The sequence below is a fragment of the Anomaloglossus baeobatrachus genome (assembly GCF_048569485.1).
Source record: "Anomaloglossus baeobatrachus isolate aAnoBae1 chromosome 5 unlocalized genomic scaffold, aAnoBae1.hap1 SUPER_5_unloc_27, whole genome shotgun sequence".
NCBI classification, from domain to species: Eukaryota; Metazoa; Chordata; class Amphibia; order Anura; family Aromobatidae; genus Anomaloglossus; species Anomaloglossus baeobatrachus.
In genome coordinates, this window is record NW_027441803.1 from 345,323 (window position 1) to 417,411 (window position 72,089).

At 44.6% G+C, this 72,089-nt stretch overlaps 2 protein-coding genes across 2 annotated transcripts; one reads left to right on the forward strand and one right to left on the reverse strand.

Moving 5' to 3' along the window:
* Positions 1-2,715: 2,715 nt before the first annotated feature.
* On the reverse strand, positions 2,716-7,862 carry LOC142259126 (uncharacterized). Its single transcript, XM_075331635.1, has 5 exons — positions 7,404-7,862; positions 7,095-7,274; positions 6,890-7,013; positions 6,693-6,806; positions 2,716-3,690 (listed from the first exon to the last, which is right to left on the reverse strand). Exons 1-5 carry the CDS (start codon positions 7,479-7,481, stop codon positions 2,816-2,818), a joined length of 1,371 nt encoding a protein of 456 aa, XP_075187750.1. The 5' UTR covers positions 7,482-7,862; the 3' UTR covers positions 2,716-2,815.
* A 7,412-nt stretch (positions 7,863-15,274) lies between these two features.
* On the forward strand, positions 15,275-53,189 carry LOC142259128 (uncharacterized). Its single transcript, XM_075331637.1, is given in 4 exon segments — positions 15,275-15,462; positions 15,546-15,659; positions 19,802-20,888; positions 51,649-53,189. Coding segments are annotated over 4 exon segments (2,703 nt in total). The 5' UTR covers positions 15,275-15,329; the 3' UTR covers positions 53,018-53,189.
* Positions 53,190-72,089: the final 18,900 nt, after the last annotated feature.

A 72,089-nucleotide genomic window follows, 5' to 3' on the forward strand; every position in this document is an offset into this window, starting at 1 on the left:
CCACAAAAACAATACAACATAAAATAAGTTTGTATGCTGATGGCATAATACTCTCCCTTCAGATGCCTTGTCCTCTATCCCTGAATTAATTATGACCCTTGAGAAATTTACTAACATATATTATAAACTAAATTCCTGCAAATCTAAGTTTCTGCATTTCCATCTCGACAATGATTCTATAAGAAAATTAAAGTCATTATATTCTTTACAGAGGAAACAAATAATATATCCTATCTGGGTATCTCGCTAACAAAAAAATCTTCACAAAATGTTAGAGTTCAATATAGAGCAACTAATTAATAAAATTAAAAAATATATACTACAATACTCCAAAATAGAGATATCTTGGCTGGGGAGGATAACAATCTTTAACATGATGATTTTACCTAAGATCATTTATCTTTTTAGAACTATACCATTATTTATTCCATTATACCATTTGTTAAAGCTTCAAATATTAATGAATGAATATATCTGGGACAACAAGCGAGGTAGAATTTCTAAATCTATATTAATAAAACACAAGAAAAAGGGAGGATTGGGGGTTCCAGACTTTGTCAAATATTACATGACCTTTCTCGATCAAAAACAGCCAAAAGTGGATACAAAATTCTCATCATTTCCCTTGGATGGATTTAGAACTTTCTTCCAATAATTATAGACCCCTCAAAAGTCTCCTTTCACATTTTAATAATCCTTCCCTTCCTCTTCCAGAATGTCCCACATTACTAGCCACCATTAACGCTTGGAAATTTTTGTTAAAACAAACCCCCCAATGTAAGTAAATATTTGCAAATTAAACATTTCTCACTCAACTTTTTGGCATTAATGGTAAACATAGAAATTTCCAGCACATGGCATTCCCTGAATTGAAAAGGGTAAGTTACATTCATGATGGTAAGGATTTTATTTCTTATTTTGACATCAGAATAAAGCATAAGATTTCTGACTCTGAATTCAAGATTCTCATGTCCTTAAGAGTCATCATTAGGAAAATCCTTTTAAATAGAAGTCCTCTTCATGAATCTTTTGACCCATTACTCTGCAATTCTGGTAACGCATTGATTTGGAGCACAAGAAATATTTATCATTATTTAGTAAGAGACATACATTTTGTAAAACTAAAATATATGACAGATTGGAAGAAAGGTTATTCAGCAACAATTTCCACAGGATAATTGGCAATTTTCACTGCAGGCAACTAATTTCTCTTCTATTTGCGCTTCTCTTCTGGAAACCCATTATAAATCACTCTCTCGTTGGTATTATACCACATTAAGATTACATCAATTCAATACTACCAACTCTTCATTATGCTGGAGGAATTGCGGAGGGGTCGGAAATTTACTTAATATTTTTTGGGAATGTCCAATATTAAAAATCTTATGGAAGGAAGTTTCTAGTCTAATAAATAGAATTATGAATTTCAATATAGTTTTGACTCCACAATTGGCTCTCCTTTCATTAGATTTAGACCTATTAGATCCATCCTTTTATTCATTTTTTCCTTACCACTAAATCATTAATTGCAGGCCAATGGAAGAATCCCCTCCCTCCAAACATTTCCCAAATAATTAATTTGATGGCCCAACATAATGAGTTTGAAAAATATCACGCAACTCTAAACAATTTTTTCCCCAAGTATTATAGGCAATAGAATCTCTGGAACGATTTTCACCAAAGTACAACATAATACATCAAATACTTATTTGCTCTCTAGTTTGAATTGAATCTCCTCCAATTACTTTCTTTTAGAAATATAATTTCCTCATCTTTCATGGTCTTCTTTATATCAAATATAATTATCGGTTTGTTATTCATAGTATTATATGTATTAGTCTAGAGTTGTTTTAGGCTTAGAAGTTTATTTATTAAGGTTCTCCTATACCCTATACCCTCCCTATTCCCTTTCCCCACCTTCCAGACACCCCTAATAAATTCATTCAACTCTCCCACACACCTACTTTTCTTATATTTTCCTACCCCCTTATCCTTCGACACTTGTTTGATACCGAATCTAGATCGCAAATGAAATATTTCTATAATACTTTGTTCTACTTGTTTGACATCTTACTTTTATTCCCTTCCCTCATATATTATATAACCCTGTGAATAAAAATATTTTAATCATAACAGTGCGTCATAACCACATTTTTTGCTTCAATCTTTTTCCCTATTTTCCTCCTACAAAACATAGGTGTGTCTTATGGTCCGAAAAATATGATAGGTTTAAAAAGAAAGAAAAAGGGGGCTTTACACGCTGCGATCTCGCTAGCGAGATTGTAAGCGATTGTACCCGCCACCGTCGGTTGAGCGACACAGGCATATCGCTGCTCGTGTCGCACAAACTCGCTTGCCCCGTCACACGTACTTACCTGCCCTGCGACGTCACACGGCAGGCGGCCAATAGAAGCGGAGGGGCGGAGATGAGCGGGACGTAAACATCCCGCCCACCTCCTTCCTTCCGCATAGCTGGTGGAGGCAGGTAAGGGATGTTCCTCACTCCTGCAGTGTCACACATAGCGATATGTGCTGCCGCAGGAACGAGGAACAACATCGCTAAGGAGAGGTAAACGATTTTTTTGTTTTAGGACGACCTCTCCGCGGCAAACAATTTTTGCTGCTTTTGCGATCGTTTTAGGTCGCACATAACTATTACACGCTACGATATCGTTAATGACGCCGGATGTGCATCACAAACAACGTGACCCCGACGATAAAACATTAACGATATCGTAGCGTGTAAAGCCCCCTTCACTTGAGCATTTTCTGATGGGTGGCAAGACTTGATTTACCAGTTAAACATTTCACTTATTCACAATATGAATAAGGTTCCTTCCCCGTGTGGCTTCTTCACATGTTTAATAAGATCTGATTTATGAGAATAACATTTTCCACATTCAGAACATAAAAATGGTTTATCCCCGGTGTGAATTTTTCCATGGTCAATAAGAGTTGATTTCCTAGTAAAACATGAGAATGGCTTCTCCCCTGTGTGAGATCTTTGATGCCTAACAAGATGTGATTTCTGAATAAAACACTTACCACATTCTGAACATGAAAATGGCCTCTCCCCTGTGTGAATTCTTTGATGCTCAACAAGATCTGATTTCCGAATAAAACATTTCCCACACTCTGAACATGAGAATGGCTTCTCCCCTGTGTGAATTTTCTGATGATTAACAAAAAGTGATCTATGAGTAAAACATTTCCCACACTCTGAACATGAGAATGGCTTCTCCCCTGTGTGAATTTTCTGATGTCTAACAAGGTTTGATTTCTGAATAAAACATTTTCCACACTCTGAACATGAAAATGGCTTCTCCCCTGTGTGAATTTTCTGATGTCTAGCAAGTTCTGATTTCCGAATAAAAAATTTCCCACACTCTGAACACAAATATGGCTTCTCCCTTTTGTGAATTCTGTTATGTATAACAAGATCTGATTTCTGAGTAAAACATTTACTGCATTCTGAGCATGTAAATGGCTTCTCCCTGATGTGAGTTTTTTGATGATCGGAATTTTGGACTAGTTTGAAAAGATGAGACGATAGAGCTTTCCGAGGAAGGACTGGAGGTATATCTGGGACAACAGCATGCTCTTCATATGTATCATGTGTGATACTTTGATCATCTGTTTTAAATTCTGAAGATATTAGAGGTTCATCCGAACTCCTGATACAGTCATCTGCTAAAAATAAACACAATGTTATTATTTTATAATGATATTATCTTGAAAGTACATTTATTTTTTTAAACCATAACATCAGAAATTAAATTAGGAAAAAATGTATTCTGAATCTGTTTTCCAATTTCGACATCTAAAGGCCCCGTTACACGCAACGACGTATCTAACGATATATCGCCGGGGTCACGGATTCTGTGACGCACATCTGGCATCGTTAGCGACGTCATTGCGTGTGACACCAACGAGCGGCCATTAACGATGGAATATACTCACCAAATCGTCCATCGTTGACACATAGTTCATTTTCAAGAAATCGTTGACTGTTGAGGACGCAGGTTGTTCGTCGGTCCCGAGGCAGCACACATCGCTATGTCTGACACCTCGGAAAAGACGTACTACAGCTGACCTGCGGCCGCCGGCAATGAGGAAGGAAGTAGGTGGGCGGGATGTTACGGCCGCTCATCTCCGCCCCTCCGCTTCTATTGGGTGGTCGTTTAGTGACGCTGCATGAACCGCCCCCTTAGAAGGAGGCGGTTCGCCAACCACAGCGACGTCGCTCGGCAGGTAAGTCCGTGTGACGGCTCCTAACGATATTGTGCGGCCATGGGCAGCAATTTGCCCGTGACGCACAAACGACAGGGGCGGGTACGCTCGCTAGCGATATCTCTAGCGATATCGCTGCGTGTAAAGCCCCCTTTAGAGTTACATCTTCGTTAATTCGCATCTCCCATTCCTAGCACCAGTTCTCTGGAATGTGCTGCAGTAAATAATCTGATTGAGTTTCACAATGTGACTGCAGGATAGTGAGGGACAGGGGGCTCCTATACTGTCCCTGATGCTAGGGGACCCTAAGCTATTCCTAACCTCTAGATTACCCCTAAAGGAGGAGATGCCAGAGTCCTGTGCCTTACTATTCGCCTGACCAAATCTAATCTGTTATCCCTTTGGAAAGGAAGGGACAGGACAATGATGGAAACACAGATTAAGCCAGACGGGAAACAGAAATTAAGACAGACAGGACACATTGCAAGTCACAAAATAAACAGTGAGAGACTAAAGAGAAAAGAAAGAGCAGAAAGGTAGCAACAAAAAGACAACAAGGGTTTACACTACAACAGCTCATAGTAATAATGCACAACCACTGGTAAGTCTGGATTAAAACACCTCACTAGAAAAGTATAGGTAAACTATAGCTGGCATTAATGAGATAGTGCAGCCAGCATATACAGAAGGGGAGCGAACAATACTTTCCTCTCTACAGCATGTGATCAAAAACATTAACAAACAGCCCTGCAGAGAATAACTCTTGCTAGCCTGCCCAAGCCTGTGGTTCAGTGCCTGCGTCTCCTTGCGCTGCTCACAAACATCAGAGAAGTTAACATGCACGCTGTGCCGAAGTCTTGCGCATGCGCAGTTATCATAGGCCACTATCGCGGGCCTGTGCAGAAACTATCCCTCGTGCGCACCGGGAATGTATTTGCTCAGGCATGAGATTATGGGCGGCACTGTGCTTGACACATGGCACAGTGTGGAGGATGACGGGACCGTTGTCATCATGTCAAATCAGCACAGGGGACGACGTACAGCGGCAGGAGGGGGGGGGGAACGAAAGAGAAATAGAGCCCACCCACCGAAAAAAATTACATACGAAAAGGTGATATCTTATAAAGTTGTTTTGGCGGTCTGAAAAGGGGGCCAGAAACAAGGCGCACATTCATAGAATGCAGCCCAGGAGCTACAGAAGGTGGTATTTTTAGTTGCATAGGGAAAAATCTGGTGACAGGTATCCTTTAATTACATCATGTCACATGACTCTGAAGTCATCAAAGGTCCTTAAACAATCAACCTCAGAATACAACTGATGAAGACCCTAAGAGAGTGGGGATCCTGAGAAATTGGCAGTTTGACTCCTTCCAACAGTGGCCCTGACTGTAACTAGGGCTTATTTTTGGAGTAGGGCTTATATTTCAAGCATTCTCCAAAAATCTCATAAAATCATGCTAGGGCTTATTTTTGGAGTAGGTTGTCTATTTGGGGAAACAGGGTATTCACGAACCCTCTGCAGGTCTTTGAGTTGCCTTCATAATGACATAGAGAATGCACTAGAAACATACAGCAGAAGAAGCAAAGAAAATACAGCTGAAAAAAAACAAAGAAACAACAAAGAGCCAGCACCAATGTGCACTAAGGCATCAAATATTCCAAACTGCATTATAAAAATTTTTTTTGAGATTTTTGGCAAAAAATTGCAATTTCTTGAGCTGCTTCGCCACGTCACGGCAAATCTCATTTGAAGCAGTCCTACACTAAAATATTTTTATAAAATGTGCCATGCGGCCTCACATATAAATAGCAGAACTGCTCTCAGCAGCACTCACCTGGTCTATTGCAGTCCCGTACCCATGACTGAGTCATGGCTGTGGGCGGGACAGGTCCAAGCAAATGCTGCATGAAGTATATATATAGCCTGTGGACAAAGCCTGATGACCCAATGTGAACAGTCACCAAACGCCAAAATCTATACAGATGGAATACATCCCAAATTGGGGTGCATAGCAAGGTGGAGGTCAACCACCGACCAATTCAACAAAGAAACAACAAAGAGCCAGCACCAATGTGCACTAAGGCATCAAATATTCCAAACTGCATTATAAAAATTTTTTTTGAGATTTTTGGCAAAAAATTGCAATTTCTTGAGCTGCTTCGCCACGTCACGGCAAATCTCATTTGAAGCAGTCCTACACTAAAATATTTTTATAAAATGTGCCAAGCGGCCTCACATATAAATAGCAGAACTGCTCTCAGCAGCACTCACCTGGTCTATTGCAGTCCCGTAAATCTCAAAAAAAAAAAAAAAATTTTTATAATGCAGTTTGGAATATTTGATGCCTTAGTGCACATTGGTGCTGGCTCTTTGTTTGTTTCTTTGAAAAAAAACAAAGCAGAAAACCTGAAAATGTAAACACAAAATTAGTTCAGAAAGTACATGAGTAGATATCTCTTACAGGATAAAGATGGAGAAAACACATCCTGGGGAACATCAGGATCTTCTTGTTTACAGTCCTGTGGGAGAAGAGGACAGGGACATCTCTCTGGTGTTGTCCTCTTACGGGATAGAACTGGAGGAGACACATACAGGGACTGAATTAATTCCTTACATACAGGTAATTATAGGCCGTGTGTATTTAGTCCTGTCTATTACCTGGTGATGTGAGGGGCTGGGGATCCTCCATCATGACATTCTTGTACAGATCTTTGTGTCCTTCTAAATACTCCCACTCCTCCATGGAGAAATAGACGGTGACGTCCTGACACCTTATAGGAACCTGACACATACAATGATACCGTCACCCCCGATCCCTTCATAGCGTTACTGTATAATGTCCCAGCATTCCCAGCAGTGTCACCTCTCCAGTCAGCAGCTCAATCATCTTGTAGGTGAGTTCTAGGATCTTCTGGTCATTGATGTCCTCATGTATCGGGGGGTGAGGTGGAGGCCCCGTGATTGGGCTCAGGGGTCTTCCCCATCCCTCAGACACAGGGGCCTGACAGCGCTCACTAGAGGTCTTCTTCACTACTGTGTAATCCTGGTTATGGAGAGACACAGTAATAAATCTCACTCCAGACATTTCCAGAGTCCTCACCTCTCCAGTTCTGTCCATCTGTTATTCCCATAGATAAGAATGATGTAATGTGACGTCATCAGAATCTCTCACCTCTCCAGTAAGCCGGAAGAGGATCTCTAGGGTGAGGTGTAATATCCTCTCCGCCATCTTGTCCCTGTCCTTATCCATCCTTCATGGGGCAATCAGGAGAATTCTCTTCTATAGAAGATCTCCACTGAGAGGATCCGATATTGTAGGGACCTGAATGGGGAGAAGATGACGATGGAACATCATAAAGAATCCACTGTAATAATACAATTACTGGATATACAAGAAATCTCCTTCACTATAGGGAAAATCCTGAGAATATAACAAGATGGAGAGGACATTTCCCAGTACAGAGGCCGGAATATCAGCAGAATGTATGTGACCGAGACAGATAGAGCCGCGCTATTATATCTGAAGAGCAGAGAGAGAAACCTCCCCGCCCCAAATAGTCTCAGAGCTGAAGGGGTTAATGCCGCCTGCCCCAGTAATGGGGAATCTCCACACACCTCCACCTGCAGAGCCGCACACTAGATATATGGCTGCTCTGTGCTTACAGGACCTGTGATGATGTCACATGGAGGGGAGGAGTCAGGGGTCACATGATCAGCTCCTCAGTGTATGTTAGTCGTGGTTTCACAGTTGGCAGCGTTGTGATGTAACGCTCTGAATTGATTGTTTCTCCACGTTGTAGGAAATCCCCATGGATAACGTCATCTGCGCCCCAAACACTGAGGCCATGATTTCCCGGCTGAGGACGGGGTCTTGAATGTCTTTTTCTGGGGCGAGCCTTTGTGCTGATATTCCATGGACGGACGTTTCGGCTCCGGTCCGTAGTGGTGTACACAAGCTTCATCTCCGGTCACAGTTGAATGCAGAAAGTCGTCACCTTCATTCTCGTAATGTGAGAGGATTTCCTGGTAAATGTCCAGTCTGTGGCTTTCATGTCAGACGTCAGCATCCGGGGCGGCCATCGTGCACAGATCTTCCCATAACCAAGCAGAGCAATAATGTGACTACACGTTCCTGTGAAATGCCGATTGTGCTTACAATTTCTCTCTGAGTGATACGACCATCATCCGGAATCTGTCTACATTTCCATCTGTAACTTCGTGGTTGCTGTCACAGGACGTCCAACTCTTTCTTTGTCACACAAGTCAGATGTTCCTGCCTCACCATCTTTAATCTTACTACTGGCCCAACGACGCACAGTGCACATCAACACAATCACTATACACCGCTTGTATTCTCTGATGAATCTCCTTTGGGGTGACACCTTCTGTTGTCAAGAATTCAATGACAGCACGTTGCCTAAATCACATTGACCGACCGCCTGCACAGGATCCATTCTTTACACTGTAACAACACAACCATTCATTGTAAGGTTTCCCGCCAACTGGAGCTGTAGAGGAGAGTCTAATGAACAGTCCAGTACCTGCCTCATACCAGCGCTGCCATCTGTGAGGAGTTATGAAGGTAGAGGCATTACTTTTCATTTAACCCTCATATTATTATGTTTTTGGCCTTACAGCCCCATTTCTCTGACCTGCGCTCAGTCCCGGGGTTCTGACGCGCTCTGTGTTGTAGATTTGGGGCGTCTCGGTAGACGTTTCTCCAGGCCTCTCCCTTAGACCGTGCTCACAGTGTTGTATATTCTCTCATGCATCAGACTCTAGTGTGGAGCCGAGTGTCATTCACTATAATTAGATTCCATCATATGCAAGAATCGGATAAAAGTGCGGAGAAGATGGAGAGATTAAAGGGTTTATCCTGCGCTTTTTTTTTAACTATTAGGCTACAGAGATACCTGTAGAGGAGAGGAGCTCACAGCAGAGCAGGTAAATAGTTGGTGTCCACCTGCTCTGCTGTGAGCTCCTCTCTCTTTGCACAAAGGTCATGTTACATAATTACATAGGTTGAAAAAAGACCTAGGTCCATCTAGATCAACCTTTCTCCACCAATTATACATTTTGTCATTAAGTCATTTATAACCGACAATGTTGTGTTTACTGAGGAAATCATCCAGCCCCTTTTTAAAAGCTGTTATAGTATCTGCCATTACTACCTCTTGTGGTAGGGCATTCCACAGTCTGACTGCTCTAACTGTAAAGAACCCTTTCCTATTTAGCTGCCGGAATCACTATCTTCCACTCGCAGCGAATGCCCCCTGGTCCTTAGTATTATCTTTGGAAGGAATAAGTAATGTGCCAGTTCTTTATATTGACCACACATGTATTTATACATATAAGGTCTGTTTCACACGTCAGTGAAAAACAGACGTTTTCCACTGTTAAAAACGCCTATGTCCCTCCGTGTGATTCACAGCACACGTGGGTTGTCCATGTGCAATCCGTGATACGTACTCCATGGTTTCATATGGACATAAACTCACCTGTCCTACTGGCCATGGTGCTGAACTCTCCAGCTCTGCAGCATCTGGCCCCCGCTGTCTCTCACCTCTGCAGCTACTTGCGGGTTGGCTCTGGCCAATTCATAAATATGCATGCCATAATGAGCCGGCCAGGAAGCTGCAGAGAGCAGAGGCTGAACAGAGCATCGCTGGAGCCGGGTGAGTTGAAAATGCTTTTTATTTTCAATGTCCGTATTTTTCTGGTACGTGTTTCACAGATCACACCATAGTGTGGTCCGTGGGATATCAGTGATGCCAGAAAAAAACAGACTTGTCTCCGTGCGGCAATCACGGACACGCGTGTACGCTTCACGGAGACACGGTCAGTGAAAAGTCACTGATGTGTGCGCAGACCAACTGATTATAATGGGTCTGCGTATGTCCAAGATTCTGGTATATATAAAAAAAAAAAGCACATACATACCAGAATCACTAACATCTGAAACAGGCCTTAATGAGATCTCCTCTGAGACGTCTTTTTTTCTACGTTAAACAGATCTAATTTTTTCAACCTCTCATCATATGGGAGGCCTCCATTCTTTGTAGTCTAGTTACCTGCCTTTGAACTGACTCTAACTTCTGAATGTTCTTTTCAAAATATGAAGCCAAAAACTGGATCCATATTCTAGATGTGGCCTTACAAGAGATTTATAGACAGGTAACAATATGTTGGGATCACGGGATCTAATCTTTCTTTTTATACACCCTAAAATCTTGCTTGCTTTAGCAGCTGCTGCCTGACATTGAGTGCTGCTGCTCATTGTATCCTGATTACCCAAGTCCTTCTCCTGCTCTGTTGTCCTGAGTTTACTTCCATTTAATATATATGCAGCTATAGGATTACTCCGTCCTAGGTTTATTACTTTACATTTATCAACATTAAATCTCATTTGACAAGTGTCTGCCCATTCCAATATCTTATCCAGATTGTTTTGTAATATTGTACTATCAAGGTCAGTTTTTAATATCCTACATAGTTTGGTGTTATCAGCAAAGATTGAAACTTTACTATCAATCCCATCCACAAGATCATTAATAAAAAGATTAAAAAGGAGCGGTCCTAGCACAGATCCCTGCGGTAACCCACTACTTACTATAGCCCATGTAGAGAATATACCATTTATGACTACTCTTTGTTTCCTATCTTTTAGCCAATTCCTTACCCAGTTGTATTTAGTTTCCCCTAGTCCTTGCTTCTGCAGCTTCGGTATAAGGCTATTATGTGGTACAGTATCAAATGCCTTTGCAAACTCCAAATAAATCACATCAGCTGCATTACCAATATCCAGATTTGCACTTACCTCCTCATAGAACCCCAAAATATTACTTAGACATGACTTATCTTTCATGAATCCATGCTGTCTGTCAGTTACTACATTATTTTCTGCAATATATTTTTACATGTCATCCCATAAAATGCACTCAAAAACTTTGCATACTACTGATGTCAGGCTTACTGGACGGTAGATGCCTGGATTCTCCCTCTTACCTTTCTTAAATATCGGTACCACATCAGCAATCCTCCAATCCTGAGGAACCAATCTTGGTACAAGTGAGTCTAAGAAGATGCGATACAGTGGTCTGTCAATTACTGAGCTCAATTCCCTCAATATTCTGGCCCAGGGGATTTGTCAATATTTAATTTACTCAGACGCAGGCGTACTTCTTCTTGTGTTAAATTAATATCAGGTGGTGAACTTTGATTTTTGACTTGTTGAATGTTCCTTGGAACAGTCTGTTCCTTGGTTAACACAGATGAAAAGTTACTGTTTCATATCTCAGTCTTTTCTTTGTCTTCTATAATTAACTGGTTACTGTATTTTAAGGAACACATACCATCCTTTGTTTTCCTTTCGGCATTAATGTATTTATAGAAAATGTCGGATTTATTTTAATGCCCTTGTCGATTTTTGTTTCAGTAGCTAATTTTGCTTGCTTGATTTCTTTTTTACATTTCCTATTGAAATCCTTATACTCCTAAAAATTATATTTCTGTATTTGCAGCCTTCAAGATTTTGAATGCTATTTGTTTTTATTTTATTATACTTTGTACTGTCTTATTTATCCATAGTGGTTTCTTTTTATTCCTGGACATTTTATTACCACACTTAAGCTTTTCCTTTAAGTTGTTGAAATCAGCTTTCCTAAAATTTTAGGTTTTAGCATTTCCCCTTTCAAATGCTCTATTGAATATTACCATATTATGATTGCTGGTGCCCAAGTGCTCCCAGACCTGTAGATCTGAAATTATATCTGGTCTATTTGACAGGACCAGATCTAGCAAATTATCTCCCTTTGTCGGTTCATCTACCATCTGAGAGAGGAAATTGTCTTGAATTGTAGATAACAACTTACAACTTTTAGCACAACCAGAAGATTCTATGTCCCACTGAATTTCTGCAGAGTTGAAATCCCGCCTAATAATAAGGACCCGATTATTATTATTATTTGATGCCTTTTCAATTTGTTGCAGCATTTCACCCACTACCTGTTCAGGTATGTTAGGTGGCTTATAGCAAACTCCAATTAGTAGCTTTCCGTTATTCCCCTCCCCATGTACATTTACCCAAAATGACTCTACATTGTTGCAGCTCCCCCCAATGTCGTTATTGAGCTCAGGTCTTAGGTTAGATTTGATAAATATACACACTCCTCCACCTTTTTTGTCTTTCCTGTCTTTCATGAATGTAGTATAACCCTCTATGTTTGTCACCCAGTCATGGCTCTCATCCAGTTTCCGTAATGCACACCACATCATAATCCTTGCTTGATATCAGTCTCCAATTGATTCATTTTCTTTGCAAGACTTCTTGCATTTGCCAGTAGACATTTAATAGTATTAACACATTACTTACTCCTTGCCTCCCTACTTTCCTTGCATGTCCCAGCCTCCCAACCTTCATTGACCCCTACTGTCTCACTGTCTCTATCTGCTCTATCCCCTTATTTGCTCCACTACTCTCCCTACCCTTCCTCCCCCAAATCCTAGTTTAAAAGCTCCTGCATTCTTCTGACCATTTTCTCCCCCAGCACAGCTGCACCCTCCCCATTGAGGTGCAGCCCGTCCCTACCGTAGAACCTGTAGCTGACTAAGAAGTCGGCCCAGTTTTCCATGAACCCAAACCCTTCCTTCCTGCACCAATTTCTAAGCCACATATTTATCTCCCTAAGCTCCCGTTGTCTTTCTAGTGACGCTCATAGCACTGGTAGTATTTCTGAAAACACCACCTTGGAGGTCCTGGACTTCAGCTTCTCTCTTAGTTCCCTCTAATCGTTTTTAAGGACCTTCCACCTGCCTCTAACTTTGTCATTAGTACCAATGTGCACCATGACCGCTGGGCTTTCCCCAGCCCCACCCAGCAATCTGTCTATCCGATCCACAATATGCCAAACCCGAGCACCCGGCAGAAAACACACTGTTCGGCATTCACGGTCTCGACAAAAGACCTTGTCTGTCCGCCTAGTTATAGAGTCCTCTACCACCACCATCCATCTGGCTTTTGCTGTACTCCTATTTCCCTCCTTCCTACAGCAGTCGTTTTCCTGGTTACTAGTAGCAACGTCCTGCTGTAGTGATCCTAGTCCTGGCCCTTCATTCCTAATATCAGCCACACAGGCATATTTATTAGGCTGTGCCAGATCAGGACTTGGCTCCCTGACACTTTTCCCCCTACCTCTGCTTCTGTTACCCAGCTACCTACCTCTGGGTCCTGACCTTCCCCACCTCCACCCTCCTCCATAGCACTGGCCCCAGCCAGAGCCGCTCAGTGAGCTCTAAACTCCTCTCCAGGTTTTGCAATGCCCCTGAGTGTTGTGAGCTGCATATTTAGATCAGTTACCTGGGCTTCCAAATATGTAACACGCTGACATCGAGAGCAGACATATTCACCCTCAAACGGCTGCTCAAGGCAGGCATACATCTGACAAGACACACACCTGGTAGCATTGTCCATGGAGCCGCTATTAATGGGGATGAACAGCACAGAAAAAAGCAAAAAACAATGGGAAACTTGTAAGGAAAACTCCAAACTATAATATTGTGTTTAAACTATGCACTTCCCTGCCCCCTCAGACTTTACTGCCCCTCACAAGCTCAGTGACCCTCGCTTACTGTGGCCGGGGTAAATAGTTCTGGAACAATCTAGAAACAGCTGTGGCCACTGCCCCCTCAGACTTCACTGCTCATCCCTGGATTTCCAGGATATCTGCTCCATGTCCGTCCACGGCTTCCAGGATGTGTCCTGTCTACATACAGCCTCCATTACCTCACTGTGACCCCCTGACATAACCTCCCCTCATCCAGCACCATGACACCCAGCACAGCAGAGCCCTGCATACACTGAGGAGCTGATCATGTGACCCCTGACTCCTCCCCTCCATGTGACATCATCATGTAAGCACAGAGCAGCCATATATCCGGTGTGCGGCTCTGCAGGTGGAGGTGTGTGGAGATTCCCCATTACTGGGCACAGGCGGCATTAACCCCTTCAGCTATGAGACTTTCTTGGCGTTTTTCTTTTTTGATTTTGTTTTTTCAGACACCCCAACTATGAGAGGCCGGAAGTGAGGAAACCCGTCTGCCCTCAGTCCTCGGCCCCTTTCTGCCCTCAGTCCTCGGCCCCTTTCTGCTCTCGGTCCTCGGCCCCTTTCTGCCCTCGGCCCCTTTCTGCTCTCGGTCCTCGGCCCCTTTCTGCTCTCGGTCCTCAGCCCCTTTCTGCCCTCAGTCCTCGGCCCCTTTCTACCCTCGGTCCCCGGCCCCTTTCAGTCCTCAGGCCCTTTCTGCCCTCAGTCCTCGGCCCCTTTCTGCCCTCAGTCCTCGGCCCCTTTCTGCCCTCAGTCCTCGGCCCCTTTCTGCCCTCAATCCTCAGCCCCTTTCTGCCCTCACTCCTCGGCTCCTTTCTGACCTCGGTCTTCTGTCCCTTTCTGCCCCCCACACAGTATAATGCTCCCCCAGAATGTTCTCATTATATGTTTCCCCTTATTATCTCCAGTAATTGTATTATTACAGCGGATTCTTTATGATGTTACATCGTCACCTTCTCCCCATTCAGGTCCCTACAATATCAGATCCTCTCAGTGGAGATCTTCTGTATAAGATAATTTTCCTGATTGCCCCGTGAAGGATGGATATGGACAGGGACAAGATGGCGGAGAGGATATTACACCTCACCCTAGAGATCCTCTTCCGGCTTACTGGAGAGGTGAGAGATTCTGATGACGTCACATTACATCATTCTTATCTATGGGAACAACAGATGGACAGAACTGGAGAGGTGAGGACTCTGGAAATGTCTGGAGTGAGATTTATTACTGTGTCTCTCCATAACCAGGATTACACAGTAGTGAAGAAGACCTCTAGTGAGCGCTGTCAGGCCCCTGTGTCTGAGGGATGGGGAAGACCCCTGAGCCCAATCACGGGGCCTCCACCTCACCCCCCGATACATGAGGACATCAATGACTAAAAGATCCTAGAACTCACCTACAAGATGATTGAGCTGCTGACTGGAGAGGTGACACTGCTGGGAATGCTGGGACATTATACAGTAACGCTATGAAGGGATCGGGGGTGACGGTATCATTGTATGTGTCAGGTTCCTATAAGGTGTCAGGACGTCACCATCTATTTCTCCATGGAGGAGTGGGAGTATTTAGAAGGACACAAAGATCTGTACAAGGACGTCATGATGGAGGATCCCCAGCCCCTCACATCACCAGGTAATAGACAGGACTAAATACACACGGCCTATAATTATCTGTATGTAAGGAATGAATTCAGCCCCTGTATGTGTCTCCTCCAGGTCTATCCAGTAAGAGGACAACACCAGAGAGATGTCCCCGTCCTCTTCTCCCACAGGACTGTAAACAAGAAGATCCCGATGTTCCTCAGGATGTGTTTCCTCCAGCTCTATCCAGTAAGAGATATCTACTCATGTACTTTCTTCACTAATTTTGTGTTTACATTTTTAGACTTTCTGCTCTGGTTTTTTCAGCTGTATTTTCTTTGCTTCTGCTTCTTCTGCTGTTTGTTTCTAGTGTCTTCTCTATGTCGTTATGATGAAACTCAAAGATTTACAGAGGGTTCATGAATACCCTGTTTTCCTGAAAATAAGATGTACCCCAAAAATAAGCAGTAGCACAATTTTATGAGATTAAAAATAAGCCCTAGTTACAGTCAGGGCCAGCTTTGGGAGGAGTCAAACTGTGCAATTTCTCAGGATCCCCACTCTCTTTAGAGTCCCCATCAGTTGTATTCTAAGATTGATTAAAGGGAAGGTGTCGTCCAAAAAAAAAAATTTCAATAACTGAAAAAATGTAAAGTATTAATGTTTTAATGTTTTTTGTAGATATTATTATTTGTTTTTAATTGAGCACAATATAAAAAAAGATATAAAAAGTTTGATATTTTCCACTCTTAAACACTAGGGGGAACAGCTGCTGAAGTCTTACAAAAATCCTACTGTAGAAATAGCCTGGATTACAGCTGCAGTAAAAGTGGGCGGAGTCTGCTCTCCTGTGTGTGATGTCACAGCTCCCCTCCCAATCTGGGTGTTTCCAACAGATAATAGAGAATGAAGTGTAGGGACACAGTCGAGAGCCATTTTACTGGTGACCAGAAATGTCTAAAGTGTCACCAAGGACAGCAGGAGTATCACACAGGATAGGATTAGATACCCAGTTCACCACACAGTATCATACAGGAGAGGATTAGATACACGGTTCAGCAGACAGTATCACACAGGATAGGATTAGATACACAGCTTAGCAGACAGTATCACACAGGATAGGATTAGATACACAGCTCAACAGACAGTATCACACAGGATTAGATACATGGCTCAGCAGACAGTATCACACAGGAGAGGATTAGATACACGGCTCAGCAGACAGTATCAAACAGGAGAGGATTAGATACACAGCTTAGCAGACAGTAGCACACAGGAGAAGATTAGATACACAGCTCAGCAGACAGTATCACACAGGATAGGATTAGATACACAGCTCAACAGACAGTATCACACAGGATTAGATACATGGCTCAGCAGACAGTATCACACAGGAGAGGATTAGATACACGGCTCAGCAGACAGTATCACACAGGATTAGATACATGGCTCAGCAGACAGTATCACACAGGAGAAGATTAGATACACGGCTCAGCAGACAGCATCACACAGTAGAGGATTATATACACGGCTCAGCAGACAGTATCACACAGGAGAGGATTAGATACACGGCTCAGCAGACAGCATCACACAGGAGAGGATTACATACACGGCTCAGCAGACAGTATCACACAGGATAGGATTAGATACAAGGCTCAGCAGACGGTACCACACAGGATAGGATTAGATACACGGCTCAGCAAACAGTATCACACAGGATAGGATTAGATACATGGCTCAGCAGACAGTAAGCATTACACAGGATAGGATTAGATACACAGCTCAGCAGACAGGATCACACAGGGGAGGATTAGATACACGGCTCAGCAGAGAGTATCACATAGGAGAGGATTAGATACACGGCTCAGCAGACAGTATCACACAGGATAGGATTAGATACACAGCTCAGCAGGCAGCATCACACGGGAGAGGATTAGATACACGGCTCTGCAGACAGTATCACACAGGATAGGATTAGATACACGGCTCAGCAGACAGTATCACACAGGATAGGATTAGATACACAGCTCAGCAGGCAGCATCACACGGGAGAGGATTAGATACACAGTTCAGCAGACAGTATCATACAGGATAGGATTATATACTGGCTGCTGAGCTGTGTATCTAATCCTATCCTGTATGATACTGTGTGCTGAAGCTGTGTATCACACAGCAGATGATTAGATACACAACTCAGCAGAGAGTATCACACAGGAGAGGATTAGATACAAGGCACAGCAGGCAGTATCACACAGGAGAGGATTAGATACATGGCACGGGGGGGGAGGGAAGCGAGGGGTGTCATTGGAGACGGTAGCAGCGCTGTGGGGGAGGGGCGCCGGTACTCACGCATTGCTCTGCATGCACGCAATGGCTGCAGCAAGGAGAGTGGAGAGGGAGTCATGGCAGCATTGGAGATGGTAGCAGAGGCTGTGGTTAGGGGAGGAGGTTTCATTGAAGACAGTAACGGCAGGGGAGGGGAGGGGGCCCGGCGCCCCGTACTCACACATCCCGGTGGTTGACAGGGGTAAAGTGGAGCAAACAGCATTTGCTGTGAGCTCCACATTGATGGCGCTGATCTCCTCCCTCTGCTGTGATCTGGACAGCCAGGGGGCGTGTCCATTTCACAGCAGACGCCTTCTCTAATGTTTCTAAATGGGGGTCGGAGCCCGACTATCAGAGTCTATGCCCAGAGGGCTGCCATAAAGGTGAGTATCTGTTGTTACAAAAAACAAATCCAAGATGGCAACCCCCGGTGCCTTCAGTAAAATTAGAATGAAATAAAAACTAAATAACCAGTGATTTTAATTTTTTATTACAAATACTTGATTTCATAATCACTATTATTAATACAAAAATAAAAAAACGCAATACTTTCCTTTAAGGATCTTTGATGACTACAAAGTCATGTGACATGATGTAACCAAAGGTCTTTTAATTTTAGGGGTCTAAAGAACTGAAAAGAAGACAGGCTGGCATGCAGGACTGGCATTAGGGGAAAGGGAGAGCAAACTGTGCAATTTTACAGGGCCCCATTCGCCTAGGGGCCGTAGTGTTTATATACCAATTATAGGACTGCTTAAGGATCTTTTTGAAATCATGTCATGTGACCAAAGGTCTCAATTGTAGGCGTCTAAAGCTGAAGAGGAGACAGGCTGGTGTGTGTGTGTGTGTGTTTTTTTGTGGTCACACCAATTTTAACCAGCCTTGCCGAAATGGGCAAAGCTTGGGCTAAACAAGGGTGTGATGCCGCCGCTTCTCTAATGTGTAGCAAACTGTGGCGTTCCCTATGCCATAAATCTCTCTCCAGTCCCTGATGTAAATTTTCAGTGTACATAGCCGGTCTTGATGAATTGGAGCGCTAATGTTTACCTTCACAGACAGCAAGACCCTGCTACCTGCTTTGGTTACAAAGCCTAAGGATAGGCCATCATCGTCATAGTCCCGGACATCCCCGTTAAATTTCCAGCATCTGACTTTACCTATTTTATTGTTATCTTGGAAAAAAATCTCTTTGAAATTGTCTATGTTGTGGATCAATGTCACAGAGATGTTTGCAGGTTATTCAACTGTCAAGGCAGTGTCAGGATCTGTGGAAACTACACTCTGCCTGCTAACTTCTCTGATGTCTGTGAGCAGTGCATGGAGACACAGGCATCAAACTACAGACTTAGGCAGGCTAGCAAGAGTTAATCTCTGCTGGGCTACTGGTTAGTGTCTTTCATAACATACTGTGTGAAGCCAGTATCATTCTCTCCCATCCTGTTTATGCTGGCTGGACTATTTCATTAATGCCAGCTATAGTTTACCTATACTGGTCTGGTGAGGTGTTATGATACAGACTAACGGGTGGTTGTTGTGCATTATTGCTGTGAATGGTTGTGGTGTTAACCCTTTGTTTCTGCCTTCCTGCTCTTATTTTTCTCCTGTTTCTCACTGTTTATTTCTGTGAGTTTGCAGTGTGTCTAAGTTTTAGTTTTCCCATCTGTCTTAATCTGTATTTCCATCATACTCTTTCCCCTTCCTTCCTTCAGGGATCATAGATTAGATCTAGTCAGGAAAATAGTAAGGTACAGGACCAGGGCATCTTCACCTTCAAGGGTAATCCAGAGATTAGGGATAGCCTAGGGTCTCCTAGCGTGAGGGACAGTATAGGACAATCAATCAGATTATTTACTGAAGCACATTCCAGAGAACTGATGTTACTGGAGAGATGTCTTGGAGACAGGAATAAGAGGTCTGAATTAACAAAGATGTAACTCTTAGAAAATTGGAAAATAGATTCAGAATACAATTTTTCCTAATTTAATTTCTGATGTTATGGTTTAAAAAAATAAATGTACTTTCAAGATAATATCATTAAAAACTAATAACATTGTGTTTATTTTTAGCAGATGACTGTATTGGCTGGTCAGATGGACATCTAATATCTTTAGAATTTAAAACAGATGATGAAAGTATCACACATGATGCATATGAAGAGCATGCTGCTGTCCCAGATATACCTCCAGTCATTCCTCGGAAAGCTTTCTCATCTGATCTTTTCAAACAAGTCCAAAATTCAGATTTATTACAGAATTTTAAGCCAAATAAAAGTTACAGAAGGGATGTGGAACATGAAACTGCTCCTACAAGGGAGAAACCATTTTCATGTTCAAAATGTGGGAAATGTTTTACCAGGAAATCAAATCTTGTTGCCCATCAAAAAACTCACACAAATGAAAAGCCATTTTCATGCCCCCAATGTGAGAAATGTTTTGCTGTAAAATCATATCTTTTTGACCATCAAAAATGCCACACTGGGAAGAAGCAATTTTCATGTCAGGAATGTGGGAAATGTTTTATTCAGAAATCATATCTTGTTAGGCATCAGAAAAATCACTCAGGGGAGAAGCCATTTTCATGTTCAGAGTGTGGAAAATGTTTTATCTGGAAATCAGAACTTGTTGTACATCAAAGAATTCACACAGGGGAGAAGCCATTTTCATGTTCAGAATGTGGGAAATATTTTAGTTGGAAATCACACCTTGTTAGACATCAGAAAATTCATGCAGGGGTGAAGCCGTTTTCATGTTCAGAATGTGGGAAATGTTTTTTTCAGAAATTAAACCTTGTTAGACATCAGAAAAATCACCACACAGGGGTAAAGCCATTTTCATGTTCAGAGTGCGGGAAATGTTTTATTGAGAATTCAGACCTTGTTAGACATCAGAAATATCACACAGGGGAGAAGTCATTTTTATGTTCAGAGTGTGGGAAATGTTTTATTCGGAAATCAGGTCTTGTTTCGCATCAAAGATCTCATACAGGGGAGAAGCCATTTTCATGTTCAGAATGTGGGAAATGTTTTATTCAGAAATCAGATCTTGTTGTGCATCAAAGATCTCACACAGGGGAGAAGCCATTTTCATGCCCAGAATGTGATAAATGTTTTACTAGGAAATCAGGTCTTGTTCACCATCAAAAAAATCACACAAAATAAACCATTCCTATGTTCTTAATGTGGAAAGTGTTTTTTTTAGAAATCAGTTCTTGTTAAACATCTGAAGAAGCCACAGGATACTTTCACATTTGCGTTTTTTTCTTCCGTCACAATCCGCCATTTTGTAAAACAGCGGAATCCGTTAACGGATTCCGCTGCTTCCCATAGACTTGTATGGATGACGGATTGTGCCAAAAGTACCTGCGTTCCTTCCGCTGGGCGGCGCTGCGTTGCATGTAACGTTTTTTTGAGCAGCGGAATCCTTAGGATTTCACTGCACATGCTCTCTCTGGCTCCCTGCACCTGTAACCAGGTAACATCGGGTAACCAAGCAAAGTTCTTTGCCTAGTTACCTGATATTTACCCTGGCTACGTGTGCAGGGAGCCCGACACTTCCCCACTTGGCTCCGCCCCCTCCCGCACTCCACTCCGCATGTACACACACACACACACGTACACGCGCACACACACTTACCTGTCCTCAGCGCGCCATGGCCCCGCTCGGCTCCACCCACCCTGCACTCCGCCCCACACCCCCCGCACACATACTCGGCGGCCGAACTATCAGCTGATCACCCGGCGACCGGCTGCTGTGAACGATCAGGTGATCGTTCACAATAGTCTGCCGCCGGTGAAATTGTAGAAAATAAAAAGAAAAAGCTGATTCCATTGTTTTGTATGATCCGTTGCATCCGTTGTGCCACTAAATGCAACGCATCCGTTGCATCCGTCACACAACGCAATGCAATGGATGCCGTTCAACGCAAGTGTGAAACTAGCCACATAGGGAAGGAAACTTTTTTTCATGTTGTGAATAATTGAAATGTTTAACTGGTAAATTAAGTCTTGCCGACCATCAGAAAACCAACAGAGCAGAGCAGCCATTCTCGCTTTCAGAATTGCCAAATGATTTTATGATTTAATCAGGTCCTGTTGTCAGATAAGTCACACAGGAGAAGCCATCATGATGTACCATAATTCAAAGCGTTTTATCCAAAAATCAGCTACAATTTCTCAAGTATGAATTGGTGAGGGAAAGAACTATATTCTCTATTTTAAACTTATCGTATTTTTCGGACCATAAGACACAATCTAGGTTCTGAAGAAGGAAAATAGGGAAAAAGATTGAAGCAAAAAAATGTGGTTATGACGCACTGATATGGGGGAATCTGCTACTGACACTGTTACGGGGGTAATATCCCCCAATGTCTAGCGCAATGTGTTTGATGACTTTCGCTTTAAAAAGTGCTTATCACAAATCTGTGGCTGCCTTTTTTATTTACTAAAACAGTGGAGAACCACAGATTAGTGAATTTTCTAAATATAATCCACTACCAAAACTTTTCGAGTGTCCCTAATGTCCCCCAAAACTAACTTCCAGGTTGTGAGATCCCACAACCCTCAGTGATCACTCTCACAGTGAAAGAGTGAGCTCTATGACCCCAGCGCTCCTTCTTTAGCAGTTCAGTAAAATATTAAAGTTTGTAACCGCGCTGGATTAGTTGAGAAAGAAATTTCTCGCGCTTGGAACAGCTGCAGAGATTTGTGGGATCCCGCTCTGCATACTGAAACCGGTCAGAGAGAGATATTTCTGTACTGACCATGCCAGGCTGCTTTCTGGGCATGCTCAGTACAGAAAACAGGATCCTGTCTATCAGGATCCGGCGACTTCCGATATAGCAGGATCCGGCGCCCATTGAAATACATTGCAGGTACCGCCGCAATCCAATGTATCCATTGACATGTGGTATTTTGCCCGAGGACTAAAACACTCCAAGTAGCGTTTTTGAAAAAAGGTAAAATACCGCAAAGCAACGGATCCAGTGTATGCCGCACGCAACCGCATGTGACCGCATTTGTCGTGATTCCATTGCAAATGCATTGAAATGTCAATACATTTGTAATGGATCCGGCTTTGCAGTAAAAAATCCATTCGTGACGCAGTTTAAAAAAAAACTGCTGATGTGAAAGCACCCTAAATTGGGTGTTTCGAGAGCCTTTGGGAATATTTGTAAAATGTTTTGATACTGGATTATATTTAGATAATTGACTAATCTCAGGTTGCCCACTGCTTTATTTACTAAAAAGCAGAGCCCCAGATTGCAGATAGGAACTTTGAAGTATATCACATTGTATATAATTGCATTTCAAAACTTGTTTTGTTAATAAATGCTTGTAAATGTATATTATTCATGCCTTTCTTTCTCTATTGTTTAGATGTGATGATTTTGTCTCAGAACCTCTGGACTTGAGGCAGAGCTGTAGACATTTTGCACAAAAATAGTGAGGGGGTGTCCTAGAGATGTCACGACAAGCGGACAATCCAGTGGAAGAAGTTTTGGAAAATCCCAGAAATTTGCAGAACGTGTTGTTATCTGACAGTTCTCGGTTTCTGCAGCAGTGGACTCCATGACCCTGGGAAACGGTCAGTTTTTCCTCTGTTGTCAGCCTGTGACTTCCTTTATAAACCTCACCCTGGGGTGCTTTGGGTGCAGTTCAGAGTTGTTCCTGGGTGTGGTTTGCAGCGGTCGTCTCCTCTTGTTGTTCCAGAGACGTCTGTGGTAGCTACTCCTAAGATAAGTGTTTGACTTTTGCTATGTAACTGTAATTCCTCTGTATTGTTTCCTATTGTCTCCCTTAACGTTAGTGATGTTGACTAAGGGCTCATACCCACCATCCTTACTTAGGCCCAGATCAGGGTTTACCTAGTGTGAGGTATTCCTGCTCAGTGACAGGTGTGGAACCTGTATAGTGTTAGTGAGAGCAGTGAGGGTGAGCTGTATTGTCAGGAGTCACCACTTCCCCCTTCCCCTAGTGATAGGGCATTCTTTTCCCGATCCCTTTGTATTGTACTATACAGCTGGTATAGCTTCTATCCCCAGCAGGGACAGGGGAGAATTAAATCACACTCTACATCCTAGATATGTGGAAGTTGTTAAAACACACTGGTCCAAATTTATCAAAGCTTTTATGTCAAAACAATGGCTCAAAAGCCTTGAAAAGTCACAAAAATTTGGATCAATTCATAGTTGTGCCAAATTTTGGTGGCTTTTGCCATTTTCACTCCAAAAATTGGCAGGGTTTGGGTGGGACGAGGGCGTGACACCACAGCTCCTTAAATTCATGACTAGCTGTGATGTTTCCTATGCCAGAAATCTCACTCCAGTCCCTGATGGGAGTAATATTGCTAGCATGACACTAGGAGGCACATGCCACTCGTCAAACGCTCTGGATTCATGAAGAGGCATGCATCACTTCATGAATCAGGAGTGGCCCCTGCAAAAATTGGGCTCTTTATGTTATAAAAATGATCCCTTTACACAGAATAATTGTTGTAATTAAAAACTAAAGGATTTTATCTGTCTGATATCCAAAGGATTATTTTTCTGTGGGGCTACCCACAAATAGAGATGAGTGCACCCGTTGAATTTTGGGTTCAGTTCTTCAGTTGGACTTTGAATAAAATTCAGTTTGGGAACTGGACTGGTCCTGAAGTTACTGATTGGGCAGTTCGGGTCTCCACCCACATAGAACTAGCCCTAAACAGAGTATTTAGTATCTTAGGAGGGAGGACAGAGTTTTTTTCCTTGTACAAAATCTATATATATATAATTGCCTTATTCTGTCTGTCTGTCTGTCTTGCTCCAAAATTGTGTCCTTACGGTGACAAACAGCGGATTGGCCGCTGGGCTCGCCATGGCCCCGCCCCCCGCATGGATTGGCCGCTCGGCTCGCCTCGGCTCCGCCCCTCACACGGATTGGCCTCTCGCCCCGGCCCCCTGCACGCATTGGCAACTCGGCCACGCTCCGCCCCCCTCACGCATTGCACGCTCGCTCTGGCCCCGCCCCCCGCACGCATTCCCCGAACCGACACACACACACAACGCTACAGACACACAGCGCTCCACAAATAATGCAACACACAAACAACACCGCTCTCACCCCCCGCCACACCCAGACAACACCCAGAACATGTACAGCGCCCTACACAAACACTTGGTAACTACACACTGTGACGGGAGTGTACAACAGAGCAAAGGATGGACGAGGCCGAGGGACGATCCAACAGGTTTATTCACAAGAACACTGGAACAGCACACGATAAGTCCACGTAAAACAGATTCGGGGGCCCTTCCCGACAATCCTCGGACCGGATAACAAAGCAATCGTCCTTACAGTAGTCCAAAGAGTTCCACACAATCCCACGGGCCGCCACACAGGCCTAGCTCCGTCCGTGTCCACAGCCACCCAGGCTGGGAGTTCCTTCTTCTTCCAACTTTCAGCTCACTCTGAAGTTACAAAAAGGGAAATGCATTGTCTGTGCTCCTTGACCAGCCCACCATGTTCAGGGGGTAGGGGTCACACATCCTATCATCAATGGTTTGGTCCATCACAGGGCTCCGATATGTCTGCCACCCACAGTAGATGAAGGGATCCCCTGCTGTGCAGCACAATGACTATTCCTTCACTGGCCAATGCAATTACAGACTAGATACACAACTCTGGATAGAAGACGACAGGCTATTTACATAATCACATTAGATGCCAAGACTACTATTGTATGAGAGAGACACATTGAGACCAGTAGCTCCCCCAAGAAAATACATGAATTACAACTAATACAACCAGGGAAATATACATATCATGACATAGTATCACAGCATATACAGTGAGAGGGTAAATTACATCTTCACACACACAACAACATCTATATATATATATATATCTATATATATATATATATATATATATATATATATATATATATATATATATATATATATATATATATATATATATATATATATATATATATATATATATAACAAAAATCATACATTAACTACACAATATGTAAATTCTAGAATACCCGATGCGTAGAATCGGGCCACCTTCTAGTACATCCTATAACGATGTTTTTATCTCCCCGTGAAAGCCATTCAAACACTGCAAGTGGCTCACAATGGGCCGAGCACTGTGTGTACCCAAGCACAACGATGCTAGATCGAGTGGTTAGGATACATAAATCACTCGATCTCCGAACTCTAACACTGATTTTTTTGATGAAGTCTGTATTTGGTACAAACACCGAATTTTATTATTTAGATTCGCTCATCTCTGCCCACAAACCTTTATTACAGTTTAGATTATGGGTGTAGAAGAGACCAGAACTGAAAGGGTCTATATCTTTGTGAAAAGCAAGTAACATTTATGATACCTATGCTGGGGTTTTGTGAATTTTATGGGATTCTGTCACTAAGTGTTTACCTCTTAATTAAAAATCAGAATAATATAAAGACAGTGTCACATAGGTACGGAGAAGTACCAAGTGAACGGCAAAAGGGAAACCCTGTGTGTAGCAAAGGGGGAGATGGTGACTTCTGACCAAGGCTTCCGGTGGGCCCTGGGTTCCTTCACCGCCTTAGATAGGTTCCACATCTATGAGCCGATCCGGATACCTGACCTTAGGCTGCCCATGATCTGGGCCCTAGGTAGGGAGTGGATGGGATGAGTTCTTCGTCAACCCCACTAGGCACTAAAGGGCACACAGGGATAACAAACAAGGGGAACCAATATACAACTTATCTCTAGACGACTCAGTAAGAAGTTCGGCAAAGAGCAACAACGAACCTACTGGTGTGTGCAAGCCACCTGCTTGTATCCAGAGCTTGTGAAAAAACAGAATATCACCAGCACAAGTCCATGGAAATTGAGAGTATTTAAACCAAATGGGAAATAAAGATTATTAGCAGCTGACGTAAAGAGGAGCTCCCCTGGGTCCTAAAGAAAAAAAGATGAAAAACCAGCGGAGGAGATACCAGTACACTGAATACTAACAGCAGAAATAATAGAAAGTCAGGGAGTATTTTGCGGAACCAAATGCTGTGACCTTCTATTGTCGGACACCACAGGACTGTCTGTTACCAGTGACAGACATTGACTCTGATTTAAATGATGTGTCATTTACTGCTTGCTATAGTTTTGATAAAATCACTGTTTTCATCTCTCACCAATATCCATTTGGTGGGACCCTGGCCATCACCCAATGATGCAGAACAATTTATATTCTCCATTTTATCACAAATTTGAAAATATCACTTTTCTGTTATATCAATGCAGTTCATAAAACCTCAATTCATATTTTCTAAGGGGAAACAAAGGATTTGAATCTATCTGCTGTTTTTCCGTTCTACTGCTGCTCTTATCTCTACCATTCATAAATCTGTCCTTTTCTGCATTCTTGTGCATTCAAGCTGAGATTGGCCTCATATCTGCTAGAGGATTCTCTTTAGTTACTTGTTACCAAAGGAGGGGGTCAGCTTCATAGCTGACCCCCTTTATAGGAGTCTTTATGAATTTTATAATTTCTATATGACACAGGACTACATATTAATACATCTTTTTCCAAAATTGAGCTTTTAACTTTTTGAAAGCCATGGTCTTTTTTTGGACACTTTCCTGTACTTAGTGCTTGAAGAGTTCAATAAAATCAGAAATATTACTGTCATGATTCTCATATGACTTTGCTTGTGGAGAGCCATTATCTGTGTTTGGTTTCCCGCTGTCTGCATTCTCCAGGGTTAGGTCCAATGGGAGGACCCTATTCTGTCGTGCCTCGTTCCGGGGGTCACACTGCTTTATCTTGGAACTGTTTTCCTTGGTATGCCACGAGTGAATAGTTCCTGTTCTGCAGTGTGCGCTTCGGGTTCTTGTGAGTCTGTTCTGATGCTGCCCGCTACCTAGTACTCCTTTCCCTGACCTCCATCCTTCCCGTCTTGTCTTACCTCTCTGTCTCCCCAACCCGTTCTCTGCTTTGTTATCCCGTGTCCACTCCCTCTATACTTACTTGTCCTCTCGGTTTACTACCCCAGCTTTCTATCTGACAAAGGCTCTGCTCCCCTCCGGCTCCTGACGATACCCCCTGGCTTTCTGACCCTTGGCTCTCACTTGAACTCCAGCTCCACTTATCCCTCTGTACCTACGCGACTTCCCGATACTGACTTAGGGCTTGGTTGACCATTCTATTGCATCCTTCTGCGGATGCTAGTTACCTCTAGTGGGCTTCAAATATAAAAAAGAAATTGATCCTGCACCACCAGGGTTTACCTTCACAGTTTAGTGGCTGAAGGAAAGCTGCTCTAGTCCTTGTAACAAAACGAGCCAGGAGGAGCACACTCAGATGAGAAATAAAATGTCCGAAGGATTATTCACAGAAGAAGAAAAAGTGGCTCTACTCCAAGGTCCATAAAAATGGATTTATTAATACAAAAAGATGTACATAGAAAAAGCAGTGGCGGAGCTGGGTGGTCTTGGCTTTGAGCAGTTTGTGACTTTCTGGATCTCGCTATGTTTGGGGCCTACCTTGATTTAGGATAAATGTCAGCCTGGATTTTCCTTTCCACAGAGAGTTTCCTTCTCCTTACCAGACACCATCACTAGAGGATAGAAGTGACTGGAAGTAGCCCCACCGCCTTCAGCGTCATACACTTCTCCACCAATACTCAGTCTCACCTCCTGGGTCCTCAGACACAGACATCTTTCTCTATTTTTCCTGTCAGAAAAGGACCTGGAAATGTCCTCACTGCTGCGTCCTTTCCTTTTACCATATAAAGCAAAGGTAGTTTTGAGAACAGCCAGCAGAGGTCAGTGTAGATGCAACAGCTCTCAGAGCAAGGCTTCAGAAGGCACAGATAATGCGCAACATTATAGAGAAACACACGGCCATCAGGGGACATTCTAGTAGTGTCTACTCTGGGTCACTGCACACTCACAACCCCACTCACTACACGCCATACACACGCGGCTCTACTCAGTACACATCACACACACAGCCCCACTCACTACAAGTCATACACACGCAGCTCCACTCACTACACGTCACACACATGGCTCTGCTCCGTACACCTCGTACACACACGGCTCTGCTCCGTACACGTTGTACACACATGGCTCCGCTCCATACACCTCGTACACACACGACTCCGCTCCGTACACCTCGTACACACACGGCTCCGCTCCATACACCTCGTACACACACGGCTCCGGTCCGTACACCTCGTACACACACGGCTCTGCTCCGTACACCTCGTACACACACGGCTCTGCTCCGTACACCTCGTACACACACGGCTCTGCTCCGTACACCTCGTACACACACGGCTCTGCTCCGTACACCTCGTACACACACGGCTCTGCTCCGTACACCTCGTACACACACGGCTCTGCTCCGTACACCTCGTACACACACGGCTCTGCTCCGTACACCTCGTACACACACGGCTCTGCTCCGTACACCTCGTACACACACGGCTCTGCTCCGTACACCTCGTACACACACGGCTCTGCTCCGTACACCTCGTACACACACGGCTCCGCTCCGTACACCTCGTACACACACGGCTCCGCTCCGTACACCTCGTACACACACGGCTCCGCTCCGTACACCTCGTACACACACGGCTCCGCTCCGTACACCTCGTACACACACGGCTCCGCTACGTACACCTCGTACACACACGGCTCTGCTCCGTACAACTCGTACACACACAGCTCTGCTACATCCACATTGTAAACCCCTCCTGACCCCACACATAAACTTCCCCTCATCCAGCACCATTACAACCAGCACAGCAGAGTCCTGCATACACTGAGGAGCTGATCATGTGACCCCTGACTCCTCCCCTCCATGTGACATCATCACAGGTCCTGTAAGCACAGAGCAGCCATATATCTAGTGTGCGGCTCTGCAGGTGGAGGTAGGTGCAGGGTATTATATATCTAGCGTGCGGCTCTGCAGGTGGAGGTAGGTGCAGGGTATTATATATCTAGTGTGCGGCTCTGCAGGTGGAGGTAGGTGCAGGGTATTATATATCTAGTGTGCGGCTCTGCAGGTGGAGGTAGGTGCAGGGTATTATATATCTAGTGTGCGGCTCTGCAGGTGGAGGTAGGTGCAGGGTATTATATATCTAGTGTGCGGCTCTGCAGGTGGAGGTAGGTGCAGGGTATTATATATCTAGTGTGCGGCTCTGCAGGTGGAGGTAGGTGCAGGGTATTATATATCTAGTGTGCGGCTCTGCAGGAGGAGGTAGGTGCAGGGTGTTATATATCTAGTGTGCGGCTCTGCAGGTGGAGGTAGGTGCAGGGTATTATATATCTAGTGTGCGGCTCTGCAGGTGGAGGTAGGTGCAGGGTATTATATATCTAGCGTGCGGCTCTGCAGGTGGAGGTAGGTGCAGGGTATTATATATCTAGTGTGCGGCTCTGCAGGTGGAGGTAGGTGCAGGGTATTATATATCTAGTGTGCGGCTCTGCAGGTGGAGGTAGGTGCAGGGTATTATATATCTAGTGTGCGGCTCTGCAGGTGGAGGTAGGTGCAGGGTATTATATATCTAGTGTGCGGCTCTGCAGGAGGAGGTAGGTGCAGGGTGTTATATATCTAGTGTGCGGCTCTGCAGGTGGAGGTAGGTGCAGGGTATTATATATCTAGTGTGCGGCTCTGCAGGTGGAGGTAGGTGCAGGGTATTATATATCTAGTGTGTGGCTCTGCAGGTGGAGGTAGGTGCAGGGTATTATATATCTAGTGTGCGGCTCTGCAGGTGGAGGTAGGTGCGGGGTATTATATCTAGTGTGCGGCTCTGCAGGTGGAGGTAGGTGCAGGGTATTATATATCTAGTGTGCGGCTCTGCAGGTGGAGGTAGGTGCAGGTTATTATATATCTAGTGTGCGGCTCTGCAGGTGGAGGTAGGTGCAGGTTATTATATATCTAGTGTGCGGCTCTGCAGGTGGAGGTAGGTGCAGGGTATTATATATCTAGTGTGCGGCTCTGCAGGTGGAGGTAGGTGCAGGGTATTATATATCTAGTGTGCGGCTCTGCAGGTGGAGGTAGGTGCAGGGTATTATATATCTAGTGTGCTGCTCTGCAGGTGGAGGTAGGTGCAGGGTATTATATATCTAGTGTGCGGCTCTGCAGGTGGAGGTAGGTGCAGGGTATTATATATCTAGTGTGCGGCTCTGCAGGTGGAGGTAGGTGCAGTGTATTATATATCTAGTGTGCGGCTCTGCAGGTGGAGGTAGGTGCAGGGTATTATATATCTAGTGTGCGGCTCTGCAGGTGGAGGTAGGTGCAGGGTATTATATATCTAGTGTGCGGCTCTGCAGGTGGAGGTAGGTGCAGGGTATTATATATCTAGTGTGCGGCTCTGCAGGTGGAGGTAGGTGCAGGGTATTATATATCTAGTGTGCGGCTCTGCAGGTGGAGGTAGGTGCAGGGTATTATATATCTAGTGTGCGGCTCTGCAGGTGGAGGTAGGTGCAGGGTATTATATATCTGTGTGCGGCTCTGCAGGTGGAGGTAGGTGCAGGGTATTATATATCTAGTGTGCGGCTCTGCAGGTGGAGGTAGGTGCAGGTTATTATATATCTAGTGTGCGGCTCTGCAGGTGGAGGTAGGTGCAGGGTATTATATATCTAGTGTGCGGCTCTGCAGGTGGAGGTAGGTGCAGGGTATTATATATCTAGTGTGCGGCTCTGCAGGTGGAGGTAGGTGCAGGGTATTATATATCTAGTGTGCGGCTCTGCAGGTGGAGGTAGGTGCAGGGTATTATATATCTAGTGTGCGGCTCTGCAGGTGGAGGTAGGTGCAGGGTATTATATATCTAGTGTGCGGCTCTGCAGGTGGAGGTAGGTGCAGGGTATTATATATCTAGTGTGCGGCTCTGCAGGTGGAGGTAGGTGCAGGTTATTATATATCTAGTGTGCGGCTCTGCAGGTGGAGGTAGGTGCAGGGTATTATATATCTAGTGTGCGGCTCTGCAGGAGGAGGTAGGTGCAGGGTATTATATATCTGTGTGCGGCTCTGCAGGTGGAGGTAGGTGCAGGGTATTATATATCTAGTGTGCGGCTCTGCAGGTGGAGGTAGGTGCAGGGTATTATATATCTAGTGTTCGGCTCTGCAGGTGGAGGTAGGTGCAGGGTATTATATATCTAGTGTGCGGCTCTGCAGGTGGAGGTAGGTGCAGGTTATTATATATCTAGTGTGCGGCTCTGCAGGTGGAGGTAGGTGCAGGGTATTATATATCTAGTGTGCGGCTCTGCAGGTGGAGGTAGGTGCAGGGTATTATATATCTAGTGTGCGGCTCTGCAGGAGGAGGTAGGTGCAGGTTATTATATATCTGTGTGCGGCTCTGCAGGTGGAGGTAGGTGCAGGGTATTATATATCTAGTGTGCGGCTCTGCAGGTGGAGGTAGGTGCAGGGTATTATATATCTAGTGTGCGGCTCTGCAGGTGGAGGTAGGTGCAGGGTATTATATATCTAGTGTGCGGCTCTGCAGGTGGAGGTAGGTGCAGGGTATTATATATCTAGTGTGCGGCTCTGCAGGTGGAGGTAGGTGCAGGGTATTATATATCTAGTGTGCGGCTCTGCAGGTGGAGGTAGGTGCAGGGTATTATATATCTAGTGTGCGGCTCTGCAGGTGGAGGTAGGTGCAGGGTATTATATATCTAGTGTGCGGCTCTGCAGGTGGAGGTAGGTGCAGGGTATTATATATCTAGTGTGCGGCTCTGCAGGAGGAGGTAGGTGCAGGTTATTATATATCTGTGTGCGGCTCTGCAGGTGGAGGTAGGTGCAGGGTATTATATATCTAGTGTGCGGCTCTGCAGGTGGAGGTAGGTGCAGGGTATTATATATCTAGTGTGCGGCTCTGCAGGTGGAGGTAGGTGCAGGTTATTATATATCTAGTGTGCGGCTCTGCAGGAGGAGGTAGGTGCAGGTTATTATATATCTGTGTGCGGCTCTGCAGGAGGAGGTAGGTGCAGGGTATTATATATCTGTGTGCGGCTCTGCAGGGGAAGGTAGGTGCAGGGTATTATATATCTAGTGTGCGGCTCTGCAGGTGGAGGTAGGTGCAGGGTATTATATATCTGTGTGCGGCTCTGCAGGTGGAGGTAGGTGCAGGGTATTATATATCTGTGTGCGGCTCTGCAGGGGAAGGTAGGTGCAGGGTATTATATATCTAGTGTGTGGCTCTGCAGGTGGAGGTGTGTGCAGGGTATTATATATCTAGTGTGTGGCTCTGCAGGTGGAGGTAGGTGCAGGGTATTATATATCTAGTGTGCGGCTCTGCAGGTGGAGGTAGGTGCAGGGTCTCTAGTATTTTCCTCTCCTTCATTTTCCTGTCGTCATCTTTATTGTTTCTTTGCTCTTTTTATGAGTCTGAAGTCGGTTTCTTTTTTGGGTTTTTACGAGGGGCTGCTGATAAGTCTTTGGCTTTACCCAGAAAGAAACGAGATAGACTGATGAAACTTTCCATTTATTCCACATACTCTCCACTGATGTCACTTCTTACGTCGGTATTCCAAGTTCTGTAAGCCTAGCAAAAAGAAGGATTTCGGTTGTGCCTCAAACCAGGCATCCGTAGCAGCCATGGCATCAGAAATGGTGTGAGATTTGGTGCCTTGAGGTGTTTCTTCAGGTTTGAAAACAGATGATAGTCGGAGGGAGCTTGATCTGGTGAATAAGGTGGGTGGTCACCAGCTGGAAGCCCGGCTCTGCCAGTTTTGCCGTTGTCGCTTGTGCAGTGTGAGCGGAGGCGTTGTCTTGCAGGAACAAGATTTCTTTGGACAGCTTGCCACGCCTTTTGGCCTTCAGAGCTGCCTTCAATTGGTCCAAAAGTTCAATGTAATACCATTGATGGAGGAACCCTTTTGAAGGTAGTCCACTAACAGCACACCATCCTTATCCCAGAACACAGACACCATCACCTAAAGGGTACTTTACATGCTATGACATCACTAGCGATCTCATTAGCGATGTGAAATTCCAGATCGCAAATGCGATCTTTCGAGATCGCACATAGGTTATTTTACGCATGTGCGATCTCGAAAGATCGCACTTGCGATCTAAAATTTCACATCGCTAATGAGATCGCTAGCGATGTCGCAGCATGTAAAGTAGCCTTTAGTGGCGGATTTTTGCATACTGAACCTCTTTGGGTGCGGAGAACCACTGTGCTTCCACTCTTTTGACTGCTCCTTGTTTTCAGGGTCATACAAATAAATCCAGGTCTCATCCATAGTGACCAGTCGATCCAGGAAGTTGTTATCAGTGCGGAAACACTGACAAATGGACCGGGAAGTTTTCACTCGCTTACTTCTCTGATCTGTTGTCAGACATTTGGGGACCCACTTTGCAGATCGTTCCTCATGTCAAAATGTTCATGGATAATGACACAAACACGTTCACGGGAAATCCCCATGATGTCTGCTATTGCTTTAGCTGAAATTCGTGGATTCTCCAGTATGAGATTATGCAAAGCATCGATGATCTCCGGAACAATAACAACTCTCGGTCGTCCAGGACGTTCCTCATCATTGGTGCTGAAGTGGCCCATTTTACATTTGGCAACTGTAGTGTTAACATGTTAGTGGCCATCAGGAATCTATATTGGAAGTCTGTCTTTAAGAAACCCTTTAAGATATTAGACTGCAACAGTTATACTGTAGTTTCTTTTAGCTGGTTTTCTCTGTAATTTTCCCAGACACCTGGAATTATAGTTCTAGTGAGGAAATACCTGTTTATAGCACATAGTTTTCTTATCATTGTTTACTGAGAATATGCGTGTTTATAGTATTGTAAAACATCTAAAACAAGGAGCCTTTGGCATGTCTCATCCGGTGACGTATTTGTCCGGTGTAAGTTGACATTTGAAGAGTTGGCCACTCAGAAGAGGGATACTTTATTGGACAAATGGAACCTATTAGAGTTTGTGTAACATTTAGTTACGCAAGAAATTTGTTCTCAAGTGAGATATAGACTGGTGACGATTACAGCAAAGTCAAAAGCCTGTTTACCTGTGGAGGGGACGCCCATTACACCACAGTGTGGATCCCAGGAGTTTCCCTGTCTTCGCTGCTTTGCTTCTCACAGCTGATGTTTCTGGGCAGATGATGCGTCTAGTTCAGTGATGGCGAACCTGTGGCACTCCAGCTGTTGCAAAACTACAATTCCCATCATGCCTTCACAGCCAAAGCTTTTGCTTTGAATGGCCAGGCATGATGGGAATTGTAGTTTTGCAACAGCTGGAGTGCCACAGGTTCGCCATCACTGGTCTAGTTTTTTCTGATGTAGTGTGTAATGTAAGTACTTTACGTTTGTGATTTATGTTATGCAAAAGTGTACGCAATATCACACTATTTCCTATTTTCTGTAATCATTTAATCATTATAATAAAATGAATCGCCTTGTTTAAAGCTGTATCCGATCCCTTTAAATACCTGGTAAAACAGCAACCCAGTTCTTAACTGTGGAATATGAAGGGCATTGACCCCCAATGTCTGCGACATATCACCATGAATATCCTTCGCTGACTTTCCTCGCAGAAACAAGAATGTTATCACTTCTCTGCTCTCAGTTGCTGTGAATATCATATTAGACTCCTCCATTTTGTTTTCCCGCGTGCGTAGAACACTGTTGCCATAAGCAACTGTGCCGCCCCTGCAGCAGTCGAACTGCTCGGATCCGGGTTTGCTGTGGCTCGAGGGTCTCCAGACCCGGGGACTTGCGGCCACTTCAAAATGTAAAGGGGTTATTTACAAGGGAGAGTTTGTGACGCCACCCGTGGTTCGTGGTAAGGGAAGTACCGCCGCTGCCGATGGCAGTACTCGGGGGGAGATGGAGTGGGGTAGCCAGATGGTGATCCCTCCACGGGTACGAGAGACCCCGGGACTCTAGAAGGTAAGTGGAGGATAGCATTGTGCAGGCTAAGTGGGCAGGCAGGACGCAGGGTGTGCAGTGTACTCACTCAGGTGGTGTAGACGTTGGTGCAACCATTAAGCAGACTCTGACACAGAAGTAAGCCAAGTCTCTGGGTGCTGCTGCCACTCGGGGGAACTCGTCCAAGTATCTGTTTCCGCTGGTATTGCTTAGTGGTCCGGAGCCTACCTCCATGTACAATTTTGTAGATTTTCCTAAGTGACCCTTCGGCCTAAGGGGTGCTTCACACACAGCGAGCTCGCTGCCGAGATCGCTGCTGAGTCACGCTTTTTGTGACGCAGCAGTGACCTCATTAGCGATCTCGCTGTGTGTGACACTGAGCAGCGATCTGGCCCCTGCTGCGAGATCGCTGCTCGTTACACACAGCCCTGGTTCGTTTTCTTCAAAGCCGCTCTCCCGCTGTGACACACAGATCGCTGTGTGTGTGACAGCGAGAGAGCGACAAATGAAGCAAGCAGGGAGCAGGAGCCGGCGTCTGACAGCTGATTTAAGCTTGTAACCAAGATAAACATCGGGTAACCAAGGTGGTTACCCGATATTTACCTTAGTTACCAGCCTCCGCAGCTCTCACGCTGCCTGTGCTGCCGCCTCCGGCTCTCTTCACATGTAGCTGCTGTACACATCGGGTTAATTAACCCGATGTGTACAGCAGCTAGGAGAGCAAGGAGCCAGCGCTCAGTGTGCGCGGCTCCCTGCTCCCTGCACACACAGTTAAGCGGTGTGCGCTGGTAACTAATGTAAACATCGGGTAACCATACCCGATGTTTACCTTAGTTACCAGTCTCCGCAGCTTCCAGACGGCGGCTCCGTGCAAGCGCAGCGTCGCTTGCACGTCGCTGCTGGCTGGGGGCTGTTCACTGGTCGCTGGTGAGATCTGCCTGTTTGACAGCTCACCAGTGACCATGTAGCGATGCAGCAGCGATCCTGACCAGGTCAGATCGCTGGTCGGATCGCTGCTGCATCGCTAAGTGAGAAGGTACCCTAAAGCTGTCAGGGTCCCGTTCCCCATAATGTTATAGTGGAGCTGTGCTCCCGATGGCTGACACTAGGGATTTCTGTAGGCCGCATAAGCTGGAAAGCCCTATCCCTCTCGTTGTGTTGGTGCCTTCAATCTCTGAGCTCTTGGGGAAAGTTTATTAAGAGACTATCCTCCACAGGTGAATTATCAGGTGTGTGTGGTGTGAAGCTACTCCCTGATCTAGGGCCCTGTACCCCGCCGTGCTCGGTACCAGTCTGGTTACTGGATTTTCCGGTGCCGACCGTTCTCCAAAACTAAGTCAGTACACCCTTCTCCAATACCTTGCGACCGGGTCTCCCACTCCTCTGGTCCCAGACCACCATCTGCGACCCAACCAAGGTCACACAGGGAGCTACAACTCCCTCAGCTCCTCACTCTCTGTGGGCTACTACTCGACTGACTTCCTCCCTCCCACCAGTCTGTCTGACCCCTAGGCGGGTGGCCCTTTTCCAGCTAGACCACCCACTGGTGTGCCTGACAGGGTGTGGTGTGAGGTGTGGTTAGGATTTGAGTGCTGATGGAAGCAATACCAGTGTGTAGGAACCCAGAACCATGGAGGGTGAGTTTTACACCATAACAGAAAGGGGTGCAGTTCCCTGTGACATCCTGATAAAGTCAGAGGCGTCACACAACAAACACCAAATTTTGAAATCATATACTGTATTACAGTGCTGTCCAAAAGTATTGGCACCCCTGCAATTCTGTCAGATAATACTCAGTTTCTTCTTGAAAATGATTGCAATCACAAATTCTTTGGTATTATTATCTTCATTTATTTTGCTTGCAATGAAAAAACACAAAAGAGAATGAAACAAGAATCAAATCATTGATCATTTCACACAAAACTCCAAAAAGGGCCCAGATTAAAGTATTGGCACCCTTAGCCTAATACTTGGTTGCACAACCTTTAGCCAAAATAACTGCGAACAACCGCATCCATCAATGAGTTTCTTACAATGCTCTCCTGGAATTTTAGACCATTGTTCTTTGGAAAACTGCTCCAGGTCCCTGAGATTTGAAGGGTGCCTTTTCCAAACTGCCATTTTGAGATCTCTCCACAGGTGTTCTATGGGATTCAGGTCTGGACTCATTGCTGGCCACTTTAGTAGTCTCCAGTGCTTTCTGTCAAACCATTTTCTAGTGCTTTTTCAAGTGTGATTTGGGTCATTGTCCTGCTGGAAGACCCATGACCTCTGAGGGAGACCCAGCTTTCTCACACTGGGCCCTATTATGCTGCAAAATTTGTTGGTAGTCTTCAGACTTCATAATGCCATGCACACGGTCAAGCAGTCCAGTGCCAGAGGCAGCGAAGCAACCCCAAAACATCAGGGAACCTCCGCCATGTTTGACTGTAGGGACCGGGTTCTTTTCTTTGAATGCCTTTTTTTTTCCCCTGTAAACTCTATGTTGATGGCTTTTCCTAAAAAGCTCTACTTTTCTCTCATCTGACCAGAGAACATTTTTCCAAAACGTTTTAGGCTTTCTCAGGTAAGTTTTGGCAAACTCCAGCCTGGTTTTTTTATGTCTCAGGGTAAGACGTGGGGTCTTCCTGGGTATCCTACCATACAGTCACTTTTCATTCAGACGCCGACGGATAGTACGGGTTGACACTGTTGTACCCTCGAACTGCAGGGCAGCTTGAACTTGTTTGGATGTTAGTCGAGGTTCTTTATCCACCATCCGCACAATGTTACGTTGAAATCTCTCGTTAATTTTTCTTTTCCTTCCACATCTAGGGAGGTTAGCCACAGTGCCATGGGCTTTACACTTCTTGATGACACTGCGCACCGTAGACACAGGAACTTTCAGGTCTTTGGAGATGGACTTGTAGCCTTGAGATTGCTCATGCTTCCTCACAATTTGGATTCTCAAGTCCTCAGACAGTTCTTTGGTCTTCTTTCTTTTCTCCATGCTCAATGTGGTACAGACAAGGACACAGGACAGAGGTTGAGTCAACTTTAATCTATGTCAACTGGCTGCAAGTGTGTTTTAGTTATTGCCAACACCTGTTAGGTGCCACAGGTAAGTTACAGGGGCTGTTAATTACACAAATTAGAGAAGCATCACATGATTTTTCAAACAGTGCCAATACTTTTGTCCAACCCCTTTTTTATGTTTGGTGTGTAATTATATCCAATTTGGCTTTATGACAATTTTTTTTATGTTTTTTCATTGAAGACAAATTAAATGAAGATAATAATACCAAAGAATTTGTGATTGCAATCATTTTCAAGAAGAAACTGAGTATTATCTGACAGAATTGCAGGGGTGCCAATACTTTTGGCCAGCACTGTAGACACATAAGGCTTTCATGTGATGTAACATTCGTTACCATAGAAACAAAAAAGGATCACAAAGCCAAAAACTTATCAGCAGCCCTTCAGGTTTTTTTTACAGGTTTTTATCAACAAAGTGACGTGAACTTTAAAAACACCAGTTACTTATTAAATTCTGGGTGAATTGCCTATTTTGCCCTGTTTGATGCAAGTTCTGATGCCAAGAACCCATTTAGGCCCAGCTGGAGTGACCAGACTTTGATGTGAGACATCACTATATAATGTTGGGGTGATATCGGTCCCCCAAAGTCATGTAAGGCTATATGCGCACGCTGCAGTTTTTTCAGCACACAAACTGCAACCAAAACTGCAACTTGTCCCAGAGAGCCTGGAAATGTAATAAAACGCTTGTAATGATGCTGCGATTCTGTTTCGTTTTTGCTGCATTTTTGTTAATGTGTTTTTTAAAGGAGATATAAAATATGATAGGGATAGGATAATTGATAGAATAGATAGAAAAAAATTAGAACATATATAATAGTTTGAAAGAAATTACAGAATAGCTCGATAGAGGGATAGCTCGCTTGGATAGCTGTTTTTTTAAAATTTTGGGGGTAAAAAACAAATTGGGGTCCCCCCATTTTTCATATCCAGCACAGGAACAGCAGCAGCTGTGGGATGCACCCTTAGCTGTCTGCTGTACCTTGGCTGGTTATGAAAAATAGAGGGGATCCCACGCTTATTTTTTTTTTTTACTAAATCAAATAATTTAAAAAAGACGTGGGGTCCCCCCATTTTTCTAAAACCAGCCAAGGTACAGCAGACAACTGAGGCCTGATATTATTAGGGTGGGAAGGGCCATCATTATTCGGCCCTTTCTATCCTAACAATAGCAGCCCACAGCCACCCCAGGAGTGGCACATCCATAAAATGCTCCAATTCTTTCGCTGGACGCGGCTCTTCCCATTGCCCTGGTGTGGTGGCAATCAGGGTAATAAGGAGTTAAGGCAGCCCACAGCTGCCACTGAGCCCTAAATTAGTGATGGCAGAAGTCTATGAGACACACTCATCAGTAATCTGTAAGTGAAAGTAAATAAACACAGACACCCAAAAAATCCTTTATTTGAAAAAAAGAAAATAAAGCCCCCCATGTTTAAAAAAAGCAAAAACAAATCCAATTAAGAAACCAACCCCAAATAAGAAACTGGACCAATAAAAAAACAACTTCAGCATCGAGTTTTTATTGCTGATGTCGAGCGATACTGGTGGGAAAATAAAGGAAATGTCTGTTAGTACTATATATATTATACCCTACCCCCCCGCAGTGACTGACAGTCGCTCAGCATTAGAACCTGCTGTCAGTCAGTGCCGAGAGCGCGGATACAACCACTGATCACTGTATACTGAGCAATGACTAAAACCTCATCGGGGCCATCCCCATGACTGAAAGCCGGACACTGTTTATTATGTTTATAACAACATGTCAATATTTCTTACCTATTTTTTAACACTTATTATTTTGTATATATGACAGGTTTTATCTGGTCGGGGCTAATAACAGATTTGGATTGACAGTGGTATTTTCCTATATTTCACACATTGGGGGGCGGGGGGGGTCTGTTTCGTATTTAAGCATTTTTATTTTCCTCTTCCTTCCCATGTAACTGGGGCTGATATAATGACTCCACAGTGACCATATTCTCTGTGTATGAGGGAGAAGGCACCGTCAGCTCTTACTACCCTGTTTCCTTGAAACCCTGAAAATAAGCCTTAGTAGGATATTTCACCTGTCAGGTCCCTAGCTGTTCCAGCTGCATTGCACCGCAGAGCTGTGTATACAGTGACAGAGAAGGCAGAGGCAGTAATAAACCGTCTCTGCCTTATGTAGAGATGGACGGATTTCCTCTCTGTTGCTACATGTTTGTGTATAGATGCACTGCTATGTAATGACATTGTAAAGTAGGAGTCAGATGGCTCGGACATGTAAAGTCTACGAGCTCCAAAACCAGTTTAGAATATCTAAACCTTTTTATTTACATAATTTTTCTAGTTTAGGAGTGAAATATAATGTGGGCACATTTTGTAATTGGGTTAATTTTCACTATTTTGCTGCCTTCATACAAGAAATTGGGGGTAAATTGTGTGCGTCAGCGAGTGCACAGATCCGTACGCCATGTGTGGCCCCTCTTCTTCCGTTAGAAACAAGAAAACATCGAATCTTAATTCCATTCTCCTGTTCTTAACCAAAAAACTGGGAAATTATTTGTTTTTGCTCTTTCATATTTTCCTACTCGTATTACGTGAGCAATTACTCTTTTATTTTTCCGCTCACATTGCCGTTTGAAGGATTGTGGTTTTTATCATAAAGATAATGTGTTACTTTTACAGTTGTATTATTTACATAGCACATTTCATGATAAACATTTTTTGCTACCCAAATGATATCTTCCCTCCATTATTATCTCCGTTAATTTTACATATGGGCTCATCTCCTTCACATTCAGGTCCTTATAATATCGGATCCTCTCAGTGGAGATCTTCTGTATAAGATAATTTTCCTGATTGCCCCGTGAAGGATGGATATGGACAGGGACAAGATGGCGGAGAGGCTATTACACCTCACCCTAGAGATCCTCTTCCGGCTTACTGGAGAGGTGAGAGATTCTGATGACGTCACATTACATCATTCTTATCTATGGGAATAACAGATGGACAGAACTGGAGAGGTGAGGACTCTGGAAATGTCTGGAGTGAGATTTATTACTGTGTCTCTCCATAACCAGGATTACACAGTAGTGAAGAAGACCTCTAGTGAGCGCTGTCAGGCCCCTGTGTCTGAGGGATGGAGAAGACCCCTGAGCCCAATCACGGGGCCTCCACCTCACCCCCCGATACATGAGGACATCAATGACCAGAAGATCCTAGAACTCACCTACAAGATGATTGAGCTGCTGACTGGAGAGGTGACACTGCTGGGACATTATACAGTAACGCTATGAAAGGATCGGGGGTGACGGTATCATTGTATGTGTCAGGTTCCTATAAGGTGTCAGGACGTCACCGTCTATTTCTCCATGGAGGAGTGGGAGTATTTAGAAGGACACAAAGATCTGTACAAGGACGTCATGATGGAGGATCCCCAGCCCCTCACATCACCAGGTAATAGACAGGACTAAATACACACGGCCTATAATTATCTGTACGTAAGGAATGAATTCAGTCCCTGTATGTGTCTCCTCCAGTTCTATCCAGTAAGAGGACAACACCAGAGAGATGTCCCCGTCCTCTTCTCCCACAGGACTGTAAACAAGAAGATCCCGATGTTCCTCAAGATGTGTTTCCTCCAGCTCTATCCAGTAAGAGATATCTACTCATGTACTTTCTGCACTAAATTTGTGGTTACATTTTTAGACTTTCTGCTCTGTTTTTTTTCAGCTGTATTTTCTTTGCTTCTGCTTCTTCTTCTGGTTGTGTCTAGTGTCTTCTTTATATTGTTATGAAGGCAACTCAAAGACCTGCAGACGGTTTGTGACTACCCTATTTCCCTGAAAATAAGACCTACCCCAAAAATAAGCCCTAGCATGAATTTGCAGGATTTGTGGAAAATACTTGAAAAATAAGCCCTACTCCAAAAATAAGCCCTAGTTACAGTCAGGGCCAGCTTTGGGAGCAGTTTTTCAGGAACTCCACTGTCTTAGGGACCCCATCAGTGTTATTCTGAGACCTCTGATGACTTCAAACTCATGTGACATGATGTAACAAAAGGTCTCTTAATTGCAGGAGTCTAAAAAACTGAAAAGAAGACAGGCTGGCATGCAGGACTTGCATTAGGGGAAAGAGAGAACAAACTGGGCAATTTCACAGGGCTCCCTTTCTCCTAGGGGCCCCAGTGTTTATATGCCGATTATAGGACTGCTTAAAAACCTTTTTGACATCATGTCATGTGACCAAAGGTCTTAATTGCAGGAGTCTAAAGGTGAAGAGGAGACAGGCTGGTGTGTGTGTGTTCACGCCGATTATAATCAGCTTTGCCAAAATGAGCAAAGCTCGGCCAGAACAAGGGTGTGATGCCGTTTCTCTAATTCATACCAAACTGTGACATTCCCTATGCCAAAAATCTCACTCCAGTCCCTAATGTAATTTTTTAGTGTACATCATCACATTTGTTGTCCCGGACAACCCCGTTAAATATCTGGCATCTGTCTGTAACTATTTTATTTTCGGAAAAAAAATCTCTTTGAAAATGTCTATGTTGTGGATCAATGTTGCAAGGAGATTTCTGCAGGTTTTGCCAACTGTCATGGCGGTGTCAGGATCTGGAAATTATAGATTCTGGTACTCCGCATGTTAACTGCTCTGATGTCTGTGAGCTGCGCAGGGAGACGCAGGCGTTGAACCACAGACTTGGGCAGGCTAACAAGAGTTATTCTCTGTTGGGCTGCTTGTTAATGTCTTTGATCACATGCTGTAGAGGAGAAAGTATCATTTGCTCCCCTCCTGTATATGCTGGCTGGACTATTTCATTAATGCCAGCTATAGCTTACCTATACTAGTCTGGTGAGGTGTTGTTGTGCATTGTTACTGTGAGCTGTTGTGGTGTTAACCTTGGTGTCTTTTTGTTGCTTTCCCAGGGGATTACAGATTACATCTCATCAGCAGAATAGTAAAGGCCACGTCACACTAAGCAACATCGCTAGCAACATCGCTGCTAACGAACTTTTGTGACGTAACAGCGATGTTGCTAGCGATGTTGCTGTGTGTGACATCCAGCAACAACCTGGCCCCTGCTGTGAGGTCGTTGGTTGTTGCTGAATGTCCTGGGCCATTTTTTAGTTGTTGCTCTCCCGCTGTGAAGCACGCATCGCTGTGTGTGACAGCGACAGAGCAACAACTAAATGTGCAGGCAGCAGGACCCGGCTTCTGCGGACACTGGTAACCACGGTAAACATCGGGTAACCAAGAAGCCCTTACCTTGGTTACCCGATATTTATTTTTGTTACCAGCGTCCCCGCTCTCACACTGCCAGTGCTGGCTCCCTGCTCTCTGCACACGTAGCCACGGTACACATCGGGTAATTAACCCGATGTGTACTGTGGCTAGGAGTGCAGGGAACAGGGAGCCGGCACTGGCAGCGTGAGAGCGGGGACGCAGGTAACAAAGGTAAATATCGGGTAACCAAGGTAAGGGCTTCTTGGTTACCCGATGTTTACCGTGGTTACCAGCGTCCGCAGAAGCCGGCTCCTGCTGCCTGCACACATAGCAGAGTACACATCGGGTAATTAACCCGATGTGTACTGTGGCTAGGTGTGCAGGGAGCCAGCGCTAAGCGGTGTGCGCTGGTAACCAAGGAATATATGTGGTTGGTTACCCGATATTTACCTTAGTTACCAAGCGCAGCATCACTTCCACGCGGCGCTGCTGGCTGGGGGTTGGTCACTGGTTGCTGGTGAGCTCACCAGCAACTCGTGTAGCGACGCTCCAGCGATCCCTGCCAGGTCAGGTTGCTGGTGGGATCACTGGAGCGTCGCTTAGTGTGACATCTCACCAGCGACCTCCTAGCAACTTACCAGCAATCCCTATCAAGTTGGATCGTTGTTGGGATAGCTGGTAAGTTGTTTAGTGTGACTGGGCCTTAAGGCACGAGACTCCAGCATCTCCATCTTCAGTGGTAATCCAGAGGTTAGGAATACCTTAGGGTCCCCTAGCATGAGAGACAGTATTGAAGCCCCCTGTCCCTCATTATCCTGCAGTCACATTGTGACAATCAAATCACAATATTTACTGTAGCACATTCCAGAGAACTGGTGCTAGGAATGAGAGATCTGAATTAACGAAGAAGTAACAGATGACAACATTTGCCAACAGATTAAAGGGAACCAAACATCAGGTTTTTCGTGTATAAGGTGCAGCCAGTGCAGTACTGGCACTATCAGGCACAGTGTTTAAATATTATCAGGGTGCAGTTCGGGTGTTTAGGCAGCAAAATCCAACTTTATAAAGTTTGAAAATTTGTGCACTTTTTGATTGACGTGTGCACCTCTCTGCTAATGTCCGGGCCTGTTATGCACTTGTTTCCCCCCCCCCCCCGCCTGTTCCTCCCTCTCTCTGGTTGTATTTAAATTTCCCTCTTCAGTAACATGACGTTGGAGTTGGCGCCTGCGCATAGCACTTATCTCCGGCGCCATGTTTCTGAAGCCCGCAGTACCGTGCAGCCGTGTGCACGAGAGGGCGGCGCATGCGCCCTCGCTTCTTCAGATCCCGTTGTGACCGCGGGAGCGCGTGCGGTCACAACAGGACTGGCGAACAGCTGATCAGAGGACGCGATTAGCTGAAGCTATGCTACCAGCACAGCAGCCGCCTAGGACACCGGGGCTCAAGTGAGGTGAGTTCACAATGCTGTGTGTGCGCCCCTGCATTGACCTGGGCTCACCTTCTGAATGTCAGGTCACCGCAGGAAAGCACTCACAGCTGTGTGTGTGCAGTGTGTGTGTGTGTGTGTGCGCAGTGTGTGTGTGCAGTGTATATGCGCAGTGTGGTGTGTGTGTGTGCGCACGCTATGTGTGGTGTGTGTGTGCGCACGCTATGTGTGGTGTGTGTGTGCGCACGCTATGTGTGGTGTGTGTGTGCGCGCATGCTGTGTGTGTGTACACACGCTGTGTGTGTGCGCACGCTGTGTGGTGTGTGTGCGCACGCTGTGTGGTGTGTGTGCGCACGCTGTGTGGTGTGTGTGTGCGCACACTGTGGTGTGTGTGTGTGTGCGCACGCTGTGTGGTGTGTGTGTGTGTGTGTGTGTGTGCGCACGCTGTGTGGTGTGTGTGTGTGCGCACGCTGTGTGGTGTGTGTGTGTGTGTGTCCTGAATCCAGGCCTGGCATTACTGGAGTTTCCTCCGGTAGCCAGTCCGACACTGCACTGAAGTGTGTAGTTTTTTTTTTTTCCCAGATGATATTGGATCCGGATTGGACGGCGCGGAACCTTTGATCCAGGATTACTGCGAAGAGGGGTTCTTTATTTCAATAAAGATGGAGTCACTAATTGTGTTGTGTTTTATTTCTAATAAAAATATTTTTCTGTGTTTTTTTTTTTTTTTTTTTTTTTTTTTTTATCTTTACTAGAAATTCATGGAGGCCATGTCTAATATTGGCGTGACACCATGAATTTTGGGCTTAGGGCTAGCTGATAATACACACCTAGCCCTAACCCCATTATTACCTAGTGAGCCACCAATACAGCGCCAGATGATGCCAGCTTCTATGAAAGCGCCATTTTCTGGGGTGGCTGCGGACTGCAATTTGCAGCGGGGGTGCCCAGAAAGCTTGGGTACTCTGCACTGCGGATTCCAATCCCCAGCTGCCTAGTTGTACCTGGCTGGACTCAAAAATTGGGCGAAGCCCATGTCATTTTTTTTTAAATTATTTCATGAAATTCATGAAATATTTAAAAAAAAAAAAAAAAAAAAGGGCTTCCCTATATTTTTAGTTCCCAGCCAGGTACAAATAGGCAGCTGGGGGTTGGGGGCAGCCCGTAGCTGCCTGCTGTACCTGGCTAGCATACAAAAATATGGTGAAGCTCACATCATTTTTTTTGGGGTGGGGGGGACAAAAAATCCTGCATACAGTCCTAGATGGAGGATGCTGAGCCTTGTAGTTTGGCAGCTGCTGTCTGCCCTCCTGCATCCACTAGTGGATGGAGTATGCTGAGCCTTGTAGTTCTGCTCCCCCTGCCTCTCCCTCTAGCATACAGTCCTGGATGGAGCATGCTGAGCCTTGTAGTTCTGCAGCTGTCTGCTCTCCTTCATAGACTAGTGGAGAACATATTGAAGGAAATGACATCAGACCTTTTTTCTTTTTTTTAGCAATCTTTAATGGCATTGTTCACTGTTAAAAAACGCATAAAAACGCAGTGAGCAAAAACGCAGCAAAAAAACGCACCAAAATGCGGTTAAAAACGCATGCGTTTTTTGCCGCGTTTTTTCCCGCGGGTGAGTTTTTGTCTGATCACTCATTCTTTTCTCCCTATCAGAGCAGCACCGCTCAGATCAGGAGAAATGCTCATCTCCTGTAACCTGCAGTATTCGGCTGCTGGAAACCTTAACGTTTAATTCTTGCATGAAAAAAAAATCTGTTTGTTACTCATGTTTACATTATTTCATTACTTTGTTACTATGTAAATGAGTTGGGTGGGCTTAATTTTTTCAGAGTTGATCCTGATTTTGTTTTTGATTTTTTAATCTACACACACATATATAAGTATTTGATCAATAAAAAGAAGTTTCTCAATATTTTGTTCTATATCATTTGTTGACAATGACAGAGTTCAAACGTTTTCTGTAAGTTTTCACAAGGTTGGCACACATTGTTGGTGGTATGTTGGCCCATTCATCCATGCACATCTCATCTAGAGCAGTGATGTTTTTGGCCTGTCACTGGACAACACGGACCTTCAACCCCCACCAAAGGGTTTCTATGGGATTGAGATCTGTAGACTGGGTAGGCCACAACCGGACATTTTGCTTCTTACGAAGCGGCACCTTCGTTTCACTGGCGGTGTGCTTGGGATCATTATCATGCCAGCCACTTTCATCTTCAATGCCCTTGCTGATGGGAGAAGGTTTGCACTGATAATCTCACAATACATGGCACAATTCATTCTTTCATATACACGGATCACTGGTCCTGGTACCTTTGCAGAGAATCAGCCTCAAAACATGATGTTGACACCACCATGCTTCACAGTTGGTATGTTGTTCTTTGTTTGCAAGTCAGCATTCTGTCTCCTAATCAAAACACGACGAGTTGTGTTTCTACAAAAGAGTTCATACTTGATTTTCCATCAGTCCAAAGGACATTCTCCAAATACTTTTCTGGACAATCATAATGCTCTATAGCAAATTTCAGATGGTCCTGGACATGTACTTGATTAAGCAGGGGAACACGTCTGGCACTGCAGTATCCGAGTCCCTGGCGGCGTAGTGTGTTACTGATGGTAGCCTTCGTTACGGTGGTCCAAAATGTATGCGGTTCATTCACTAGGTTCCCCATTGTGGTTCTGTAACTTTTGGACACCGTTGTTGGAATCATTTCGACCCATCAGATCTTGAGTGAAGCACCAGAAGAAGGGAGATTATCAGTGGTCTGGTTTGTCTTCTATTTTATTATTATTGCTCCCACAGTAGTTTTCATTTTTCAAAGCTGCTTGACTATTGCAGATTTAGTCTTCCCAGCATTGTGCAGAGCTACAATTTTGTTTCTTGTGTCCTTCAACAGCTTTTTGGTATTCACCATAGTTGAGTTTGTAGTGTGACTGTTTGAGGTTGTGAACATGTCTTTTATACTGATAACAAGTTCAAACAGCAGGTGCCATTACCACAGGTAATGAGTGGAGGACGGAGGAGCCTCTTACAATGTTACAGGTCTGTCAGAGCCAGAAATCAAAAAATGTTTGTTGGCCCTCATATAACTGTATGTAAAGTATAAAGGCTTCATCACAGCCCTCCAAATATTACCATGGCCCCACAAAGCTTTACATATAGTATAATGTGCCACACAGTCCTCCATATAGTAATATGCCCCATATAGTCGTCCGTATAATCTAATTCACCTCATAGTCCTACATATATTATAAAGCGCACCATAATACTAAGTGTCTGAAAACTTCTACATGGGGGCAACAGAACCTATTCCCAAAAAACAAAACAATTAACTATTTTAAAATGTTTTTTTTTTTTAATTTAAACAAAGGTATTGAAATATTGAGAAAATGTACAAGAACTTGAGCAGCTTTGCAGACAAATAACTCAATGGCTATGACAGCACGCTGCATCTTTTTTACCTGTGGTCACAGAAACACAGCTTCTGACCAAAAAAAATATGAAAGATCAAGATTTTGGCTGCGTTTTTGTTAATGCATTTATCAACTCCTTAACAAATCCGTTTAAATATTTTCCGTCCCTGCACTCATTTTGGTAATCCACACTGGCAGCCGCAGATAGCCAGCAGCGATCAGCGCAAATGTCAGCTGATTTGTGCAGCTGACGTGTGCCTTGCAAGTGGATTCGCTATCCACCTGTACCTGTCAACCCCTTAAATAGCACTGTAAAAATCTCACAGCGCCATTTTAATGGCAATCGCTTTATTCGCACAGGAAGTCACGTGATGGGATCACGTGGATCCGATGGTTGTCGTGTTAGCACTGGGTCTTGTGATTACTCCTGTAGCTCACGTGACGCAGGTCCTATAACCAGCAGCCGAGTACTGCAGGTTACAGGAGATGAGCATTTCTCCTGTTCTGAGCGGTGCTGCTCTGATAGGAAGAAAAGAATGAGTGATCAGACAAAAACGCACCCGCGGGAAAAATCGCGGCAAAAAACGCATGCGTTTTTACCGCATTTTGGTGCGTTTTTTTGCTGCGTTTTTGCTCACTGCGTTTTTATGCGTTTTTTAACAGTGAACAATGCCATTAAAGATTGTTAAAAAACAAAAAAGAAAAAAGGTGTGATGTCATTTTCTTCAATATGTTCTTCATTCTCCACTAGTCTATGCAGGAGAGCAGACAGCTGCAGAACTACAAGGCTCAGCATGCTCCATTCAGGACTGTATGCTGGAGGGAGAGGCAGGGGGAGCAGAACTACAAGGCTCAGCATATTCCATCCACTAGTGTATGCAGGAGAGAAGAGAGCAGCTGCCAAACTACAAGGCTCAGCATCCTCTATCTAGGACTGTATGCAGGATTTTTTGCCCCTCTCCCAAAATGACGTGGGCTTCACCATATTTTTATATGCTAGCCAGGTACAGCGGGCAGCTACGGGCTGCCCCCAATCCCCAGTTGCCTATTTGTACCCGGCTGGGAACTAAAAATATAGGGAAGCCCTTTTTTTTTTAATTCATGAATTTCATGAAATAATTAAAAAAAAAAATTACATGGGCTTCGCCCAATTTTTGAGTCCAGCCAGGTACAACTAGGCAGCTGGGGATTGGAATCCGCAGTACAGAGTGCCCAAGCTTTCTGGGCACCCCCGCTGCAAATTGCAGTCCGCAGCCACCCCAGAAAATGGCGCTTTCATAGAAGCGCCATCTTCTGGCACTGTATCCAACTCTTCCAGCTGCCCTGATGCCGGGTGGCTCACTGGGTAATAATGGGGTTAGGGCTAGGTGTGTATTATCAGCTAGCCCTAAGCCCGAAATTCATGGTGTCACGCCAATATTAGACATGGCCACCATGAATTTCTAGTAAAGATAGAAAGAAAAAAAACACAGAAAAATATTATTATTAGAAATAAAACACAACACAATTAGTGACTCCATCTTTATTGAAATAAAGAACCCCTCTTCGCAGTAATCCTGGGTGAAGGGTCCCGCGCCGTCCAATCTGGATCCAATATCATCTGAAAAAAAAAACCAAACTACACACTTCAGTGCAGTGTCGGACTGGCTACCGGAGGAAACTCCAGTAATGCCAGGCCTGGATTCAGGACACACACACACACCACACAGCGTGCGCATACACACACACACACCACACAGCGTACGCACACACACACACCACACAGCGTACGCACACACACACACCACACAGCATACGCACACACACACACACACACCACACAGCGTGCGCACACACACCTACCACACATAGCGTGCACACACACACCACACTGCGCACACAGCGTGCGCACACAGCGTGTGCACACACATCACACTGCGCGCACACACTGCGCATACACACTGCACACACACACACTGTGCACACACACACACACTGCACACACACTGCACAGAATCACACACATAGCACAGACACAGCTGTGAGTGCTTTCCTGCGGTGACCTGGCATTCAGAAGGTGAGCCTAGGTCAACGCAGGGGCGCACACACAGCATTGTGAATTCACCTCACCTGAGCCCCGGTGTCCTAGGCGGCTGCTGTGCTGGTAGCGTAGCTGCAGCTAATTGCGTCCTCCGATCAGCTGTTCGCCAGTCCTGTTGTGACCGCGCGCGCTCCCGCGGTCACAACGGGATCTGAAGAAGCGAGGGCGCATGCACCGCCCTCTCATGCCCACGGCTGCACAGTACTGCGGGCTTCAGAAACATGGCGCCGGAGATGAGCGCTATGCGCAGGCGCCAACTCCGACGTCATGTTACTGAAGAGGGAAATTTAAATGCAACCAGAGAGAGGGTGGAACAGGCAGCGGGGGTGGGGGGGGATACAAGTGCATAACACGCCCGGACATTAGGAGAGAGGTGCACACGTCAATCAAAAAGTGCACGAATTTTCAAACTTTGTAAACTTGGATTCTGCCTAAACATGGCACCCTGATGGTATGTAAACACTGTGCCTGATAGTTCCAGTACTGCACTGGCTGCACCTTATAGACAAAAACCTGATGTTTGGTTCCCTTTAAGATTACAATTTTTCCTAATTTAATTTCTGATGTTATGGTTTAAAAAAATAAATGAACTTTCAAGATAATACATTAAAAAATAATAACATTGTGTTTATTTTTAGCAGATGACTGTATTGAGAGTTCAGATGGATCTCTAATATCTTCAGAATTTATAACAGATGATGACTGTATCACACATGATACATATGAAGAGCATGATGTTGTCCCCAATATACCTCCAGTCCTTCTTCGGAAAGCTCTATCATCTGATCTTTTCAAACAAGACCAAAATTCCAATCATCAAAAAACTCTCACTGAGAAGAAGCCATTTTCATGTTCAGAGTGTGGAAAATGTTTTATTCGGAAATCAAATCTTGTTTCGCATCAGAAAATTCACACAGGGGAGAAGCCATTTTCATGTTCAGAGTGTGGGAAATGTTTTATTCGGAAATCAAATCTTGTTTCGCATCAGAAAATTCACAAAAGGGAGAAGCCATTTTCGTGTTCAGAGTGTGGAAAATGTTTTATTCAGAAATCAGACCTTGTTAAACATCAGAAAATTCACACAGGGGAGAAGCCATTTTCATGTTCAGAGTGTGGAAACTGTTTTATTCGGAAATCAGAACTTGTTGGGCATCAAAGATTTCACACCGGGGAGAAGCCATTTTCATGTTCAGAGTGTGGGAAATGTTTTATTTGGAAATCAAAACTTGTTATGCATCAGAAAATTCACACAGGGGAGAAGCCGTATTCATGTTCAGAGTGTGGGAAATGTTTTATTCGGAAATCAGAACTTGTTGGGCATCAAAGATTTCAAACCGGGGAGAAGCCATTTTCATGTTCAGAATGTGGAAAATGTTTTATTCAGAAATCACACCTTGTTTTGCATAAGAAAATTCACACAGGGGAAAAGCCATTTTCATGTTCAGAGTGTGGGAAATGTTTTATTCGGAAATCATCCCTTGTTACACATCAGAAAATTCACACAGGGGAGAAGCCATTTTCATGTTCCGAGTGTGGAAAATGTTTTATTCAGAAATCAGAGCTTGTTAAACATCAGAAAATTCACACAGGGGAGAAGCTATTTTCATGTGCAGAGTGTGGGAAATGTTTTATTTTGAAATCAAACCTTGTTTCGCATCAGAAAATTCACACAGGGGAGAAGCCATTTTCATGTTCAGAGTGTGAGAAATGTTTTATTCGGAAATCACAGCTTGTTTGGCATAAAAGATTTCACACCGGGGACAAGCCATTTTCATGTTCAGAATGTGGAAAATGTTTTATTCAGAAATCACACCTTGTTTTGCATAAGAAAATTCACACTGGGGAGAAGCCATTTTCATGTTCAGAGTGTGGGAAATGTTTTATTTGGAAATCAAAACTTGTTATGCATCAGAAAATTCACACAGGGGAGAAGCCATTTTCATGTTCAGAGTGTGGGAAATGTTTTATTCAGAAATCATCCCTTGTTACACATCAGAAAATTCACACAGGGGAGAAGCCATTTTCATGTTCATAGTGTGGGAAATGTTTTATTCGGAAATCAGAGCTTGTTTGGCATCAAAGATTTCACACTGGGGACAAGCCATTTTCATGTTCAGAATATGGAAAATGTTTTATTCAGAAATCACACCTTGTTTTGTGTTGTAGGGCTAGCGCCGATATTAATTATTATTGCCAATAAGCAGTCTTGCTAATAATGTAATATGAGCTAACACCTGATATTAATTATAATTATCAGATTTGACTAACAATAATTAATATATGACTTAACATAAAAACGCACTTAATGTTATCTATTCTTTTGCTATATAACATTATATATATATACCCTCGGTGACTAACTGAGATGAAACCGTGTACTAATAAACAATATTTATTAAACACTCAAAAGTCTACAGTATATCTATATTGCTACTCAGTACCACCACAAAAAACACAATATCCAATAACACAAACGCCACAATATTCTATAAATTCCCACCCACGTCATACATACAGGAATGTCCACCCGAATTCCTATCACTAACTATCCCTATGGAGATAAAGGGGTTAATACCGCAATGCAATCTGGAGGGAAGCAAAGCAAATGTTAATGATACTTAGGGGTACTTCTCACATAGCGAGATCGCTGCTGAGTCACGTTTTTTGTGACGCACCAGTGACCTCATTAGCGATCTCGTTGTGTGTGATACTGAGCAGCGACCTGGCCCCCGCTGTGAGATCGCTGCTCGTTACACACAGTGCTGGTTCATTTTTTGGACGTTGCTCTCTCGCTGTGAAGCACACATCGCTGTATTTCAGAGCGAGAGAGCAACGATCTGAATGTGCAGGGAGTAGGGAGCCGGCGTCTGGCAGCCGCTGGTAAGCTGTAACCAAGGTAAATATCGGGTAACCAAGGGAAGCCCTTTCCTTGGTTACCCGATATTTACCTTGGTTACTAGCGTCCGCCGCTCTCACGCTGTCAGTGCCGGCTCCCTGCACACGTAGCCGGAGTACACGGTTTGCTTATTAACCCGATGTGTACTGTGGCTAGGAGTGCAGGGAGCCAGCGCTAAGCGGTGTGCGCTGGTAACCAAGGTAAATATCGGGTAACCAAGCGCTTGGTTACCCGATATTTACCTTAGTTACCAAGCGCAGCATCGCTTCCATGCGTCGCTGCTGGCTGGGGGCTGGTCACTGGTCGCTGGTGAGATCTGCCTGATTGACAGCTCACCAGCGACCATGTAGCGACGCACCAGCGAGCCTGACCAGGTCAGATCGCTGGTGGGATCGCTGAAGCGTCGCTAAAGTGTGACGGTACCCTTGGTCTTCAGGACTGGCATCAGCTGCTCCTGATGATGGGACAACTGCAGAATAGGTAGCAAGAGAGAGATATAGAGAGAGGGAAAGAAAGAGTGAGAGATATATGTATCTAGGGAGAGAGATTAGAGCAGCAGGGGTAGGAGAGAAAGAGGAGTGTAATGGAGTGCCCAGTTTCAGGCAGCTGCCACCAAAGCAAATAGGGTGATGGGATGCATTAGAAGAGGTCTGGGGGCACGAGATGAAAACATCATTCTCCCTCTGTACAAATCACTCGTCAGACCACACTTGGAGTATTGTGTGCAATATTGGGCGCTGGTGCTCAAGAAAGACATTACTGAACTTGAAAGGGTTCAGAGGCAGGCAACTAAAATAATAAGTGGAGTGGGTGCATTACAATACCCAGAAAGGTTATCAAAATTAGGTCTATTTATTCTAGAAAAGAGAAGACTTAGGGGAGACCTAATAAATATGTACAAGTATATCAGAGGGCCATATAGAGATCTCTCCCATGATCTGTTTGTACCAAGGACTGTGACAAGAACAAGGGGGCATTCTCTTCGATTGGAGGAAAGAAACTTTCTACATCAGCATAGAAGAGGGTTCTTCACGGTAAGAGCAGTGAGGCTCTGGAACTCTCTTCCTGGGGAAGTGGTGATGGCCAACTCACTGAATGAATATAAGAGAGGAATGGATGCTTTTCTTGATAGCAACAGTATACAGTAGAAGGTTATGAATAATATTACAGGTAGATAGTTGACCTAGATTAGTAGTCGGGAAAGAATATTTTTCCCTATGAAGAAAATTGGCTCCTACTCTTGGGTTTTACCTTCCCCTGGTTCAACACTGCAGAACAGCTGCACTAAAAATAGGCTGAACTAGATGGACATAATGTCTTCCTTCCGCCTTACAAACTATGTTACTATGTAATGCAGACAGAGAGGGTCGGGCAGAGACTCAGATAGAGAGCAGTCTTATAGTGGAGAGAAAATTAATAGCTCCCCCGATGTGTCCCTGCCAAATATTTAAATCTGACAGGCCCATCGCTGTGTAATAATTACAGTCAGAATATCTGCATCTGTTTGAAGATGGTATCTGATGGTCAGTATGAAGTGTCTGAAGTTTTGGTGCCTCTGTTAATTAAATCAGGCCACCTGCAGGCATCATCTCTTAAGCTGGGTTTACACACTGCAACATCTCAAACGACATCGCTGTAACGTCACCGGTTTTGTGACGCAATAGCGATGTTGTTTGCGATGTTGCAGTGTGTGAAACCTATCAGCGACCTGGCCCCTGCTGTGAAGTTGCTGGAAGTTGCTGATCACTACAAGTCATTCAGGACCATTCCTAGGTCCTTTGTTTCCCGCTGTGCAGCATGAAGTTTCAGTGTGTGAATCCTTTTCAGCGACTTTGTTAGCAACTTCCCTTTCAAAAGGCTGCTTATCAACGTCCCCAACAACCAGCTAGGTCGCTCTGCAGGTCCGGATCGCTGGTAAGTTGTTGGCCAGGTTTGCCGGGTTGAACGCTCACCAGAGACTTAGCAGAGACTTATGGAGATCGCTATTGCGTCACCAAACCGGTGACGTTACAGCGATGTCCTTTGCGATGTTGCAGCGTGTAAACCCAGCTTTACTATACTTGAAAACCTGATCTTATCTGATGGGTACAGTTGTCCATACACAGAGGTGGATTTGCATATCTGATGGACAGTTGGCCATTCGTTTGATACACCCTGGTTATCTAAGGTAGCAAACAAAAGAGGCTTGCATTTTAATGACACAGGTGACAAAGGCAGACCTCTAAAGCTGGTGTCACACATAACGACGACGACAACGACGTCGCTGCTACGTCACCATTTTCTGTGACGTTGCAGCGACGTCCCGTCGCTGTCGCTGTGTGTGACATCCAGCAACGACCTGGCCCCTGCTGTGAGGTCGCCGGTCATTGCTGAATGTCCAGCTTCATTTTTTGGTCGTCACTCTCCCGCTGTGACACACACATCGCTGTGTGTGACAGCGAGAGAGCGACGAAATGAAGCGATCAGGAGCCGGCACTGGCAGCTGCGGTAAGCTGTAACCAGCGTAAACATCGGGTAACCAAGGGAAGACCTTTCCCTGGTTACCCGATGTTTACGCTGGTTACAGCTTACCGCAGCTGCCAGTGCCGGCTCCTGCACTGTGACATGTGGCTGCAGTACGCATCGGGTAATTAACCCGATGTATACTGTAGCAAGGAGAGCAAGGAGCCAGCGCTAAGCAGTGCGCGCGGCTCCCTGCTCTCTGCACTGTGACATGTAGCTGCAGCACACATCGGGTTAATTAACCCGATGTGTGCTGTAGGAGAGCAAGGAGCCAGCGCTAAGCGCGGCTCCCTGCTCTCTGCACATGTAGCACAGCGACCTTATGATCGCTGCTTCTGCTGTGTTTGACAGCTAAGCAGCGATCATAACAGCGACTTACAAGGTCGCTGTTACGTCACCGAAAATGGTGACGTAACAGCGACGTCGTTGTCGCTGTCGTTTAGTGTGACACCAGCTTAAGGGATACTTCTCACATAGCGAGATCCCTGCTGAGGGTACCGTCACACTTTAGCGACGCTCCAGCGATCCACCAGCGATCTTACCTGGTCAGGATCGTTGGTGCGTCGCTACATGGTCGCTGGTGAGCTGTCAATCAGGCAGATCTCACCAGCGACCAGTGTCCAGCCGCCAGCCAGCAGCGACGCGTGGAAGCGATGCTGCGCTTGGTAACTAAGGTAAATATCGGGTAACCAAGCGCTAAAGTGTGACGGTACCCTTAGACAGTATTTGGGGTATATATTGTGTGAAGGAAGGAAGGAATGAAGTGTCTGGGCCTGAGATAATCAAATTTATCTGCATGCAATGGATTGTAAAGGGACATTCTACACTTCACAGAGATATTTTGTTGGAACTCAGATGAAATCTGTCCCAGCATCTTTATATACACACACACACACACACACACACACACACACACATACAGTATATATACAGTATATATATATATATATACACACTTACATACACACATACTGATATTATTGGTTGACACTTTCATCTACAATCCCTCTGTTGTCGGTATTGGTGACCCGACAAAGTATCATATGAAGAAAGTGTAGGAATATATTTGTCTACTCAACTTTATCATTGATAACCGTTCAGGATGGAATGAAGTAAAATATTGCCCTTAGGTATATAGACATCGCCCATCGCATCTCTTTCCTGCCGTTCAACAGAATCTACAGTCTCTATCCATAGAATACACAATCTTTGACTTTCTGGATCTTCTTGCTCTTTCTTGGCTCAGGAATTAAGCTTTTGTTGTCTGTTTACTGCTGTCTTGACTTAAGATATCCACCAGTCTTCTTCCTACTTTGACTGGTCAGACTTTGGAGTGGCTTCGCTTTAACAGTCCATAGGAGGGCTCACATATTTTATACACCCCTTAACCCGCCTCAGAATTTCTGTACTTTTACTGCAGCTTGCTTCTACAGGACTTTGGGTACATCTGGCATGATGGGACTTTCCGGGTGTCATAATCTGTAGTCTCTTTGAGCACCTCCTTCTTGGGGTACGATCACTCGTGGAATGACATCTTTCAGCATAGGCACAACTTTTTTCAGACACTTCTCCTGAAATCTTGATTGAAGTCTGGATCAACGTTTAGGATCTCCCATGGATAAATAAGTAGATTTTTACTAGGCAGTTCAGAATTTCTCGGGTCGGCCATGATGTCACAATACCTAAGTTGACTGCGGGCTAGAACACAGTCTTCCTAACCAACTTTCAATCCATCCCTTACGAACATTACCAATTTAAAAGTTGGAGTATCAAACACCTTAGATTTTGGAGAAGAATCTGTCCCTAAAAACCTGACTCTTTGCCCCATTCACACAAAACAAGTCTACATCCCTCCCTCACCCAACATGCTTAAATCAATGTATAAAAAGAAAATAAAATCATCATTATACAGTATGTTGTGTCACATATCAGCAAGGTTCCAGGACTTTTAGTGTTAGGTACTGAACCTTCTTCGGCGATTGAATTCATGACGTATTGCCTGGTTCTCCTGTATCTGGTTGGCAAGTCTTTTTACCCTCCAGTAAACAACACACAGTCCAAGGTACATCACGATAACCAGAACCAGAAGAACTATCACCGGATGTATTATCAAATTAAAAAATGAAGTGGCTGTCGGGCTGTAGCGAAATAAACTTTCCCACCAGGACACCTCTGAGTCCTTATCTAGGGCATTTGTGATCTTTGTGATTTTGGTCTTGTCATGCTCAAGCTATATAGAGGCTTGATTCTCAGTCTCTTGAAGGTTTCGTAGTATCTCGTCTTCTTCACTGAAATCTAGCAAGAGACGCTTGAGCTCACGACCAAAACCAAGAGGAATCTTCTGTAGCCTTACGGGACTGTCAGGGCGGATGTTGAGTTTCTTTTCTGGTGTTACTGGGGTTCTTCCCTGCTGCTCTGCAACATCAAGACCTAGAACGGGACTAACGGTACAATATGCTCCTGGGAGGAGTTTTCCTCTTTCGATGCAATTAGTTCCATATATAGAATGTGATATTCCCTTGGTACCAACACCAATTACCTTGACCCATGTATTTTAGGCGGCAGGAGGGTATTGGGTTAGCCTTCATCTCACAGGAGCCCTCAGAATCCCAACACTGGTGTCTAAGCACCCGATCTTGGTTCCCTTGGCAGAGGATAGCATCCTCTTTCCTCCAACATCCCTCTTTATCAAACAGATAAGGATGGCCTCCTTCATAGGTTAGGAAGTCTGAGGGGAGCTGTGGATGAAGTCCTGTCCGGTTGTTCATCATAATTCCCAGGTTAATTGCACTGTACCCCTGTCTGATATAACCCGATATAGGTGCCAGGGAAGACGCAGTGCAGGTGAGATTCTGACACCCATGCCACTGAACCGCCCACCAGTTAGTGTGGTTGGCTGTAAAAGGAGAGATCAGGGAGCTTACCCTCTGTCAGAGATTAAATGAGTCGTGGCCCTTGTATAAAGAGGACACAATATGCTTCAGATTATCTGAGAGTTCACTCTGGACTTGCGTACATGCTAGGGCAAACTGAACTCTGTCTTGCACTTCCACGAGACCTGCAACTAGCCTTCTAAACTTCTCTCGTAAAGCAGAAGATAGAGAGGTAGTGGCATCAATGTGTGCATGCTGTAAACCCTCTAACACATGGTTTACATCAAGCTGAGTTCTGAACCCTTCCTCCGCATGTTGTGCAATATCACCAAGTTTACTTCTCAGGACTTCCATATCCATAGTATTCAGGGCACCCACTCCCAATGCACCTCCGCTCAATTGTAATTCTATTAAGTCTCTCCTCCGCCTGTATTTCCTATGTCGAGGATCATCTTTTCTCAACTCTTGCCCCGCCTCTACCCATCCTCTCATCATGTCAATTTGGTTCCTCACAAACTCCTCACATCTGTGATCCCAGTGGTCAACTCTGAAGTCATCTACGGAAATTCGCCAGGTGTATAGGACGAATTTTGTTCCCGTGATGATCTTCCACGGGGACGACAGTTGAGGAGCTATGGGATCTGCCAATTGATGAGTAGTAACGTTGCAAGAGTCCAGGTGTGGTTTAACTGGTTGGAGACTTCAGCTTCGTATGGGACCCTTACTACTGTCACACATACTTGACCTCTTCCCTTGAACTGGTACCACTGGTCACTATCTCCAGCCTGTAATGCTAGGTTCCCAATAGGTTTGGATTTGGACAGATAGACCCACTGTGTAAATGACCAACACCCTTCGTCCACCACCTCACAAAAAAGCCACTTAAATGGACCGTCAATATTGAAATCAAAGTTAATATCCCTTCCTCCGGGGTCTTTCCAATCGGAAGACACGTATCTGTTCCGGTATTACTCATTCATAGGGGTACCATACATCTACTATTGGGTTATCCACCCTGTTGCATACCATATCCCACCTCCAGGGATTTGTATCCAACATCACCATCTTTGTATCCGGTTCTCAGTGGGCATGGGTGACAAAATAACATCCAGTTACCTCCGGTACACAGACTTCTCTCATGATTGTAATCATGAAAGACCGTATGGATGGGGACCCCTCTACCCGAGTATACCTCAGATCCTAAGCATCAGTCCGTACCTTTAAAACTGTTGCTCTATACAAACCCTCCAGTTTTACCCGACCACTCTGATCATTCCATGAGGCCTGGCCAGAGTTGCTGCAGTTTAATTTTAACATCAGTACACTGGTCCTTAAGAAGTCTGTGGACACATGTCCCTAGGCATATTTGGATTCCCTGATGATAACCATCTGGTAATCTCTCAACATACAATATGCCTTCAGGGTGCCTTTTACAGGTATGGGTCTGTCAAAATACGTCCTCACCCTCAAACCACCTTGACTATCCTTCCTAGTGAAGGTAGCCTGGAGAATATACCATTCGTTATACTCTGCCCCAGTGACATCTTCAGGACTCAGAACTCCTTCTTTTGTACACAACACTGAGGTGGTGTTGGCTACCGCTTGCTTGTAGGGGTGCAAGTGGGGATCCCTAGACACCCATCTTAAAGATGTGATAGGTGTTGGATCTGACTCTTGAAAATGTCAGTGTGCCTTGAGATAAAGGGCGTGTAATTCATGTTGTATGGCAGACACATTCTCTACAGGGGTGTAATGCTGTGTGACACTATTAGCAAAACCTTCTATCTGGAACCCTTACAGATACCACTGCCCGGGTGTGAAGGTAAAGTTGTTGTACGGTTTTAGGATTTTACCTTCTAAGTACTCTACCATCAAGAGACCTGGTTCTCTAAGTGATGTACTTATGACATACTATGACATACATACCATTAGTGGGTTCCCAACCTTTCCTCAGAGAGGCTGAGCCTGCCATCATCATGCTTACCACTAGCGTGACAAACTGGAGATGTACCCTGTTCAGGTGATCCCTATTTCTCTGGCCACTTGGATATGTGGTGGCCCGGCATCCAGTGATCTGTTGAATGATTATGGTTTTACTAGCTGTACTACCCGGCTTCGCCCGGGTTAATAACTGCTGTTAACAAAATAGAATGTATTAACAAAAATGTATTCTGCACACAAAAACCACAAAACAAATAGATAGAAATGTGATTATTAAATTGTTGCCTATATTAACCAATCAGAGCTCAGATTAATTAACTGTAGCAAAATAGAAGCTAAGCTGTGATTGGTTGCTATTGGCAGCCTGATAAATCTCCAGGCAACAGAAAGCCCTCCCCCCTGACAGTATATATTAGCTCACACATACACAAAATAGACAGGTCATGTGACTGACAGCTGCCGTATTTCCTATGTGGTACATTTGTTGTTCTTGTAGTTTGGCTGCTTATTAATCAGATTTTTATTTTTGAAGGATAATACCAGACTTGTGTGTGTTTTAGGGCGATTATGTGGTGAGGTTGGTGTATGTGTGGTGAGATGTGTGCTGAGGGTGGTATAAGTGTTCAAGCACGTGGTAGTGTGTGGCGCATTTTGTGTGTGTGTTCATATCCCCAAGTGTGGTGAGTAACCCATGTCGGGGCCCCACCTTAGCAACTGTACGGTATATACTCTTTGGTGCCATCGCTCTCATTCTTTAAGTCCTCCTTGTTCACATCTGGCAGCTGTCAATTTGCCCCCAACACTTTTCGTTTCACTTTTTCCCTATTATGTAGATAGGGGCAAAATTGATTGGTAAATTGGAACGCGCAGGGTTAAAATTTCGCCTCATAACATAGCACCCGGCGCTGCCCGGGCTAGTAACTGTCTCTCTGTTTCTCTCCCATTCTCTGTCTGTCTCCCCCTCTGTATATATCTCTCTGTCTCTTTCCCTGTGTGTCTCTTTCTCTGTCTGTCTCAATCTCTTTCCCTGTTTGTCTATCTATCTCTTTCCCTGTCTATCTATCTCTGTCACTTTCCCTGTCTGTCTCTTTCCCTGTCTGTCTCTTTCCCTGTCAGTCTGTCTTTTTATCTGCGTCTGTCTCTTACCCTGTCTATGTCTGTTTCTTTCCCTGTCTGTCTGCCTCTTTCCCTGTCTGTGTCTGTCTCTTTCCCTGACTGCATTGTGACACGCCAACATTCCATATAAGGGCGTGGCTGCGCATTCTTCTGAAGTTCTGACTGCACTGTGGCTCCCAGCTCCATTCGCTTTAATGGAGGCAGGTTTTTTGGTGAATAACTGTAAAGAGCGGAGTTAAAATTTCCCCTCAAAACATAGCCTATGACGCTCTCGGGGTCCAGAAGTGTGAGTGTGCAAAATTTTGTGGCTGTAGTTGCGACGGTGCAGATGCCAATCCCGGACATACACACACACATACATACACACATTCAGCTTTATATATTAGATTATATTAGTGTGTGTTATATGGTTTGATTAAAGATCAACCTTTGACCTACAAACCCCCCCTTCACCCAACTCTGTTTGTGAAGCTAATTTTGAGTTGGGGAAGCTCGGGTGGCCTTTGCTTGGTCGATGTGGATCCAAAAAGTTTCCTGACGTCTGCGGTATCTTTTCTTACTTGTCATTGGCTTCTGTACTTTCAGCATGGTGTCACCCATTACTTCAATGACCTGGTAAGGTCCTTCCCAGCTTGTGTCCCAAGGTCCAGATGGACAGGGGATGATTGTTATTATGAAAAGTCAACCCTGATGCATAAAGTCCTATGTTAGGAATCAATCCTATATCTACGATTGGGTGAGACCTTTCTATGTTTTCATATGAGCAGATCGTGATATGCAATGCTAATACCTGCTTAATTCATATCGTCTCACTCTGATCCATTAAGTGATATTGCCATTTATTTCTCACTTTTTTCTGTCCCCATACTGAAATCCTTAGCTAGTCCAGAGGGGCGGTTCCCCTTGGAGTGGTTTTTTGAAATATTTGAGTGCTACCATCAGACTATATTGTATTGGGGCCTCTGGGGATTAGTACCTATATTTATGCCTCACATGAGATAGGTCATTCTTGAGTTTTGTGAACCAATACTCATGTGTCTTTCTATGTGTGTTTTTTATGTGTGATTTTATGGGACCAATGGTCTTTTTTTTTTATTTTTAGTAAAAGTTCAGGCTGTCCACAAATCCCCGTTTTTTCCATGTGTCCAGGTGCAGGGTGAGGGATCGAACTACATACGAACTGTCACTATATATAATTTGATTCCCTGGAGGTTGAAGGAGGAGAGCCTCCTTGACAGCTTCCAGTTCCGCCCGTTGTGCTGACATGTGACCTGGCAACTTCACGAGACTCTGGGTGCCTGTGGTCTCATCCAGCACCGCAAATCCTGTCACATAGGTGCCATCCAGACAGAATCGAGAGCCATCAGCAAAGATGACCCGATCTTCTGGATGACTGTTGGTCCTGAACATTTGTGGTGTATTGTTCTGTGATGGTTGACCACAGTCATGTTCGGTCCCTGTCATGTTCAACAACTGGGACAGAACATACTTTGCCGTATGGTCAACTTTTAGATTCCGCCCACTGAGGTCCATGATCCATCTCCCGAATCTCTGTTGGGAGACGCCAGGGAGAGTATCTCGGAGCATGAGGATCAAAGGAGAATGTGGAGTCTGCTAAGTGAGGGGTCTTAAGCCTACAATATGCTAGGTGGTTTTGACAGCATAATGTATGGCAGCCAGTTGTTTGGCACATTCGTCGACATCTCGTTCGACAGGTGACAGGAGGCGGGAGAAGTATTCAAGCGGCTTCCTGTCATGTCCTATCTGCTGTAGAAGGACAACTGAAATAGACTCATTCCAAGCATGTGCCTGGATGGCTATTTCCCCATCTGAGTTAGGGGTGGCCAACACAGGGGCAGAGGAGAGGTCTCTTTTCAGGGTTGAAAAGGCCTCATCCTTTGCGTCTGACCATTCTTTGAGTGAGGGTTCTTCTCCTCTGAGAAGTTCATAGAGAAGTTTAGCTTTGGCAGCAAAATCCTCTATGAATTCCCTCATGAAGTTGGCCACTCCCAGGAACTTTCGCAAGTTCTACAGAGTGCCAGGCCGAGGTAACTTGACCATAGCTTCCACTCGGGCCGCCACAATTCCCTTGGATCCAAAAGAAATTTGAACCCCAAGGAAAGTCACCTCTGCCCTGGCCAAATTTGCCTTGTGAGGACTCAGCTTGAGTCCTGATCTTGCTAAGAGTCCCAACAGCTCCCTTAACAGAACCAAATGTTCTTCCATGTTTTCTGTGTGCAGGAGCAGGTCATCTACATATTGTAAAAGACATTCCGGTCGTGAAAATACATTCAGTACGGCCGCCAATGCCTGATGAAAATATGTAGGACTGATGTGGAACACTTGGCGAAGTACACCAAACATGTACTGTTTATTCCCCACTGTAAAGGCAAATTTGTACCTACAGCTTTCCTTGAGTTCGATAGAAAAGAACCCATTGGCGACATCAATGGTCGAGAATATGCGACTTTTGCCACTTATCCTTGCCATTATGTCCGGAGTCTGTGCCACTACAGCGGCAGACATCGGGGTGTACTTATTAAGGACACGTAGGTCTATTGTGAGACGCCACGCGTTGGTGTCCTTTTTCTTCACTGGCCATAGAGGGTTGTTGCACTTTGAATTTCCCTCTATGACTACACCTCTTGTCTCCAATTCCAGGACAGTGTTGACTATTGACTAGGTTGCTTCTGGTGGGAAGCGATATTAACGTTGAGGGGGTGGTCTGGCCCCTGTATGTCCACTTGGACACCAATCAATCTGCCACAGTCGTTTTTACTTTGTGCCCACAGATCAGGATGTTCGTACACAATGGGTTCAAGTTCCAGGTTATGTGAGACCTCTGGCCATTTGTGTTCGAGCACATCTGCTGAACTTTCCATTGCTGGCAAAGGTGGTCCAAGGCATTGGCGTTGTATGACACACACCTTGGATCGTCTGGGTCCCTTCCATACAATGCAGTTTACCAAATCCAGGATCCATCCATTTTGGGTCATTACATCAGTTCCGATGATGTTATCAGAACCTGGGTAATACCACATTGGGATCCTGAGGGTTAGGTGTTTGGCAATCTGAACAACCACTTCCTCAATTCTGTTGGCCTTCACCCCCCCTTGTTGGTGATCAAATCCGATCACCACACACTGAGGGCTGTTGGGATGTAAATCATGTTCGATATTGGTGATGGAGATTTCCGCACCAGTATCAAGCAGGACATACTGGGGCCAGCTCCTTAGGGATCCCAACTTGTCAATCGAGGTTGATGAGATTCTCAGTAAGTACCTGTGACGTACATACTGCCACTTGTGGGTTCTCATCCATGGTTCTTTTTGTGGAATCTGTAGATTCCACACCCACTGTACCTGGAGCTTGAGCATTTACAGTGGACACACGTTTCAGTGCCGGCTCTTGCAAATGTCCCTGATTCCTATCTGCCTTTTCCCCCACTGTTCTGGCATAATTAGGTTTCATCTTGAAACCATTATTATTGCCAGATTTGTCAGGGCTGTTTCGGTTCCGTACCCCTTGAGGACAATCTCTTTTTATGTGTCCATATTGCAAGCACAGAAAGCATTGAATGCTCCCTGTCTTTTCCCATGGCGGAGCCGTGGGGCAAACAGTTTGTTTGCTTTTAGCATGGTGCATACGTTCATCTTGCGATTTAATGTGTACAGGCACATTCTGCTTAATTTTGATGGACTTTTTATTGTGCAGTAGATCTTGTCTACACTGCTCAATAATTATGGCTGCATCAGTGAGCGAAGGGTCCCTCGCTGCACTCAGCTGAATTGCGGTATCAAGGTATGGGAATTTCTCCACAAACATGTGGATCATGCCTTGTGGAATCCCGATTCTTTGATCCATTGTGACCTTCCTGTACATGGCTTCAAACCGACTACACAGAGACAAAGGCTCATCATTTATAGTTGGTTTGAACTTTGTCAGGATATCCGGAGTAACGTCCTGGTGTCCTGTAGTCAGTGTCATAAGTAAAGAAAGACGCTCTTCCTCATCATGGAACTGACAATTTCTGGGATGCATTCTTCATGTTGCCTTATACCTCTGATCGTATTTTGGGATCTCCTTGCAAATCCGTAACAGGAAGTTTATCCCTTCCATACTTTTATGGTTCGGATAAAATTCCTCCCGTCTTTCCGAACGATTTGGCAGATTGGAAGTGGTGTGATTTGCATCCCACTTACTTTCACATCTCCAACTGTCGTCCTGACCCTGGAATCGGCTGCAACGTCTGTCCTCCATTGGTGTTGGAGTAAACTGCAGTGACTGTTCCACCTGTCCCCTGGTCTCTGAGTCTCCGGATCTATCATCCCTAGGAGGCGTGGACACTGTTGCCGCCGTCTCCTCCTGTGCCGTTCCCGAAACACAAATCTGTTTCGTGGGCACGGGTGACATCATGTTCATACCAGGCCGTGACAGATTAGAGAACCTGTTGCAAATCCACAATGATTCACGTCTTTGCAGCCAGATCTTCTCTAAGTGTTGATACCAGTGCATCTGTGGATGCGACTCTATTCTTAAAGTGATTGATCTCCATGTACAGTTGGAGGAGCTCTTTGTCCATATCGGAATAATAGGTCTCCTTCTCCGAGATCCTAGACTCCAATACACAGATCTGCTTGCCCCTCTCAGCTGAACACTCAACCCTATCTCATAATTCTGTTTTCCAGTGTGTGGATTTGCTTTATGTTTTCCACACAACACTGGCAATGGAAGGTAACTTCCTCTGCCTTCCTTGTGCTAGCAAGTGTTTCCAAGTGTTCTGACTTGAAGATGCTTTCTTCAAATGTAGACACTAATTTTGCTAGCATGACTAAGCATTTTTTTCTTTTTTGGAAAACACTTCTACTTATCATGAGCATATGTCTGGTCCAGCAGAGCGGACCAGAGCACCTCCGTGGACTTGTATGTGTTGGGAATTACAGGGTTAAATGTGCTGTTTGCTCTTAGATGTTTAAGTTTAGTGAAATTCATACTCACTCGTTCGGCCATCTTGTTCGGTGTCGTCGCTTCCTTAGTCCCTTTTCCGCTGCTTGAAAATAGGTCCAACACCGGATCGCCTTGTTTTCCGACCAGCTGGACTCCTTTGATGACCCGAACCTCTGGTCTGCCAACGACGTGACGTGATAATCTTCTTCACCGTTGACCGTACGTGGCAAAGAGCGTGCAAAGGAATCAGAAAAACATTAAAAATCTGACAAAACTAAAAGATTAAGTTCTTTGTTGAATTTTGTTTTGTGTAGAACTCAAGCTGAATATCTTTGTCACCTGTCTGGACTACCAGCGCACCGAACGCACAGATCAATATAACGCTACACCACGTCTATATTATCTGTTGCACGTTCCTCCGGCCTGGTCAGTACGCAGAGGATGACCCCTCGATTTCAACAGAGCAAAACACGAAAACAAATCAACAATGGGCCTGGCTCGCCAATATGTTGTAGGGCTAGCACTGATATTAATTATTATTGCCAATAAGCAGGCTTGCTAATACTGTAATATGAGCTAACACCTGATAATAATTATAATTATCAGATTTGACTAACAATAATTAATATATGACAACATAAAAACGCACTTAATGTTATCTATTTTTTTGTTATATAACATTATATATACCCTCGGCGACTAACTGAGATGAAACCGTGTACTAATAAACAATATTTATTAAACACACACAAATGTCTACAGTATATATATATTGCTACTCAGTACCGCCACAAAAAGCACAATATCCAATAACACAAAACCCACAATATTCTATAAATTTCCACCCACGTCACACATACAGGAATGTCCACCCGAATTCCTATCACTAACTATCCCTATGGATATAAAGGGGTTAATACCGCAATGCAATCTGGAGGGAAGCAAAGCAAATGTTAATGATACTTAGTCTCCAGGACTGGCATCAGCTGCTCCAGATGATGGGACAACTGCAGAATAGGCAGCAAGAGAGAGATATAGAGAGAGGGAAAGAAAGAGTGAGAGATATATGTATCTAGGGAGAGAGATAAGCTGGTGTCACACATAACGACGACGACAACGACGTTGCTGCAACGTCACCATATTCTGTGACGTTGCAGCAACCATAGATGATCGTTAGTAAGCTGTCAAACATGCTATATAAAGCAGCGACGGAGCAGCGATCATAGCGACGTCGACGGTCGTTGTGTGGTTTCAGACATGTCATTGCACGACGAGTCAGACTTTGATAGAGGCGTGGTTTTAACCCCTAGACACGGTTTGCGTTATCTCTTTTCACGCCCCTCTGTTCCTATTGGTGATCGCTACAGCGCTTTGCGTTGCCTTTCTTCACGCCCCTCTGTTCCGATTGGTCATCACTACAGCGTCGCCTGATTGGGTGACCGTATCAAACAAAGGACGACGCAGTAGCGCTTCCATTCATTCTACCTGAGCTTTTTCAGAACGCAGTTTGCTGCAGTGATTCTATCAATTTGTTGATTTCTTCTTGGATTTTTAACCCCTTAAGGACGAAGCCAGTTTTGTACTTAATGCCCAGGCCATTTTTTGCAATTCTGACCAGTGTCACTTTATGAGGTCATAACTCTGGAACGCTTCAACGGATCCCGGTGATTCTGACATTGTTTTTTCGTGACATATTGTACTTCATGATAGTTATAAATTTAGAACGATATTTTTTGCTTTTATTTGTGAAAAAATCGGAAATTTGATGAAAATTTTGAAAATTTTGCAATTTTCAAACTTTTAATTTTTATGCCCTTAACCCAGAGAGTTATGTCACACAAAACAGTTAATAAATAACATTTCCCACATGTCTACTTTACATTAGCGCAATTTCTGAAACAAAATGTTTTGGGGTTAGGAAGTTAGAAGGGGTCAAAGTTCATCAGCAATTTCCCATTTTTTCAACAAAATTCACAAAACCATTTTTTTAGGGACCACATCACATTTGAAGTGACTTTGAGAGGCCTAAGTGACAGAAAATACCTAAAAGTGACACCATTCTCAAAACAGCACCCCTCAAGGTACTCAAAACCACATCCAAGAAGTTTATTAACCCTTCAGGTGCTTCACAGGAACTAAAGCAAAGTGGAATGAAAAAAAGCAAAAAATAAAATTTTACCTAAAATGTTGCTCTACCCCAAATTTATTCACTTTTAGAAGAAATAACACAACAAAATGAACCCCAAAACTTGTTACCCACTTTCTTATGAACGCGCCAATACCCCACATGTGGTCAGAAACCTTTGTTTGGACAAATGGGAGGGCTCGGAACAGAAGGAGCAATATTTGAATTTTGGAAAGCAAATTTGGCTGAAATAGATTGCGGGCACCATGTTGCATTTACATGTCCGCCAAGGTACCTAAACAGCAGAAACCCCTTACAAGTGACACCATTTTGGAAACTAGACCCCTTAAGGCTTCTATCTAGGGGTATAGTGAGCATTTTGGATCCACAGGTACTTCACAGATTTTGATAACGTTACGTTGTCACATTGAAAATTTTCATTTTTTTCTCAAAAATGTTGCTTTAGCATCAATTTTTTCACTTTTTCAAGAGGTAATTCCAAAAATGTGACCCCAATGTTTGTTACCCACTTTTTTATGAGCGCGGTGATACCTCACTTGTGGTCTGAAACCTTTGTTTGGAGAAATGGGAGGGCTTGGAACGGAAGGAGCAATATTTGAATTTTGGAAAGGAAATTTGGCTGAAAAAGATTGCGGGCACCATGTCGCATTTGGAGGACCCCTAAGGTACGTAAACAGCAAAAAAACACCACAAGTGACCCCATATTGGAAACTAGGCACCTCAAGGAATTTATCTTGATGTTTGGTGAGTACCCTGAACCCCCAGGTGCTTTACAGAAGTTTATAACGTTGAGCCATGAAAATAAAAAAATAAAATTTTACCACAAAATTGTTACTTCAACCAGGTAGCTTTTTTTTTCACAAGGGTAACAGGAAAAAAATCACCATGAAATTTATTGCGCAATTTCTCCTGAGTTTGTTGATATCTTGTATGTGGTGGAAATCAACTGTTTGGGCACACTACAGGGCTCAGAAGAGAAGGAGTGCAATTTGACTGCAAAATTGGCTGGAATCAATAGCGGACGCCATGTTGCATTAGGAGAGCCCCTGAGGTGCCTAAACAGTGGAGGTCCCCCACAAGTGACCCCATTCTGGAAATAAGACCCCTCAAGGCTTTAATCTAGGTGTATATTGAGCATTTTGAATCCACGAATACTTCACAGAATTTGATAAGCTTAGGTTGCCATATTGAAATTTTCATTTTTTTCACAAAAATGTTGATTTAGCGACACATTTTTCACTTTTTCAAGAGGCAACAACAAAACGTGTACCCCACAGGTTGTTATCTAATTTCTTGTGAGCGCAGGGATACCACACATGTGGCCAAAAACCTTTGTTTGGATAAATGGGAGGGCTTGGAATGGAAGGAGCACCATTTGAATTTTGGAAAAGTTGAAGTAAATTGCGCGCACCATGTCACATTAGCAGGGCCCCTTGGGCACCTATACATCAGAAACCCCCCACAAGTGACCTCATTTTGGAAACTGGACCCCTCAAGGATTTTATTCAGGAGTATAGTAAACATTTTGAATCCACAGGTACTTCACAAAACTGTTGCTGTAGCAAAAAATTTCTCACTGTTAAGGGGGCTTTACACGCTGCGACATCGCTAATGCGGAGTCGTTAGGGTCACGGAATTGGTGACGCACATCCGGCCGCATTAGCGATGTTGCTGCGTGTGACACCGATGAGCGATTTTGCATCGTTGCAAAAACGTGCAAAATCGCTCATCGGTGACATGGGGGTCCATTCTCGATTATCGTTACTGCAGCAGTAACGATGTAGTTCGTCGCTCCTGCGGCAGCACACATCGCTATGTGTGACGCCGCAGGAACGAGGAAGCTCCCCTTACCTGCCTCCCGGCTGCTATGAGGAAGGAAGGAGGTGGGCGGGATGTTCCGGCCACTCATCTCCGCCCCTCCGCTTCTATTGGGCGGCCGCTCAGTGACGTCACTGTGACGCCACACGGACCGCCCCCTTAGAAAGGAGGCGGTTTGCCGGTCACAGCGACGTCGCCGGGCAGGTAAGTATGTGTGACGCATCTGCGCGATGTTGTGCGGCACGGGTAGCGATTGCCCGTGTCGCACAACAGATGGGGGCGGGTACCCACGCTAGAGATATCGGGACCGATATCGCAGCGTGTAAAGTAGCCTTTAGGCTATGTGGCCATGATCCAGCGACACGGCGTCTAGTACCCAGTGTCAGCCTCCTGCAGAAATGTGAGTGTTGTCCACGGGAGAACGCAGCTGCCCATGCCCACGATTTGGGTTCAGGCTGCTGTGGACTTTAGTTCTATTCTACCTGCAAAGAACACTCATCTCCGCAGCATAAATTGACATCCTGAGGCTCGGGAAGCTGCGCCACAGGTCGATTTATGCTGCGGAGAAAAGAAACACAGTGGGCACGGGATTTCTAAAAATCCTGACACTGTGCTTCTACTGCACAACGCAGCGTTATGGACGCAGGGAAAACACTCTGCGCCCAAAACGTTGCAAACCCTGATTGTGGGCACACAGCGTAAAATGCTACAATGGATGAATGGATAGATGTCAAACATATATAACGTCCCACCCCCCTGCATATTCTAAGCTGGCGCCCTTTAGTGCCTTTCATGTGACACTAAAGGATGCCTAGCCTTGTATTTAGCCCAAAAAAAAAAAAAAGAATTAAAATAAATGACGTGGGGTCCCCCCTATTTTTGATAGCCAGCTAGGGTAAAGCAGACAGCTGTAGCCTGCAAACCACAGCTGACAGCTTCATCTTGTCTGGTGATCAATTTGGAGGGCTCCCCAAGCTGTTTTTTTTTTTAATTATTTATAAATAAATAATTAAAAAAAAAAAACAAACGTGGG

Bases quoted from the DNA above. Each gene is read 5' to 3' on its own strand.
- LOC142259126 (XM_075331635.1), bottom strand. From the start codon at position 7,481: ATGGATAAGGACAGGGACAAGATGGCGGAGAGGATATTACACCTCACC. The intron at 7,014-7,094 runs GTGACACTGCTG...TGTATGTGTCAG, and splicing joins TTGAGCTGCTGACTGGAGAG to GTTCCTATAAGGTGTCAGGA. The intron at 3,691-6,692 runs GTAAGAGATATC...GTTTATTTTTAG, and splicing joins GTTTTCTCCATCTTTATCCT to CAGATGACTGTATCAGGAGT.